Raw genomic sequence first — 72,089 nt, 5'->3', positions numbered from 1 at the left:
TCAGTCTATCAAGTACATATCCAGGTACTCAGCCCCAGTAGCAAATACAGGATGTATCCTATTTGCTGAATTTGTTATTGCTGTTGTTCTTAATTCTGTGGGTTGGCTGCGGGTTAGACGGTAGAGACGTTACACGAGGAAGAAGACGCAGACACGTGGTGGTCCCACGTGGGTGCACTTTAATGGGGGAGGGGTAACAGGCAGGTAAGGGGCATGCAGACACGGTAGGAAAGGTGGGGAAGAGAAGAGAGTGAACTCGTGGCGGCCTTTGCTTTTAATGGGGAATGCAAAGGCTTCTGGGAAATATGTTCCGCGCTTGCGTGCGCTGGAGTCCAGAGGAATGCTGGGAGTTGTGGTCTTGCAAGAGAACAACATTTCACCTTTTTGGTTTGATTAAAAAAAAATTGGGGGACCTTAAAGGGTAGGGAATGGGAGCGTAGTCTGGTCCCTCATGGCTGCTTCCTGCTGGCTTTGGGTGTTGAGGGGTCCAGGAAATGTCCGATTATTCTGGCGATGTCCAACTGGCATCTAAGGTCACTGGTGTCTGGCTGGTTGTACCGCTGGTATTTGAAGTCCTGGCTGTCTTCTGAGGTGGCTGATTGAAGAAATCTGTCTGGCTTTTCCTGAGTAGCTGAGTCATCATTAAGATGCTAGAAGGCAAAAGTTGCATTAGTAAAAGGAAAAATTAAAAAAAAGGGGGGATCTAAGGGAATTTCTTTTGGGGGGGGAACTGGGGTGAGGGGGGAGAGTGAGGGAGTCTTAGGATGTCCAGGGTTAAGAATGATAAAAAATTAAATGATACTTATTCTGTTATTCCGTTTGTGTTTGATTCGTTTAGATGGGTTGGGCTGGCATCCTGGAGCTTAAATGAGTGTCTTAAAGGAAATAGATTTTAGCCGTATATTCCTTAACATTTCAGGGGCCACTGCTGCAGTCAGCGGCTGACCTGCTATGTCAAAGAACTTTGTTGAGGAGAATCTGCTTACCACCTGAGTCCTTGACTTTGTATTTGATGATGGTACCTGTAACGATATCTAGATGGTTATTTATGAATTTAAAGAAGGGAGGGTGTGTTAACGCAGCGACGGATGGGGACCACTGTTTTCCTTAGACTGTAGTAGAGGGGACTGAATCCGGCGTCCTTTGGAACTTAAGAGAACAAGGTCCGGTTTGAATTACCGTGTATGAAGGATTATCTTGCGCTGTGGAGATAAACGGTTTAAGATGTGACAGGTGAATCCAATGAGGAATTCCTTCAAGCTTGGCAGCTGTGGGAGTTAAAAGAATTACTCTGAAAGGGCCCTGCCATTTAGGGGAAAGTGGTGAAGGGCGCTGGCCTGGGGGTGAAAGTAATACCTTTTCTCCTATTTTAACCGGTGGTGGACATGTATTAGCACATGGTCGAGGTAGTGAGTGATCTGTGAAGTCCCACAGTAGTGAGCGTAAGTGGAAAAGGAGGGGAGTAAGCAGGTGGTCAGGAAGGGGAGTGGTCTCCTATGAGAAGCCAGGGGTTAAGACCGGCCGCCCGTACATGAGTTCAAAGGGTGAGATGAGGAGGGGGCCCCTTGGAAGGGCTCGGAGCCGTAGAAGAGATAAGGGTAGGAGTCTTACCCAGTCAAGGTGAAGCTCTTGTGACATCTTAACGAGGGCTTCCTTTAAAGAGTGGTTAGTTCATTCTACCTTACCTGATGACTGAGGATGGTACAGTATGTGAAAATTCCAGGGGATTCTGAGCGCTTTAGACAGATTTTGAGAAATCTGAGAAGTAAACTCTGGACCGTTATCTGACTGAAGAGAAGTTGGGAGTCCAAACCGAGGAATAATCTCTCGGAGAAGAATATCAGAGACTGTCTGGGCTCTCTTGTTAGAGGTGGGGAAGGCTTCAACCCACCCAGACATTCTATCCACCAGAACCAGGAGATATTTAATTCTCCTGACTGTGGGCATATGAGTAAAATCCAGCTGCCAGTCAGTTCCCGGAAGGGAGCCCCTTGCTTGGTGGGTAGGGAAAGTGAAGCTATGATATTTAGTCCTGGGATCTGACTTTTGGCAGATGTGACAGGAGGCATTGGTGGCTTTTAGAAACGTAATGTCCTCAGGCATGGGTTTGATATGTGTTTTTACAAAATGAAGCAGAGCTTTTTCATTAGGATGAAAAAGCTGGTGCAGGTAGGACAGGATCTGTTGAGTGTTAGGGGATGTCTGCGGGGTTGTGGGCTGTGCTGTAAGGACTCCCTGAGGTAACTGAGGCAGGTCTGAGCTAAGAGCTGCTGTCTTAGCTGCTCTGTCAGCCCAATTATTTCCCTTGGAAACAATAGAACTGTCAGACTGATGAGACCGACAGTGAATAATTCCTATAGCTTTAGGGAGATAGGAGGCTCTTAGCAAGTCCATAATATGCTCTGAGTTGGTAATAGACCCTCCCTTCGCTGTGAGAAGCCTGCGTTCCTTCCAGATGGCCGCAAGAGATAACAGGATATGAAAAGCATATTTAGAATCTGTGTAAATATTTAAAGATTGTCCCATGGCTAACTGAAAGGCACGGGTGAGGGCTATCAGCTCAGCCTGCTGGTTGGTAGTATGAGCAGGGAGTGCCTTTGCCTCGACTATCTCTGTGTCTGACACTATGGCATAACCTGCTCTACAGGTCCCATCACGTAGAAAGGAGCTGCCGTCCGTGTACCAGGTGTGAGTAGCCTGGGACAGACTACCCTCCTGTATATGTGAGGGGTGAGGCAGTAGGTCCTCTAGGACCTCAATGCAGGAAAGGGATGGGGAATCATTAACACCAGGTTGAGGTAGAAGATTTGAAATGTTGAGAGGTGGGCAGCACTGGAATGTGAGACTCATATCTTCCACCAGTGCCACCTGAAGCGAAAGAACTCGAGAAGGAGGTAGGGTCTGTAGGCCTTTGTAAGTTAAGAGGTTAGACAGATTATGATAAGAGAAAACCATAGTAGGTGCTCCGAAGGTTAGCTTTTTTTTACTCACGAATAAGAAGTTCCGCAGCTGACAAAGCCCTTATGCAGGGTGCCCAGCCCCGAGTGGTGAGGTCCATCTTCTTTGACAGGTAAGCTACAGGTGTGAAGGAAGGTCCCAGTTGATGGCCTAGAACTCCCAGGGCATAGCCCTCTCTTTCTGCTACATAAAGGGAAAAGGGGTGAGTTAAATCCGGAAGATGGAGGGCTGGGGCCTGGGTAAGGGCCTGTTGGAGTCTCCGGAAAGGTTTGGTGATGGGGTGAAGCAGGGGCTCATGCATAGAGTCGAGAGCTGCTTCGTATAGGGGGCGGGCGAGGAGAGAGAATGAGGGAATCCAGGATCGCAGGAAACCGGCCATTCCCAGGAATGACAGAACCTCTTCTTTGGTGGAAGGAATTGCAAGAGATTGAATTAGTCTTTTTCTGTCTAAGGTGATAGCCTTTTGTGTTGGGGTTATGGTTAACCCCAAATGCGTTACCTGAGTGGTGGACAATTGAGGCTTAGAAGGCAAGACTCTGTAGCCCTTTTTGGATAAAAAATTTAGTAAGGTGGCGGTGTCAGTCCTGCTAGTCTCCAAAGAGGGGCTACATAGCAGGATGTCATCAACATAGATTACCGGTTTTGATTTAAGGAGGGACAGTGAGAGCAGATCAGAGGCCAGAGCCTGGCCAAAGAGGTGTGGGCTGTCCCAGAATCCCTGAGGGAGAATGGTCCAGGTTAGTTGTGTGGAGAAATTAGTATCAGGATCTGTCCAGGTGAAGGCAAAGATGTTCTGAGACTGAGGACTGAGAGGAATAGAGAAAAAGGCATCCTTTAGGTCTAAGAATGAGAAGTGGGAGGTCCCTGAAGGAATGTTAGACAGAAATGTGAGAGGATTAGGTATCACTGGGTGTAAAGGAACGACAGCAGAATTGATGAGCCGGAGGTCCTGAACCAAATGATAAGTTCCGTTAGATTTTTTGACAGCCAGTATAGGAGTGTTAAAGGGGGATGAGGTGGGGCGAAGCAGCCCCTTCCTCAAGAGATCAGAGATTATAGGTTTTAGTCCTTTGAGGCTTTGGGAAGGAAGTGGGTACTGGGCTTGAGTGATATACCCAGTAGGGTTATTTTTAACTGAATAACAACCGAGGGTGGTGTTTAGCAACAGCTGGGTTTTGGATGTCCCACACGAGAGTGTCCACCTGGGAAGCTGGGAGGGGAAAAGGCATGTTAGTATCAGAGGGTCGCGGAGCCAGGAGAAGCAGCAGCTGTGTCACCGACGAATCTGAAATGAAATGGGTGGGGGGTGCAAAAGAAATGGAAGCTCCCAGCTTGGTCAGAAGATCACTTCCCAAGAGTGGGACTGGACAGGTTGGTAGAACTAGGAATGAATGTGTGAGAAAGATACCTCTAAATATGCAATTGAGTTTGGAGAGGTAGATAAGGCTGTCCCCCTACCCAGCCAATAGGGGAACTTGAGGGGGTGGTTGGCCCCCAAGATTCCCTTAGAACCGAATATGTTGCTCCGGTGTCCAAGAGAAAAGAGATGAGGCGTCCCGACATTGTAAGAAGTACCCGTGGCTCCTGGTTGCAGATGGGCGTAGCAGTCGGGTTGTCGGTGGAGGAGCCCGGGAACCTTCAGTCTTCCAGAGCCAAACCCAATAGGTCAACCTGGTGGTCCTCTGGGGCAGCTGCCCCTGCATCATCGAATGCACGAGGGCAGTCTGTGGACCAATGACCCTCCCTGTGACACTTTGGGCAGGGGCCTCTTGGGTTGCGATGGGGATTGCGGCATGCCTTTGCCCAGTGACCTGTCTTACCACACTTGAAGCATGGGCCTGGGGGTTCACGTACCCCGGGGGGTGGGGGAGCCATACGAAGAGGGCGGGCAGTGGAATCCATCACCTCGGCTGGCCTGGCAGGTGCGGTGATCACATGGCAATGATTTCGGGCCTTGTCATTCCTCGCGTGGTAGATCTTGAAGGCCGTCTCCAGGATCTGTGCCTGTGGGGTTAAGGGACCCTTCTCCAAACGTCTGAGCTTTGCCTTGATGTCTGTGTAGCACTGGTTGACGAAGTGGGTCATCAGGAGCTGTCTGCCCTCTGTGGATTCTGGGTCCATGTTTGTAAATTGCAACATAGCTTTAGTAAGATGGTCAAGAAATGCAAAAGGATTTTCCTTAGTGTCCTGGAAAATTTCTGCAAGTTTAGAATAATATACTGGTTTGAGAGCGGCCTTTCTTAATCCCACCAGGAGGCAGGTTAGGAATCGGTCTCTGGCCAGAATGCCCCCGGGGGAGTTGTAATCCCCGTGGGGTTCTTGGTCAGGCACGGCCTCTGCACAGGGTGGATGAGAAGGCTGAGTCTGATGCACTTCATCAGCATGCAGTCTCGCCTGCTCCCAGACCTGTCGGCATTCCTCAGGAAGCAAGTTGTTACAGAGAATCATGTAAATATCATGGTAAGTTAGGTTGTAAGATTGGGTTAAATATTGAAACTCTTTTGTAAAATTAGTGGGGTCAGCTGTGTATGACCCTAGTAGCTTAGAAATATGTGAAAGTTCCGATAAGGCGAACGGAATGTGGACCTTCATCAATCCCTCAGCGCCAGCTACTTCTCGTAAGGGCAGGACGGTAGCTGGTTTGAGTTGATCAGAGTTTGCTGTTGCAGCAGCGGTGGTGGCTTGCGAGCACGTGAGGGGAGGGGTGAAATTAGGCGCAAGGCGGCGGGTGGGGTTAGGGCCTGAGGGGGTTTTGGAAGACCAAGGCAGAGGGGTGGGGCGGGGAGGTGAGTCGCAAGATTCCGAAGTTGATCCGGACAGTCTGCACCTTCTGTGACGGGAAGAAATTGTTAGCTGCCTACGAGGTTGCGTCCGGCTGTGGGAGAAGTTGGGTGAAGCTGGATCAGAAAGGATGGGATATATGAGACGGGGGGAATGAGATTTTTCGGGGCATTTAGAGGAGCAGGAAGACGACCCAGAAGGATATTTATGCGGAACTCCTGGAGACCTAGGAATGGAGCGTTTAGAGGCATGGGGAGAAGGCGTAGGCGACTCCTTTTTGTACCTAAAAGAAACCTTTGAAGGAGGGATTGGGGAGGTGGCCCCCAATTGAGCAGGGCGGGAAGGGATAATCACACGAGGTCGGGGGGGGTCGTCAGCGGGGTCCATGGACGGAGCGGAGTGTTGCGAGCCCATGGCGGGAGCGGAGGGTTCCTGGATGGAGGGCTATGCCAAAAACATGTGAGCAGGTGAACAGTGAGACGAAGTAGATGGATCAGTCTTTAGGGCCATGTAGAAAAAGGCCATCACGTACATTAATTCTTTCCATTTAGCTGACCGGTGACAAAAGTTGGCCAGCTCCCGCAGAATATCGGGGTCAAACGACCCTTGGGAAGGCCAGCGGATAGAACCTTGTAAATTGTATTTAGGCCAAGTTTTGGAACAAAGCCGTGTTAACTTAGATAGTTTTATGGAGGGGATGAGGGCGTGAGGCTCAAGAGCGTCCAGAAGCTGCCCGAGCGGGGAGGATGTGGGAACCGGCTTAGAATGCTTAGAGCCCATAGCTGAAGTGCAGCCTGCCCGCAAAAAGGTACCAGAGTACCGCGAACAACGGCAGCCACGAATACAGGCGTCCAAGTATTCGTGGGGCGTGCTATAGCTTAATTGGCCTGAGCCCAGCTACTGGACGGGGGAGAAAAGACCCAGCTGAGAGGAGACAATTAAGCTTATCGGGGCTGACTGTACAGCCAAAAAAGGCACCGCGGCAAAGCGGGCTGGGAAGAGGACAGAAACGGTTAGAAAAAAATAAAAGAGAAAAAGGCCGGAAGCACCGAACTCCTGGGCGAGGACTGAGGCAGGTTTCAGCCGAGGGCAAAAAGCCGGGGGGGGGAAGGGGAGTGAGGTTGGTGACTTTGCCCAGGATGCGCCAAAGAAAGCCGGCCGGACAGTCTCTGAGCACCCCGGGGGGAAGGAAGCCAACTTAGGGTAACTCACGGATCAGACGATGGTGGATGGCCGTGGTAAACAGGTGAAGGTGGGTGCAGGCGGTCGGTTCAGACCTTGTGCTGGTGAAGCCCAGAGGCAAAAGCCTCAGGCACCGGGACAGTGAGGTCTCCGAGTCGAAGGAAGGCACCACTGTTGTTCTTAATTCTGTGGGTTGGCTGCGGGTTAGACGGTAGAGACATTACGCTAGGAAGAAGACACAGACACGCAGCGGTCCCACGTGGGTGCACTTTAATGGGGGAGGGGTAACAGGCAGGTAAGGGGCGTGCAGACACGATAAGAAAGGCGGAGAAGAGAAGGGAGTGAACTCGTGGCGGCCTTTGCTTTTAACGGGGGATGCAAAGGCTTCTGGGAAATGTGTTCCGCGCTTGCGTGTGCTGGAGTCCAGAGGAATGCTGGGAGTTGTGGTCTTGCAAGAGAACAACAATTGCTCTGTTCATTGGTAGTTATTTTCTGCTTTATTTAAATGCACACACTCCTTCCATCAGAGCCCAGGAGTACTAATTAAAGCATCTGCAGTGTGGGTTCTTTCCAGTCGAGCACTGGCTATTGTCCAGGACTCACAATAGGAACTGGTATAACCAAAGCCCGGCTGTACAATTGCCCAGACTAGGCAGACTGCTCCTTAAGTTATGCATGTGTCAGAGCGGTGGAAAGCAGCAATGGCAGGGATTGCTTGATTTCCAGCATTATAGCTCCGAGCCACTTGATCCTGTTTCCTACGCAGCAAGTAGAATTCTGGATTTTAATGTACTGTTTCTTTTTCAAAATGTGAGTTTTTTTCTAAAGTTTAATTGTCTCACATTAGTATGAAACAGAATATTTTACAAGCAAGTTGTGGCTATGTAAAATCAAAATGAATGTCAAGTGTGTCCATACATTGTGGAACCTCAAATAATATTTTATTAACAAACGTGCAATTTCTGAGAGTATACAAGTTTTATGACTATTTCCTTTTAAAGTAATGCATCTGTTTATTGCTCAATCATCAGAACACTGTTGCATACAGTATGCATACTGGGGACTTTCAGAGAATGGGAAAAATAATTTTTGCACTTACAAACAAGCATGTCATTTCAGGCCCTCTTATATATTGGATAACTGATAAAACATAAGCATTTAAACATATGTGGGGATTCAGAAAAGGCATAACCCAAGATGACAGCAGAAAGAAGTAATTAACAGCAAAGATTCATAATCACCCACCTACAGTCAGACATTGCAGCTTTCAAGTATAATGCCTGGATGGAGACAATGGTATCAGATAAAGGATCGGACCATACTGGCCTCAGGTGTTTCGTTTTCTTTTGTTGATATTTGAGTCTGAAGCCAGGAGAATCACATTTTTCTCACATCCAATTTCAATTTTTCGGCATCAGCTGCAAAATAACTTCCATTCAGGACAAGAATGAATCAGCAGCTCTGATGGAGATGTCCATGATTACCACAGTGTTTGCCTTCTTTGCTGGAACTAAGATCACTCTCCTCATTTGTCCTTAATTTATGCTTAATTTGAATGCCCAAAGTCCTTCAATTAGAGCCCAGGAGTGGTAATAACAGCGTCAGCAGTGCAGGTTCTATCCAGTGGGGCTCTGGCTATAGTCCAGGTGTCAGTAGGACCTGAGTATAACCAGAGCCTGACTGATCAAGCACCCAGACTGGGCAGAATGCTCCTCACATATTCAGGAGTCTTAGCAGGTAACACGAAGCAAAGGCAGGGAATGCCTGATTCCCATCATTATACCTCCATATCACCTGATCCTGATTCCTATGTGCAAGTAGAATCCTGCTTCCGAAGGTACTGCTTCTCTTTGTAGATGTGATTTTTTTTTCTAAATTTCAATATTTTTAGATTAACATTAAACAGAATATTTTACTAGTTTGCTGTGGCTAGGTAAACTGGAAATTAATGCCAAATGCCTGAAGACATTTGTGTAACAGCACATTAAATCATAAGAACTAATGTGTAATTTCTGACTGTATAAAAATATTAAGAATCTTTCTTTCTAAAATGAATGTTTCAAGTTATTGCTTAATCAGTGGACATTGTTGGATACTATATACAAACTGGAGATCTAGTCTCAAACATCAAGACGCATGAATAGTCCCTGACACTACTGGCTGAATGTGACTATTGGTCATTTTTTAATATGTACTAATTTATTTTACATGGTGACTGCAGCCTTCCCTCCCTCCTCTTCTCCCTGGACCTTATCCCATCACCTCTCCACTCTCCATTCAACCTTCCTTTGTATTTGCTCAGAAAGGGGCAAGCTGTCCACTGGAACCCACAGCACAGCAGGGACTGCCTGGGGTCTGGCTAACGTGGTGCCATTCTTAGAAACTAATTGGTGTTTCCCTTACATTAGTCTTCTTCCTGCTCCCATTATTAATTTTAGCTCAAGCTCAGGGGAAATAGGTCTTTTTTTCTATCTTTCCCTGTCACCCTCCATATTCCTGATGCATCAGACAGTGAGGAGGGAGGCACAGATGATTCAGTAGCTCTGGTGGAAATCACCTAGGTTACCGCAGGTTTTTTTTTTCTTTCTTCCTCCAATCAGAGGCAAACACAGCAAATAAAAATGTCCTCAGATGGGGATTTTAGCAGTCAGGCTCCTGGCTAGAGTCCAGCTCAGCTGGGAGCTGCTCTAGCCATAGCCTGACAGTAAACTGCTCTGAGAAGGAAGCCTGCTGCTGACACCCACGGGAGGCTGAGTCAATGGAGACTTAGCACAGACATGAAAGTGCTGTGATACCTCCTATTTTTTCTCTGAGCCACCTGCTCCTGTTTACTGTGCACAGAATTTATTCTTGCCTCGTAAGCCATTTTTCCTCTAAGGTTTATCTTCCCTGTCTCAGTCTTAGAGTCCTGCAAAATCTGCTAGGAAGGCAATATACCGTAGAAATAATTTTCCTACAGCAACCAGGTGTGGGTTGTTCCTTTGCTCCACTGTGATAAATAGCTCTGAATTGATCGTATTCACATGGCCACTGGAGACTCTCAAACACTGTTTTTTTTTATGATTCCAAGTGTCTTATTATACAAAATTATCATGTTAGATATCTTGTCTGCTTGTCTAGAGGTTTGAAAATTTAAGAACATTACTGTTGCTCATGGCATATGCTTTTGTGTAAGAAACCTGACCACTTCAAATTGTTAAACACATAAAGAGATGTCTTATTCTTTTTCTTATGCTGGAAGCTTTGTTTTTCTACCACATTACTCAGTGGGGATATACACCTTTGCTTCTTGTTCTATATCCTGTGGCACAGACAAGCTGAACTTTCCACTAACAATAGAATCATGAATGCACACCAAAATTCCTTTTAACTTAGTGACTAATTTTCAAATTTCTATATGTAGTGTTTCATTTTTCCTGCTTTGGGTTCCTATGACACAGCTCTCAAATAAAGATATGTATAGTGATTTTTACATGAGAATAAGTGACTCCTCTCCTCTTCCCTAGATTTCTACTCTTATTTATTATCTCTGTCCCACAACCCTGCCAATTTTCCTTACCAGCGTAGGTTTTCTGTGTTCAGCCCTTTTACTCAATGAATTCTGATATTTTGGCAGTTGAGGGAAAACTGCTTTATAACATTCAAAAAATGCCACTTTAAGAATGCAATATATCTTTGTGCCATTAAATAGTCCACATCATAAATTAATGTAACACATCTTAAGGTAATATTTTAAAATACTAGTGAGTTGTATGAAACTATATTCTGTTGGCTAATCATACACACTGTGCCAAGTAACACAAGTAACAGCTCTTGTTATGAAGAGTTAGCAACTTTCTCCCAGGAAATCCTCCTACCAGCTGGAACAGAAAGGAAACGATCACCAAATGCAAACCTGTGTGGCAGCGGAAATCTTTGCTCGCAGTTTGCCTGATAACTTGAATTGTTCCCCACACATATGAGCAGGTGATTTACATAGGACAATCATCTCAACCATACAACTCACATCTTAGAGAGTTTATCTGGGCCAACTAACTAAAGGTCCTCTCAGATATTCTTGAAGAGTCTATCCATCCCCACATAGAAGAGCAAGCAGGGTCACAATACTCTTGCCTGAGTATCAAACTTCTCTCTCACAATAATATGAAACTCTAATTTATAAATTTTCCTCCCAGTGGTGATATAAAAATATTTCATTGGTGATTAGAGAATGCACCACAAGAGAAAGAAGTGCATCTCAGGTGATAGAAGGCCAAGGTGACACAATAGTTGCCGAGTCTGATTTCCTCTGGAAGAAATAGAATCTGTGCTCAAGTCTTATGACGAAGCTGAAAACCCAGGCAAGAAGTTTGTAGAAGACATCTATGATAAATAACTGTAGTGGAAGGCATGTTTATTAATAATGTGGTAATTTATCCAATGCTCTTTGCTCACTGTGCTACCAATTTTTCAGCAAGAACCGCAAAAATAATATCCATATTCATTATCAAATTATATTACTTAATCATGAAAGTTTTGGACAAGAGAAACATGCAGAGAAAACAGGTGAGATCATCAAAGAGGAGAGGCTTTAATGCATTTTTTGTGAGAGATTACATGAAATCATTACTGAAGGTAACAGGAATTTCATCAACTATGGATATAGAGAGATTCTTGATACAAAGTGTAGGCATTTGCAAGGCCACCCTGACCTAGGATATCAATGACTTATCACCTTTGAGTAGACACTCTTCATGAACCTCACTGCAGGTACCTGAAGGAGATGTTGCCAAGGGTACAAGTGGTAGGTGCATAACAGGAGTGCAGAGGGAGCATGATCAATAAATTTTATCATGGTAAGATCATGAAGGAGAGTTTTACTAACAAGCTCTAGGGGATAGAAATAGAATGGCTCAAGGTTCCATTCCTAATCAATTTAATTTTTCACATGCATTCTAACATGTCAAAAAATGATAAGAAGGTAAAATAAATAATAGAATTAATTCCTGTACATTGTTCTTCCATTTCATGTTAGTATAATATTAATAATGAAGATTCTGAACCATGTTCATAACACATAACAATATACTTTCAAAATTCTTCATCACTTTTTTTTCTCCGAAATCCTACCACAAATACCAATGTTGTCTAAGGAATTTTAACTACTGTTCTGCCAATCATCTAAATTTTAAATATATCTACTGTAATCCTATGTCTCCAGAATTTTAAATAGTACTACAACAGAGACAGGAGCATTTTAAAAATTATTTGCCTTGCAATAACCCAATATAGCTGAAGAATTTTGAAATGATTATGATGTACCTTCAAGAGCTCAAAGGCTCTCTGTAAAGAACAGAGCTTATTTTAAGGCTGAAGATGGAAGTTGAGAGATTGAATGTGCCTAAGAGATGCATGATGGTGTTATTTAGATTTGTCTTCCAAGGTAAATGACTGTAATCTTGGGGCAATCATGAGACCCATCTGGGAAATAGGTAGAGCCTTGGTCTTGTGGATAGTTTCCATCCATTAACCTGAAAGACCCTCAGAGTGGTCCTTCCCTCAGGAGGAGACCCCTGAACCAAAGGAATAGTCGAGACCAGTGGCTGCAACAGCAAGAGGTTATTTATTGTGTACAGGTACCTGTGAGCATCAGAGTCTCTTTGGAAGACTTGAATGCCCTCAGGCTGGGCAGGGGGTCTTTTATATGGAAACGGGAGGGTGGAGCAGGCATACAGAAGTAGAAGCATGGTTACAGGAATCCCATTGGTCAGTTCGAATGAGGCCATGGGTTCACTTGGGGACAAGCTCCTTGGGGACATGAAGATATGATAATAGCTGACTTGGCCCTATCTAGGGCACATGTAGTTTTCCCCAGAACTGTTCGTTCCCCTCCTAGGCCTGGTGTCTGACCACAGTTATCCTGTTTTGGCCACCTAGGAGTACCAACTTTACCTTGAACTTACATTTGTTTGTGTGAAAGCCTTGGAAAATTGCATTACAGCAGCTAAGCTGGGGTCTTTCATTCCTCCATTTTCTTTTAACATTGAGTTAAATCTTTTACTCAAGATAATTATGGAATCTCAGTTTCCTATTGTCTTAGCCTTTGGTATTTATGCGTTAAGACTAGGGCCTGGATGATGGATAGCCTGTCTTTTATAAATTGGACCAAGCGGTTTAGGATGCAAGGCCCAAACAGGAGTATCAAGAGGAGGATAATTAAAGGACCCCTCAAAGAAGACAACAGGGTAGTAAACCATGGGGACTTATTAAACCATCCTTTGAACCATCCCTGTTGTGACTCAAACATCTTTTGTCTCTGTGCTAACCTGTCCCTGAGTTTTGTCATGTTGTCTCTTACTAATCCAGTGTGGTCTGCATAAAAGCAGCATTTTTCTTTTAAGGCTGTACATAATCCTCCCTCTTGCAGAAACAACATGTCCAACCCTCTTCTATTTTGGAGAACCACTTCTGAAAGAGAAGTAAGTGATTTTTTAAGGGCACTGACCGATTCCTCCAGGGCCTTAATGTCAGTGTGCATGGCAGCTTGCAGTTGCCGAAACTGACTGGTTGTCGTGAGGGCAGTGATCCCAGTGCCTATACCGGCAGTAATTCCTCCCATGGTGACGCCTCCCAGGAGTAGGCCAGGGTCAGGGAGACGTGTTCTCTCTTGAGTCGAGGCCTCCCTTTAAAGTGGCTGTAAATATATTCTGGATCATGATATGTAACCTTGGGCCATAATTCTATTAAAACACAATAATCAGAGGTTACATCTAGCACAGCAGCTGAAACACATGGGGTCAAACCAGTATTGCATGCCCAATACATCCCATTGGGGGCAGCTAGGTAATAGGATCCAATAAACACCTCTTGGGTTGAATTATATAAGGCCTGGTGAGTTTTGGGAATAATCTCTCTATAAAGCCCCTTCCCAGAGACCTCTGACAGGGTCAACCTGTGTTGAGGGATGGAAGTGCAGCTAAGGGGTGTAGAGTTCTGATTGGAGTAGTTACCCAGAAGGGCCACTCCTTCATAGTAAGGGGGCCCCGAAACCAGGCACAGCCAACAATCTTGAGTTTTGCCAGGATCTGTGAGATTGAGAGTCAAGTAGGCTCCCTGCACTAAGTTAAGTAGTCCATCTCCTGTTCCAGGGTAATGGGAAGGCAAGGTGGTAATAGGAGTCCTGCTGTTGCTGGTATCACTTGAGGGGGCCAGGGAGGTGTGAGTCGCTGCTGGGGGCCGTTGAGGCTTGGGAGCCAGCTGAGAGGGTGGCCTTTGGTCTACTAAGACTGGGTTGGGCCCTTTAGAATGGGTTGTTGTTTTTATTTTAAGTTTAATTTTGAAAGTGACACCTTTATCCTTCCCTGGGATATACCATCTGAGACCCCAAGTATATCCCGTTTGCCATCTAGTGGCCTGCTGTCCCGACCTCGTAAATGTGATCCTGAGGGGTAATGACAGAGGTTTCTCCCAATTGGCATATACCTCAGTACTTTTCTTGTAATAACAGGTGTGTCCATCGGGGTCAGGTCGAGTATAATTTCTTTTGAGTGTAATCAGATCCCAGGAAGAGGAAGGGCGCCAATAGGGGTCTCCATTAGTCTCGCAGCCCCATTCATAGCAAAAGTATTTTTCATATCCCCCACATTGGTGTGCTGTGGCCCGGTTTCTGTTATCTCGGGGGCAAACATAGAAATCCGATTGAGCTAGCCTGCATCAAGCGGTGGGGCTGCTGCATCTATGGGTAGTCATCTGTTGGGGTCTGGTTCCCATGTATTGCTCTAAGTTATGGGGGGTCCTTAGTTGGGATATCCCAATTATTCAGTCCAGCTGCCAGTTGGCAAAAATTGGGGGTGAGGGTAGGCCATCAAGTGTTAAGCGCATGGTTGCCCTGAGTTTCCCAAACAATCTCCCCACTCTGGGACTGGATTTACCAGGTTAAGGAATACACCTGGTGTGGGCTTTCCCCTTGGGTTGCCATTCCCAGCCTCAGCAGGGCCCATATAATGGTCAAGGGGCCCCATGCATGAGTCTTATCTTTAAAGGATTTTGGGTGTGCTGGACTCTCCATGTTGGGGTCGCAATTGGCTCCACCTCCCCCCTGGTGTGGGCAGCCTTGACATGGGGGCGTGGATCCAGGCTGTGATGCCATCGACTTTTAGTGCCGTTGGGGTAGTCAGGAGGACAGTGTAAGGAACTTTCCATTGGGGTTCCAAGTTTTGGTCTGGTTTCTGCAGACCCAAACAGTGTCTCCTATTTGGAAAGGATGCAGTACCATAGGCTGGCTCAGTTGGTCTCAGTAGGCTGCAGCGAGTGGTTTCCATACCTCTCTTTGCACAATCTGCAATGCCTGCAAATGAGCTTCCAGAGAGGGCTTTTAGCAAAATCAGCAATATTTGAGTCAAAGAAGTTTATGAATGGGGGTGGGGCCCCATACAGTAATTTAAAAGGAGTCAGTCCAGAGGGGCCCAGAGGCTAGGGGCAAGAGGAGTACCCAGTCTCTAGAGCCAGTGCAAGTCTTAATTTAGATAAAGTCTCCTTAATTGTCCTATTCATGTGTTTTACCTGTCCTGAATTTTGGGGTCTATATGTACAATGTAATTTCCATTTAATCCCCAAAAGCTTGGCCACCAACTGACTTACCTGGGAGAAGAAGGCGGGCCCGTTATCAGTACCCAGGACCTGGGGCATCCCATACTTGGGAAAGATTTCTTCCAGGAGTTTCTTGGTCACCATTTTTGCAGTTTCATGTTTAGTAGGGAAGGCTTCTGTCCATCCTGAAAATGTGTCTATGAACACCAAGAGGTACTTATATCCATAGAGACCGGGCTTAATTTCTGTAAAGTCAATCTCCCAGTGTACACCAGGAAGATGTCCCTGTACCCGGACCCCTGGCCCAAGCTTAGTCTTGCCTGCATTTACTTGAGCACAGGCTTGACATTTATCAGTTACCTTTTGTAGGGCCCCATCTCTGTTTAGGAGTTAGGGGCCAATTTCCTGTCATTTCAGTAAGGTTTTCATCTTCTTTGGTCCTAAATGGGTCAACTTATGCAGGTATTTTATCAGCTTATAGGTATGTCTCATTGCCATAACAGTCTTTCCCTTGAAGACCCAATGTTGCTCTTTGGGGTCATAGGTGGCCCCCACTTTTTTTAGGAGGTCGGTGTCCTCTTGAATATAGGGCAATGGACATTGGGACAGCCTTGTATTTTCTGAATCGGTCAGAGGGAAGGCTCAGGAGGTGTTGATTGTTTTTAGGGCAGCCTCCTTGGTGGCAGCATCCGCCAATCGATTTTCTTTTGCCTCCAGGCTGTGGCCCTTTTGGTGGCCAGGACAGTGCATAATATTCAGTTTTTGGGGCAGAAATAGGGCTTTGAGTAATGTCAAGATTTTAGTCTTATTTTTAATTTCTTTTTTCTCTGAGGTCAGCAGCCCTCACCTTCGGTAAATTTCCCCATGTATATGGGCAGTGGCAAGGGCGTATCAACTGTCCGTATAGACATTAAGTTTCTTACCTTCTGCCATCTGGAGTGCCTGGGTCAATGCCATGAGTTCTGCTCTTTGGGCTGAGGTGCTCGCTCGTAGGGCTTCAGCCTAAATTACCTCTGTTTCCGTAGTTACTGCTGCCCCTGCTCTCCGTTCCCCTTTTTCCAGGAAGCTGCTACCATCGGTGTACCAGATGTAGTCAGCATCCTGAAGAGGGTGATCTGTCAGGTCCGGTCTGGTCCCGTGCATTTCTGCAAGGATCTGGAGGAAATCATGTTGCTCTGCCTCCCCTGGCAAGGGGAGGAAGGTTGAGGAGGTTGAAAGCAACCACAGGTCCAAATTGCACCCGGTCCTCATCCAGGAGCATGGCTTGGTAATGAGTCATGCGGGCATTGGAAAGCCAGCGGTCTGGAGGCTGTTTGACCAAGGCCTCCACTGCATGGGGTGCCAGGATGGTCAATGGCTGGCTCAGAGTCAATTTACCTGCATCCTTGGTAAGGACTGCAATAGATGCTACCATCCATAGACAGGGCGGCCATCCGGAAGCTACTGGGTCAAGTTCCTAGGACAGATAGGCCACAGGACACCTCCAGGGTCCCAGTCTCTGGGTCAGGACCCCCTTGGCATAGCTCCGCTTTTCATCTATAAACAGTTTGAAGGACTTTGTAATGTCTGGAAGGCCCAATCCGGGTGAGGTTAGCAAAGCCTTTTTAATGTCCTCAAAAGCCTTTTGTAGTTTCTTTTCCCATCTGAACATTGCCCCCTGCTTGGTTAGGGGGTGCAGGGGTGCAGCTATCTCTGCACTCCCTGGTATCCAGAGGTGGCAGAATCCTGCTGTTCCCAGAAACTCCCGCAGCTGGCGTGGGTTCTGGGGGGCAGGGATGTTAGTGATAGTCTGTTTGAGCCTCGGTCAGCCATCTCTGTCCATCTCTCAATTGATAACCTAGGTAAATGACTTGTTTCTGACATATCTGAGCCTTTTTGACTGATGCTCGATATCCTAATTGTCCCAATGTTTGTAGGAGGGCTTTTGTGCCCTCCTGACATTCTTTCTCCGAGGTGGCCTCCAGAAGGAGGTCATCAACATATTGGAGCAATATCAGGGCGGGGTACTGAACCTGAAAGTCTGCCAAGTCCCAGTGTAAGGCCTCATCAAAGAGGGTTGGGCTATTCTTAAATTTCTGGGGGAGCCTGGTCCAGGTCAATTGACCCGAAAGTCCAAGATATGGGTCCTTCCATTCAAAGGCAAAAAGGGACTGGCTCTCAGAATGCAACTGCAAGCAGAAGAAAGCATCCTTTAAGTCCAATATGGTGTACCAAACATGGGATGGTGGCAGAGTATTCAATAGATTGTAAGGGTTGGGGACTGTGGGGTGTATGCCCTTCACCCTTTTGTTAACCTCTCTCAGATCCTGCACTGGCCGATAGTCCCCAGTCCCTGGCTTCTTTACCGGCAGGAGAGGGGTGTTTCATGGTGATCGGCAGGAAGTGAGAATGCCCTGATCCAGTGTCCTCGTTCCTTGCAGTAGGCACATTGGTCATTATCCATTTTGGCCCCCTTCCATTCTCCCAGCCTAGGTCCCTTTCTATCTTGTCCTTGAACTACAGTGGCCAGCAGCCTGCTTATTTTTTTTTATTTTTTTTTGTCTCTTTCCTCCTGATCCTTTTTCGTTCTCTGCCATAATCTCTCCTCCTTCTCCTCCGGAGTTTCCCTTTTGTTAAAGATTCTCTCTGCTTCCTTCAGCAAATCCAGTAAGGTATATTTCTGCAGACCCTCCAATCTTTGTAGCTTGCTTTTAATATCTGGGCCGGACTGCCAAATGAAAGACATCGAAATGCTAGTGGCCTGCCCAGGCTCCTCAGGGTCATAAGGGGTATACATTTTATATGCTTCCTTAAGCCTCTCTAAAAATGTTGAGGGTGTCTCTTCATTCCCTTGTATCACTTGTTTTACCTGAGCCAAATTAGTGGGGTGGCATGCTGCCCCTCGGAGACCCGCTATGAGCAATTATAGATCAGTAAGGTATTTGAAGACAACTACCATTGTAACACAGTCCCACAAAGTGTCTCATCTATTTAAAAAAAAAATCCACACTGCCCATCATTGTTTTATTTACCATTCAATATATAAAGATATAAATATATAAAATAATTTCATGTTAGAGACAATTATGTACTGATCTATGGGTATATCATTTGTAATTCCTTAGCCACCCGGAAGACACCACTTTCAAGTTGGTGGCCAGCCCATGTATCCCAGGTGCACATGTGCGAGTCGCCAGCCATCTGTGTCACCAGCATCTGACATAGAAGCCCCCATGTGCAGGCACAGGGCATAGCGTTGCCTGTCATTAGCATCTGATGTAGATATGTCTTTTTCCTCACACACATATGCAGGGAAAACTTTAAAAGCTAAAGGTGCCATTCCCATGGCCTCTTCAACCCCTTCTGTTCACTACTCCCCGAGCTCCTCTGCACAGATCTTCTTAATAAACTTATACACGTGGGTTTGTTTGTGTCTTGTGCCCTCTCTCCATCTCCGCAGGACATTTTATTGGTGCCGTGACTCAGATTGGGCTTGGTCCTGGATGACTGAAAGTTCCCAGGGCTCCCTTAACCCGATGATCACTGCCATCTGTAATCAGGAGCCACAGGTATTTATTATGATATCTGGATGTCTCATTTCCTTCCTCTTGGATACTGGAGCAACATACTTGGTTCTGAGGGAATTTTGGGGGCCTACCTCTCCTTCTAGCTCCCCTATTGTTGGGGTAGGGGGCAGCCTTATTTACCTCAACAGACCCCACCACTCAATTGTGTGTTTAGAGGCATTTATCTCACTCATTCATTTTTAGTTGTGTCAACTTGTCCAGTACTTCTCATGGGAAGGGATTTTTTAACAAAGGAAGGAGCCTTCTCCCATTCGCCTTACTCCAGACTCACCGGTAGCGCCACTCCTCCTTCTCCTAGCTCTCCAACCTTCTGACACTAATGGTCTTTTCCTCTATGATCATCCCATGTGGACACCCAGGTCTGGGACACCCAAAACCCTTCCATCGCTAAACACCATTCCCTTGTTGTTATTTAATTACAGGATCCTACCAAATATATTACCCAAGCTCAGTACATTCTTTCTTTCCAGAGCCTTAAGGGACTTACACCTATTATTTCTGACTTTTTTAGGAAAAAGCTGCTTCGCCCCACCTCTTCTTCTTTTAATACCCCTATACTTGCTGTTAAAAAATCTAATGGAACTTATTGTCTGGTTCAAGACCTCTGGCTCATTAACTCTGCTATTGTTTCTCTTCATCCAAGCTTCCCTAATCCTCTTACCCTTCTATCTAATATTCCTCCAGAAACCTCCCACTTCTTAGTTCTAGACCTCAAGGATGCCTTTTTGTCTATTCCTCTCAGCCCCCAATCTCAAAACATCTTTGTCTTCACCTGAACTGATCCTGACACCAATTTTTCCCCACAGCTCACCTGGACTGTCCTTCCCCAGGGATTCTGGGACAGCCAACACCTGTTTGGCCAGGCTTTGGCCTCTGACATGCTCTCACTGTCTCTCTCTCTAAATCCAAGCTCATACAATATGTAGACGATACTTTACTTTGCAGCCCATCATTGGAGATCAGCAAGACTGATACCTCCACCTTTTAAAATTTCCTATCTAAAAGGGGCTATAGAGTCTCACCTTCTAAGGTTCAACTGTCTACCACTCAGGTCATTTATTTGGGATTAACTATAACCCCAACCCAAAAGGCTATCACTCTAGACAGAAAAAAAAAACTAATTCAATCTCTTGCAATTCCTTCCACCAAAGAAGAGGTTTTATTGTTCCTGGGGATGGCTGGTTTCTTGCACTCCTGGATCCCCTCCTTTTCTCTCCTCGCCTGCCCCCTATATGAAGCAGCTCTCGGCTCTCTGCATGAGCCTTTTCTCCATCCTGTTACCAAACCCTTCCAGAGACTCCAACAAACCCTTACCCAGGCTCCAGATCTTCATCCTCCGGATTTAACTTGCCCTTTTTCTCTTTATGTAGCAGAGCAGGAAGAATATGACCCTGGGGTCTTAGGACATCACCTGGGACCTTCTTTTGCACCTGTAGCATACCTGTCAAAGAAGATGGACCTCACCACTCGGGGCTGGGCACCCTGCATACATGCCTTGGCAACTTCTGAGCTTCTTCTTCATGTGTCAAAGAAACTAAACTTTTAGTCACCCACCACTGTCTTCTCCCACCACAATCTGCCCCACCTCTTAACTTACAAAGGCTTACAAACCCTACCCTCTTCACAAGTTCTTTCCCTCCAAGTGGCACTGGTAGAAGTTGCCACACTCACTTTTCAATGCTGCCCACCCCTTAATATCTCAAATCTCCTACCTCAACCTATTGTTAATGATTCCCCATCTCACTCCTGCATTGAGGTCCTAGAGGACCTACTACCTTACCCCTCACATATACAGGAGGGTAAATTGTCCCAGGCCACTTATACCTGGTATACAGATGGCAGCTCCTTTTTATATGAAGGGACCAGTAGAGCAGGCTATGCCATAGTATCAGATACTGAGGTAGTGGAGGCACAGGCACTCCCTGCCCATACCACTAATCAACAGGCTGAGTTGATAGTTCTCACTCGTGCCATTCAGTTAGTGAAGGGACAATCTTTAAATGTTTACACAGACTCCAAATATGCCTTTCATATCCTTTTCTCCCACACAGCTATCTGTAAGCACCGAGGGATTCTTAGGACGAAAGAAGGATCCATAACTAACTCAGGTTACATTATGGGCCTGTTAAAAGCCTCCCATCTCCCCAAAGCTATAGGAATTATTCAATGTCGGTCTCATCAGACCGACAGTTCTATTATTTGGGCTGACCGAGCAGTTCAGACAGCAGCATTCCAAAGCCCAGATTTACCTCAGTCACCTTAGGGAGTCCTTACAGTACAGCCCAAATTCTCACAGACACCTCCTGACACCCAACAGATCCTGTTCTACCTACATTAGCTCTTTCATCCTAATAACAAATCTCTACTTCATTTTTTTTTTTGATTTTTCGAGACAGGGTTTCTCTGTAGCTTTTTGGTTCCTGTCCTGGAACTAGCTCTTGTAGACCAGGCTGGCCTCGAACTCACAGTGATCCGCCTGCCTCTGCCTCCTGAGTGGTAGGATTAAAGGCGTGCACCACCACTGCCCGGCTTCTACTTCATTTTGTTAAGGCTCATCTCCCACCCATACCTGAGGATATAAAATTCCTAAAGACTATCACTGCCTCCTGTCAGATCTGCCAAAAGTCAGAGCCCAAGACCAAATACCGTAGCTTCCCTTTTCCTACCCACCAGGCCAGGGGCACCCTTTCAGGAACTGACTAGCAGCTGGATTTTACTCAAATGCCCACAATCAAAAGAGTTAAATATCTCCTGGTCTTGGTGGATACAATATCTGGGTGGGTTGAAGCATTTCCCACCACTAATAAGAGAGCCCAGACAGTCTCTGATGTTCTTCTCTGAGAAATCATTCCCTGGTTTGGAATCCCAACCTCTCTTCAGTCAGATAATGGCCCTGAGTTCATTTCCCAGATTTCCTAAAACTTGTCAATGGCTCTGAACATTCCCTGGCATTTCGATATCCCATCCACCCTCAGTCTTCATGGAAGGTAGAATGGTTAAAATGTCACAGGAACTTCACCTTGACTGGGTAAAACTCTTGCCTCTGGCCCTCCTTAGGCATAGGGCTTTCCCCAAAAACCCCATTTCATCTCATCCTTCGAACTCATGTATTGGTGGCCAGTTTTACTCCCAGTCTCGCACCTAAAACCTCTCCCCTTCCTGATCACCTGCTTACTCCCCTACTATATCACCTACGCTCTCTACTGTGGTATTTTACCGACCACTCATAACCTCAACCATGTGCTAACCCATGCCCACCACTGATTAAAATAGGAGATCATGTATTATTTTCTCCCCCAGGTCAAACTCTCTCACCCTTTTCTCTTAAATGGCAGGGTCCCTTCAGAGTAATTCTTTTGACTCCCACAGCTGCCAAGCTCGAGGGAATTCCTCATTGGATTCACCTGTCACATTTTTTTTAAATTGTTTATCCCTCCAGCTCAAGATGACCCCTCATACACAGTAACTCAGACAGAACCCTATTCCCTCAGGTTCCAGAGGACACCAAGTTCAGCCTCCCTTACTCCAGTTCAAGGAAAATAAGGGTCCCATCCTTATTAAATTAACTACCTTGTGCCAATACACTCGCCCTTCTCCTCCTTTTCCTATATACAATTTCTCCATATACCTCCAATGCCATGCTTAAATTTCCAAATAACCATTTAGCTGTTTTTACAGGAATCATCATCAGACATAGAGCCAAAGGTACAAGGATTGTCAAAGGTCCAGGTGGTAAGCAAAACCTTAACAGGTTCCTTAACATACAGGTTCATCATTGACTGCAGCAGTGTCTCCTGGATGTTGAGGTAATGCCATAATACACTCCATCATAGTAATTATGGACGGTTAATATATCTAGAATTTATTTCTTTTTAAGACACCTTTTAAGCACCAGGGAGCCAGTTTGACCCACCTGAATGGACCAGACTCAGGCAGACTAAGTATCATTTAATTTTTTTATCATTCGTCGTCTTGGGAATCCCTAAACCCCCATCCATCATTTAATTCTTTCTCTGTTATTTCTGGTCTCAGAAACCCTTAAGCCCCCCTCATCTTAAACCTCCCCTTTATTAATCTAATTTTTCTTCTCCTAAATATAATTTTTGTCTTTCCAGCATCTTACGAGGTCCAAGCCATCAGATGACTCCAGTTCCTCAAAGCCCGAAGAAATGCAGTCTTAATCAACCACTCAAGGACGCCAGTGGACGGAATGTGACCAGACAGGATGCATCGGACACCCCAAATCACTCGATGCCCACAAAGTCAGCAGGAAGCAATTATGAGGGACCTGGCTGCGCCCCCATTCCCTATGCATTAAGAACCTTAATCCCCGCCCCCCGAAATTTTTATAATAAACAGAAGAGTGAAATGTAATTCCTTTAGCAATATGTAAGGCTGCACTTCCAGGTTCTGAAGCCGGAGCCTGTACCCCCTGTCCACATGCGTGTGTCGCCTGCCATCTACGTCACCAGCATCTGAAGTAGAGGCCCCCATAAGCAGGCACAGGGAGAAGCATCGCCCATCGTCAGCGTGAGAAGTGGGCACGTCTTCATGCCTGAGTCGCCCGCCAACTGCCTCACCAGCGTCTGACGTAGAAGCCCCTGTGCGCAGGCGCAGGGCTTAGCATCGCCCATCATCAACATCTTTCCCCTCATGCTCATGTGCTAGGAAACCTTTAAAAGCTAAAAGCACCATTCCCACGGCCTCTTCCACCCCATCTGCTCACCACTCCCCGAGCTCCTCTGCACAGATCTTCTTCTTCTTCTTTTTTCTCATTAAACTTGAGCTTAATATCATGGGTTTGTTTGTGTTTTGTGTTCTCTCCCCATCTCCGCAGGACATTTTATTATTTAGCCTCTGTTTTCCTCTATCAGAATGATGGACATAGTTTTTGTTTAGGCCTTTGACCATTGTAGTCTCTAATTCTTGGACATTTGTACTGTGTGTGCTGTATTTCTTCCATCTAATGGAGTTGATCCTATTATTTAAATGCAGGAGATTACTCCCACTAATTTAGACTATACTGTCAGCATGGCTGAAAGTGGAAAAATGCAAAAAAATAACCTCAGAAATAGAAAAGTAGGATAATATTTAGCTGCATAAAAGGAATATCTGTGGTTCTCTGCTTAATATCTCCTGTTATTTTTGCTTGGTAATTTAGAGTCGACACAGTGTCTTGCATGGCTATATCAGCAACGTGCATGGTAGGAAATAATAACCACTGTTGTCTGTTATTGGAATTCATGTAATAAAAAAATCAAACAATCATTACAATTTTATCTCATGCTAAGGAGCATAGAAATAAGAACTCTGAGTTCTTAGTAATTATGAGATTGCCTATTTTGATTGGCTATTTCCATACCCTTAGAAACACTATGTCATTCTGACATTGCTAATATACCATTGCATGCAACTAGCTTGTGATGCATATTTCAGGAAACTTTCACACTTAACATCAAGAAATTATCACCAACAAATTTTGCACACATAATTCTATGAGTATGAAAACAATGGAGCATTCCTATATCCTCTGTAAGAGTCTTATAAAGTATACATTATCAGGGTAATTTATGTTATTTAATCAGATGATGCAAGGGGAAAGACAGATTTCCTCACAGCCCCTCAGGGCCTGATAGTGTGCTAGTAATAGATTCCATAACCATGCACACAAACCATTTACCCGAACACAGATGTCACAAAATACAAAGTAAGCGTATGTACGAAGGAGAAAGTATTGATTTTAGAGAAATTATTGTAATTCTTGTGAAGAAAACATAGTGAATTGTTTAATAATGTCCTTTTTCACATATTAATACTGAAATAATATGTTAAGAGTATAAACTGGCTCTTTGAAACCACAATTAATGCCAAATGCATACAGACATGTGTGAATCCACAAAGAAACCTTAAAAACAAATAAACAGTTGTTGAGTTTATGCATGCAATATGAATATTTCTTTCTAAATTAATACCTCATATTATTTTTTTAATTTTCATGACATTGTTGTATACAGTTTGACAACTGAAAACTGTTCAGAGCAGGGCTTGACAGTTCTTTGTTTCCACTCACAATACAAGCATCTCATTCAGGACACACAATCATATTTATGTCTGTGAGGTACAAATGTTTATACATATATAAATATATATACATATCTATAAAAATGTGTATAGTTGTCTAGACAGAGAAAGAATTTAAATGTATATGAAGAGAGCTAACAGTCAAGCATTTAATCATTGGGGAGATTTACTTGGCAAATCAGAAAATTAGACCAACAAGTGTAATTGTCAGCCAGGAAACATAAAAGAAGGCTCCAGTCTGTCAGGTAGGTGGCCAGGTACTGTGCCCCAGCAGCCAAAAACAGGATGAAGCCCTATTTGTCAGAAGTTCTTCTTTTTCAATTTATCAATTGGAGTCACAGACCAGGGTAAGTGACAATTTCTCCTCTCATTCACTTTCAATTTCACTTCTTCTGCTGCAGCACACACTTAGCTGAGAGTAAAAACAAAAAAAATCAATAAGCATCTAAGACAGAGATCTCCAAGGTTACCTCAAGATTTCTCTTAATTGCTGAAACTGAGTTGTTCCTTACATTGGTCCTTATTTCCTGCTCACTTTGAATGCACACGCTCATTCCATCAGAGCCCAGGAGTGATAATAAAAGCGACAGCAGTGTGGGTTCTTTCCAGTCAGGCTCTGGCAATAGTCCAGGTCTCATAGTAGAACCTGGTATAACCAAAGCCCCGGTGTACAATTGCCCAGAATAGGCAGACTGCTCCTCAGTTTTGCAGGAGTCACAACTGTGGAAAGAAGCAAAGGCAGGCATTGCTTGATTCTCAGCCTTATACCTCGGAATCACCCGAATCTGTGTCCTGTGAAGCAAGTAGGATTCTCATTTTGAAGGTACTGCTTCTCTTTCAAGATGTGAGTTTTATTTTCTAAATTTCCATAGTGTCACATTAGTATGAAACAGAAACAGAATATTTTACGAGTATGATGTGGCTATGTAAAATCAAATTAAAGACAAATGCATCCATACATTGTGGAACCACAAATAATATTTTATGAACAAATGTGCAATTTCTAAGTGTATACAAGTATTATGAATATTTCCTTTTAAAAGTAATGCATCAGATTATTCTTTATCATCAGGACACTGTTGCATACAGTATGAAAACTGCGGACTTTCAGAGAATGGGAAAATAACATTTCCACTTGCAAACAAGCATGGCATTTCAGGCACTAATATATATTAGATAATTGATAAACTGTAAGCATTTAAAGATACGTGGGGAACAGAAAATGACAGTACATAGAAGCAATTGACAGCAAAGATTCATAATCAGCCACCTACAGTCAGACATTGCAGCTTTCAAGTATAATGCCTGGATGGAGACAATGGTATCAGATAAAGGATTGGACCATACTGGCCATAGGTGTTTTGTTTTGTTTTGTTGATTTTTGAGTCCGAACACAGGGGAATCACATTTTTGCCTCACACCCCATTTCAATTTCTCAGCTTTAGCTGCAAAATAACTTCCAGTCAGGATAAGAATGAATCAGCAGCTCTGACGGACATCTCCATGATTACCACAGTATTTGCCTTCTTTGCTGGAACTGAGATCACTCTCCTCATTGGTCCTTAATTCATGCTCAATTTGAATGCCCACATTCCTTCAATCAGAGCCCAGGAGCGCTAATAAGAGCGTCAGCAGTGTGGGTTCTTGCCTGTCAGGCTCTGGCTATATCCCAGGTCTCATTTGGACATAGATATAACCAGAGCCTGACTGTACAAGCCGCCAGATTAGACAGACCGCTCCTCACATTCTCAGCAGGCAGTCTGTGAAAATCAGCAAATGCAGGGATTTTATGATTCCCAGCATTATAGCTAAGAGTCTTCTGCTCCTGTCTCAGCTGTAAGAATTAGCAAGCTGCTTCTTAAGCTACTGTTCCTCTATTAAGATTTGAAATTCCTGTCTCAGTCTTGAAGTGTTGCATCACCTGTAAGAAAGAAATTTGAATTCAGAGGTTAGTGTCTGACATACACTAGGAGAACTAAGCTCTTCTGCCCCCTGTGAGATATATGGTGTGCATTGTTCCTGATTGTCAGTGTTCTTCAGTAAGCTTTAGATTTTATGAAAATATCAAGCAGTATCAAGGTTACTTGGCTGCTGCTGCTGCTGGTACTATCACCGAAGTCATGGGTATGCATAGAAATACATTACAGGAAAATTTTTTTTTGTCATGGTCCTGTTGCAACTAACGGTAACAGGTTTAAATCTAAAATGTCAAATTTCATTTCTTGTGTAATTTGCCTATGTGTATCTAATACAAAAGCACAGGAGATATATTAGTTTGACGCCAACGTATTGATCTAGGTCTAAGACAACAAATGTTGAAACGGGGAATGCAAAGACAACATCAGAAAAAGAGAAACGTTGCACAATGCTCAGTTATATAAAACAAACATCTCTGGGACTCTGTACAGCAATATCATATGCATTCTTTTTGCCGTTATGATTATCCTATCTGCATATCTGAGAAACTTTTCTTGGTTGATAATTGATGTTTGAGGGCCATTCCTATGTGGTAAGTGAATGATTTGTAGAGATGGTTAGGAGACGCATATGAATTCAAAGTGTAGGGTGGAAGTATTACCATGCTCTCTGTTTTTGTCCCTGCCTCCAGACACATGCACTACGCACTAAAAATGAATTTTCATAATAGTGTACTCTATATTGTCAAAAAATTCAATATAATTAATTCTCCTGCTACAAATAGTTGTAGGGCAGTGCTTTATCAAAGCAGCAGAAAATATACATCATATAAAGAAAGAAAAATATGTGTGCAAGAGTTGCGTGCCAAAGACTTTGCTGAGACTGCAGTTTCTTTCTTTGGAAAATGGATTTAAATGAATTTAGAAGGTTCCCATATGTCAAAGTGTAACTGCATGACAATGCAAAATGTACATTTCATTTTGAAGAGGTGTGATTAAAATAATAACTTGATGTTCTATTTCATCTTTCCCTAGAAAGCTAGTAAAAATGTCACGGTGGAGTAACCTAAATTGCTTTATATGCACCTTCAAGAAGGTTGCAGGAATCAGTGACTTAGAAGCTGCTCAGGTTGAATGTTCATTTCTTTCTTCATAACTATGAAGTCATCATTAAGTGGATGCTCAGTCAACATAAAAACAGCAAGAAGTCATCATATCATTAACAGAGTTATAGTGATTGTCTGATATTTGCTATAATTCACCATCCACTAGATGGGGATCAAATCTTTTTTTTGGCTTAAATGAAATATATTTTGAAATATTTTATTTTTATACAAAATTCATATATATCCTTCCTGGTTATACACATAAAATTTGACAGATTATTTCTATTAAAATTTTAAAGAAATGTGTTTTTTCTACTTATGTCACTATACTTTTAAAAAAAGGTAATGAATTAGGTAGAACGTAGTCACAATGTAAATATGCTTAGATATTGCAATACATATTTTCTTAAAATCTTTCTCTTAGTCTTTTCAAATACATCAACCATATAATAAATTACAGTGACACTTTGATAACTTAGAAATGAAATTCCTCAAGGACTTTACGTGACTTTTTAGTATCTGTCTTAAAATTACATAAAAGCCCTTTCTTAATGTCTCTGCAGAGAAATGCACACAGTAATAAAACAGCTAAAAACTTGTTCAAGCTTAGTTGAAGAATGTCTTTTTACCAGTGTATTATGCACTATTAAATGCATTAAGTATTGTTTATATCAAGAATCAATCAATTCTCACTAGTAATTTCTCTATGTTGCCCAGGAGATTATTCTACCTTTAAATTCATGTGATTCTTCTGCTCCAAGCTCTAGTGAGCTGTGATCGCAGGAAAATAACCAAGTGTGATATACAATCCCTTAGTATATTTCTTTTATGAATTAGTGTTATGATATTTTCATTTAGAAATTCAACTGACTTAATTTGATAATATTAGTTGGAGAAGTAAGAATTCTTTACATTTTAAAATGAGTTCTTTGAATTCCTTAGGATCTTTTAATCCACCAAGTTATGCCATTTTCTCCTCAATGTATTATATTGTCCTTATAATTTATCAAATGTCCATAGTAAACACGAGATCCCTTATGTTATTACATCATCTAATACAGCTGGTATTAGACTTATAACAAATGTTGAGTAGAAATGTGGAGAAAATCCATGTTTGATTATTTTTATTTGCTGTATTGTGTTTTTCTATGAAGCCTCTGAAGGCAGCAGGATAGGAATAAGTAAGATATCTAATGTGATAACTTTATACTAAAGGACAGTGGGAAACAGGGAAAATAATGTCTGAGAATCTCCAGCGGCCGCATGAATACTCTCACTGCAGGACAGTTTTTCACGGTGGAGTAAAACAACAGCCCACATTGGTCACTGTTTGAAAATTGTTCCAGCAGTATATTGTCCTCCTAGCAGATGATGCAGGACTCTGAGACTGAGACAGGGAAGATAAACCTTAGAGAAGAAATGGCTTAAGAGGCAGGAATATATTCTGAGCAGAGTAAACAGGAACAGTTTCCTCAGAGCAGCGGTAGCAGGTATCTAAGCATTTTCTTGTCTGTGCTAAGTCTCCATTGGCTCTGCCTCCCATGGGTGTCAGCAGCAGGCTTCCTTCTCTGGAGCAGTTTACTGTCAGGCTATGGCTAGATCAGCTACCAGCTGATAGCTGGACTCTAGCCAGGAGCCTGACTGCTAAAATCCCCAACTGAGGAAATTTTTATTTGCTGTGTTTGCCTCTGATTGGAGGAGTATTGCCTTCTAAGTGAGAATTAATTAATTTAGAACCAATCAGAGGAGAGACCTCAAATGTCAGCATAGAAAGCAGAAAAAAAAAAGTCTGCAGTAACCTAGGTGATTTCCACCAGAGCTACTGAATCATCTATTCTCCCCCTCCCCTCCTCACTGTCTTATACAACAGGAACAGGGAAAGGGAAAGGGAAAGGGAAAGATAAACATATACCCTGTGTTCTAGCTACAATTAACAATGGTATCAGGAAGAACACTAATGTAAGGAAAACTCCAATGAGTTTTAAGGAAAGTGGCACTTGAGACAGACCCTTTGCAGCCCTGCTATGCTTGCTGATGCCCCTGGAAGTCTTGTCCCTTTCTGACCAAATACAAAGGAGTTGTGGATGGGGAATGGAATGGAGGTGGGATAAGGTTCTCGGAGGAGAGGATGGAAGGAAGGTTACATTCATCATATAAAATAAATAAGTACATATTAAAAAAAGAACAATAGTCAAATTCAGCCAGTAGTGTTAATGAATATTCATGTGTCTTGATGCTCATTATCTAGCAAAAACCCTAGATTTCTGTCAACATTTTCTGATTATGACTCTTGGCAGACAATTACAATTTGTTGATGAATCATAATTTCCTGTGTCAGTTTACACAAAATAAATAACTATATGCTTGAATTTTATAACTTTTTAATGTATTTAATTTACTAGATTGCCTTTCAAATCTTTTTTTTGAAATTAAAAAGGAAATGTTGCTGTTTCTGTGGAAGTCTGTAGGTTTTCCCTATCATGTCTTTGTTTCCTTTGCTCATAATATCATTCCTATCTCTATGACTGGCCTTGAGGGCTTAGGTACACCTGAATAAATGTGAGCTCACTGACTCTAGACCTAAATTGGGGAACCTGAACAGAATAGAATAACGTAGCCTTTCTGAATGTAGGTGACAGTTGTCTGACATGGGCAGTTTGTGGGACCTCTAGTAGAGGATGCAATGTTTATCTTTAGTGCATGAACTGCCTGTTTGGGGCCAGTTCCATTAGGAGGAATACCTTGTTCAAACTTGATGAAGTGGGAAGGTACTGGTCCTGCCTCAAGTGATGTGAAAATTTTGTTGGCACCCTTGGGAGGCATCACCCTCTAAGATGATTGGATAGTATGTGATAGGGAGCAGATAGGGTGAGTCAGAGGACTGGAGGGTAAGGACTCAGAACTCAAAAGCAAAATGAGACTTTTAGAAATAACAAATAGATAAATACACAAATAAATGAATAAATTAATAAATATGAGAGAATTGTTGTTCTCAAAATCTTTTCTGACATACCCAATTACCACAGAATGTCATACAGTGTCATACAATGAAAAATAATTTTAGAGTGGTAGTTATTTTAGAAGAGATATTCTTAAAATATATGTACAGATTCAAAAATTCTCTGTGTATGCCTGTTACTTTTTATTAGTAATTACAACTGTGTCTAAATTTGTGTTGTCTCATTTTTCTCTATTAGCTTCAGTTAATATGCATAAACTTTTGTATTTTGAAAAGTCCACTCCTTCCCTACATTAGATTTCCTTTTCCATCACCACTATCTTTATTCTATCTGAAGTTCCCCTGTGCTTTCCCTCTCTTTAATAATTGAAATCATTCAAGTAATTTGTGAGGTAAAAGAGTCCATATCAGGTCATGAAAAATAGCTTGCCTCTCTCATCAAGCATCCCCTAGAAAATCGGACTCATTTTCTCCATCAGCTCATTAAATAACAATAGACACTCTGATAGGGGTTAGGATACATGACTACCATCTCTAGTCACACTGGGATTTTTTTTCCTGTATATTGTGACACCATAAGAGTCTGGAAAAAGTTTCTAAAGAATATATTTAGGTATAAAATAGGGAGTACACTCACTGATATAGAATAGTTTACATGCCGCCTCTGATTCAGCTACATCCATGCAGACCTTCTGCCCAGGGTTGAAGGATGCCAACAGCAATGCTGCTTATCCCACTGTGATCACCCCAGAGAGTGCAGGAAAAACTGAGACAGAGAGTCCCCCCTACCAGTTTTCAGTTACCACATTTGAATGGTCCTCAAAGATCAATTATCAACCAAGAAATGTCTCTCAGACATGCCCATAGGATAATCAGAAAGGCAAAATAAATGCTGATGTTATTGCTCTACAGAGACCCCAGAGATGTTGGTTTTATATAACCAAGCATTCTGCAACGTTACTCTTTCTGATCCTGTCCTTTGAATTCCCCACTTCCAACATTTGTTGTCGGAGACCCGAATGTATACCTTGGAATCAAACTATTATATCTGCTGTACTTTTGTAATAGATACATATAGGCAAAGTACACAAGAAATAAAAATTGACATTGGAGATTTTAACCTGTGACCCTAAGTGGGAACAGGACCATAACAAATAAAATTGCTGTATTTTATATATACCCATGATTTTGAACATAGGAACAGCAGCATCTGTGAAAGTTACTGCTTGATATTTTCATTGAATCAAAGGGTTGCTGATAAACACTGACAATCAGGAGCAATTCACAGAATATATCTCACAGGGCATAGAAGAGCTTAGTTCTCCTAGTGTATGTCAGATACTAATGTCTGAATTTGAATCTCTTTCTTACAGATGATACAACACTCAAGACTGAGACAGCGGTTTCAAATATTAATAACTTAATAATATTATAAATATTAATAAGCTTAAGAACCAGCCTGCTAATTCTTACAGCTGAGACAGGAGCAGAAGACTATTAGCTACAATGCTGGGATTCATAAAATCCCTGCATTTACTGATATTCACAGACTCTGCCTGCTGAACGAGTGAGGAGCAGTCTGCCTAGTCTGGCTGATTGTACTGTCAGGCTCTGGTTATATCCAGGTCCAAATGTGACCTGGACTATAACCAGAGCCTGACAGGCAAGAACCCACATTGCTGATGCTTTTATTAGTGCTCTTGGGCTCTGGTTGAAGGTGGGTGTGGATTCAAATTGACCAGGAACAAAGAACCAATAACGAGAGTGATCTCAATTCTGGCAATGGATGCAAATTCTCTGGGAACATAGAGATCTCATTCACAGATGCTGTTTCATTCCTGTCTCCCATACAAAGGTGTGCTATAGTTGAAGGGGCAAACTGAATATAGATGTGAGGGGAACATTTCATTTTTCCTCGGTATTGACTTTAATTTAAAAAAAAAACATGTCCAAAATAAGGGATGATCCTATATTCCTCTACCAGGGCCTATATCCTGGCTATCTACATAAAAGCTTCCATTTCTGCCAGAATTTGGATTATGATGAATTCACTGAAAATTGCTTTTTTCTGATGTCATTTTCTGATGTGCCATGTCAGATTCCACAATACAATATTTAAATGCTTAAACATCATCCATTATTCAGTATATGTGAGAACCTGAAATGAGTTGTTTTTGTAGTAATTGAAAAGGTTACATTCATCCCTTCTCAACATCTTCAATTGTATACTGTATCCAGCAGTATCCACTGATTAAGCAATAACTTGAGGCATTCATTTTAGAAATAAGCGTTCACAATACTTGTATACTTTCAGAAATTACACATTTGTTCATATGACTTTATATGTGGTTCCAGAAATGTTTGCAGGCATTTGGCCTTGATTTCAATTTTACCTAGTTATACAATACTAGTAAAATAGTCTGTCTAATATTAATGTGAGAATATTGAAATTTAGAAAACAATTACATTTTATAAGAAAGTAATACCTTCAAGTAGGATCCTACTTGCTGCATAGGAATCAGGATCAGGTGATATGGAGCTATAAAGCTGGAAACAAGCAATCCCTGCCTTTGCTTCATTTTACCTGCTATGACTCCTAAATATTTGAGCAGCATTCTGCCCAGTCTGGGTGCTTGATCAGTGGGGCTCTGGTTATACCCAGGTCCTACTGAGACCTGGACTATAGCCAGAGCCCCACTGGGAAGAATCAGCCCTTATGTCGCTTTTATTAGCACTCCTGGGCTCTGATTGAAGGAATGTGGGCATTCAAATTGATCATGAATTAAGGATCAATGAGGAGAGTGATCTCAGTTCCAGCAAAGAAGGCAAATACTGTGGTAATCATGGAGATCTCCATCAGAGCTGCTGATCCATTCTTATCCTGACTGGAAGTTATTTTACAGCTAAAGCTGACAAATTGAAATTGGATGTGAGGCAAAAAATGTGATTCCCCTGGGTTCGGACTCAAATATCAACAAAATAAAACGAAAAACCTGAGGCAGTATGGTCCGATCCTTTATCTGATACCATTGTCTCCATCCAGGCTATGTACTTGAAAGCTGCAATTTCTGACTGTAGGTGGGTGATTATGAATCTTTGCTGTCAATTGCTTCTTTGTGCTGTCATCTTGTGTTATGCCTTTTCTGAGTCCCCACATATGTTTAAATGCTTACATTTTATCATTTATCCACTGTGTATTAGTTCCTGAAATGACATGCTTGTTTGTGGGTGCAAATGTTATTTTTCCCATTCTCTGAAAGTCCCCAGTTTCAATACTGTATACAACAGTGTCCCGATGATTAAGCAATAAACAGATGCACTACTTTTAAAAGAAAATAGTCATAATACTTGTATACTCTCAGAAATTGCACATTTGTTCATAAAATATTATTTGTGGTTCCACAATGTATGGATGCATTTGAAACCCATTTTGATTTTACATAGCCACATCATGCTCATAAAATATAATGTTTAAGACTAATGTGAGACTATTGAAATTTAGAAAAAAACTCACATCTTGAAAAAGAAACAGTACCATCAAATCCAGGATTCTACTTGCTGCATAGGAAACAGGATCAAGTGGCTCGGAGCTATAATGCTGGAAATCAAACCATCTCTTCCTTTGCTGCTTTCCACCACTCTGACACATGCATAACTGAGGAGCAGTCTGCCTAGTCTGGGCAATTGTACAGCCCGGCTTTGGTTATACCAGTTCCTATTGTGAGTCCTGGACAATAGCCAGTGCTCGACTAGAAAGAACCCACACTGCAGATGCTTTAATTAGCACTCGTGGGCTCTGATTGAAGGAGTGTGTGCATTTAAATAAAGCAGAAAATAACTACCAATGAACAGAGCAATATCAAATTCAGCAAGTAGGGATTCATCCTGTATTTGCTTCTGGGGCTGAGTACCTGGATATGTACTTGATAGACTGAAACCTTCTTTTGTGGATCTGGGCTGGCAATTACAGCTTGTTGCTCTATTTTCTAATTTGCCATGTTATCTTCCACAACAAGGTTTACTTCCATAGAGAATAGGATCCCATGAAGTCGGTAAATGCAGTAGACACACATCCCTGTGTCAGTATCGGTGTTCCTAAGTCTGCAACAACTGTCAACCCCCTTCAGGTGGGCTTGGTTGTTCTCATGCTCTTTCACTACCAGTCTAGTTGGAGTTGGTGTGCTCTGCAAACTTTCTCAGTGGATGGGCCTTTCATCATCTTGAATTCCTTGCTCATACTCTTACTACCTCCACTATTCAACTGGATATTGTAAGTTCAATCTAATGCTTCGATATGGGTCACTGCCTCTGTTCCCCATCTATTGTTGAACAAAGGTTCTATGGTGATACTTAAGATAAGCATCAGTCTGACTACAGGGTAAGGTCAGTTCAGACACGCTCTCCTCTATTGCTTTAGGTATCAGCTGGGTTCATCCCTGGGGGTTCTTGGTTATTTTTCTAGAACCAGGTTTCTTGCTAACTCTATAAGGTCTGATCTCCAAAATATATAGAGAACTCAAGAAACTAGACTTTAAAATGCTAATTAACCCAATTAAAAAAATGGGGCACTGATCTGAACAGAGAATTCTCAACAGAAGAAGTTCAAATGGCCAAAAGACACTTAAGGTCATGCTCAACTTCCTTAGCAATCAGGGAAATGCAAATCAAATCAACTTTGAGATATCATCTTACACCTGTCAGAATGGCTAAAGTCAAAAACACCAACGATAACCTTTGCTGGAGAGGTTGTGGAGGAAGTGGTACCCTCATCCATTGCTGGTGGGAATGCAATCTTGTGCAACCACTATGGAAGTCAGTGTTTCGGTTTCTTAGGAAATTCGGGATCAACCTACCCCTGGACCCAGCAATACCACTCTTGGGAATATACCCAAGAAATGCCCTATCATATGACAAAAGCATTTGTTTAACTATGTTCATAGCAGTATTATTTGTAATAGCCAGAACCTGGAAACAACCTAGATGCCCTTCAATGGAAGAATGGATGAAGAAAGTATGGAATATCTACACATTAGAGTACTACTCAGCGGTAAAAAACAATGACTTCTCAAATTTTGCATGCAAATGGATGGAAATAGAAAACACTATCCTGAGTGAGGTATCCCAGACCCAAAAAGATGAACATGGGTTGTACTCACTCATAATTGGTTTCTAGCCATAAATAAGGGTCACGGAGTCTACAATAGGTGAATCTAAAGAAGCTAAGTAAGAAGGGGAACCCAAGGAAAAACATATAGGCATCCTCTTGGCTAACGGAAGTAGACAAAAATGTCGGGGAGAAATTTGGGATCTTGGGGGTGGGGTGGGTTGGGGTAAGGGGAGATGGGGAGAGAAAAATATTTCCCTTTATTGAGATATCTCTTTCCTTGCTCTCATATCTGTGCTTCCTACATCACAACCATCCCATTCCCTAAAGTCCTCCTCTATCTCTCTTCTACCTCATTTCTATGCATTTCTCTCCTCTCTCACGTATTCATCTGGTTCCAATTTCCAGGTGGGTCTATTTATATTTGGGGGGGTTCACCTTATTAATTAGTTTCTCTAGGATCCCGCGCTATAGGCTCATTGCCCTTTCTTTATGACTAGTATCCACTTATGAGTGAGTACATACCAAATTCATTTTTTGGGGGGTCTGGATTACTTCTCTCCGAATGATGTTTTCTAATTCTATTCATTTGCATGCAAACAACATGTTCTTCTTCCTTAGCTATCAGGGAAATGCAAATTAAAACAACCTTGAGATACCATCTTACACCTGTGAGAATGGCTAAGATCAAAACACTAATAATAACTTATGCTGGAGAGATTCTGGAATAAAGGGAACACTCATCTATTGTTGGTGGAAATAGAAACGTGTGCAGCCAGTTTGGACGTCCGTATGGCAGTTAATAATAAAACTGGGAATCAACCTACCTCAGGATTCAGCAATTCTACTCTTGGGAATATATCAAAAAGATGCTCGATCATACTCTGATAGTATTCAACTATATTCATAGCTGCATTAATTGTAATAGCCAGGACTAGAAACAACCAAGTTGCCCTGAAGAACAGATAAAGAAAGTATGGCAGGTATAGATATTAAGTACTACTCAGAAATAAAAAATAATGACATCATGCAATGGTATATTTGCAATGTCAGAATGCCATAGTGTTTCTCAAAGGTACAGAAGTAGCCAATTAAAGTATGCAATCTCATAATTGTACGAACTCAGAGTTTTTATTTCTGTGCTTCGTAGCCTGAGAAAATATGGTAATTATTTTTTTCATGATATTAATACATGAATTCCAATAACCATCAACAGAGCTTTTTTTTTTTAATTTCCACAGAGCATCCTGCTAATGCAGCTATGCATACACTGTGTAGATTCTAAATCATAAAGCAAGAATAACAGGAGATATTAAGCAGAGAACCACAGATATTCCTTATATGCCGCTAAATATTTTATACCTTTTCTGTCTTTGAGGTTATATTTTGTATTTCCCACCTTTCGGCCTAGTTGTCAGTAACTTCTAAATTAATGACAGTCATCACCTACATTTGAATAATATGATTAACTCCAATAGATGGAAGAAATACTGCATAAAGAACAAGTGTCCAAGAATCTGAGAATACAATGACCAGAGGCCTATATAAAACCTATGTCTATCATTCAGATAGGGCAATGCAAAGAAAGAGAGGCTTAATGATATACCCCTAGATCAGTGCTTAATTGTCTCCAAAATGTATTTTCTGTATATACTGAAAGGAAAATAACACAACGATGGGCAGGCAGGCTCTTTTTAAAATCAACTAGAGACTTTGTGGGACCGTGTTGCAATGTTACTTGTCATTAAAAACCCCACTGATCTATATTGAAAAGAAGACAGAAAAAAACTATGTGAATTAATCCATCGCGCCAGTGTCTTCTTGCCTCAACTTTACTATCCATCATTGGTCCTCCGAGGCTGAGATAAGAGACACAGGTCATGCATGGGATCACAATGCACAAAAGCACCAGAAGCATTAACAGAGAAACCTGGTGTGTTAATTTCTTTCATGTCGAGAATGTAACAATAGTCTGTCACTAACAGAAACGAATTGATTTCCAATAAACCTCATGAATGGCTAATGATATGGAGAGGGATGGAATGACAAGGAAGGAAGAACAAAGTACTAGAGTTCATATATTCCAAAAAGTATATGTCCTATACAATAATTTCTGGTCTCCCTTGCCTGGGGAAAGGTAGGATGACATCTTCAAAATGTTTTCGTGATATTGTCATAGACTCTAGGAGTTGACAATGAACATTGACCCATGCCATAGCAATCCCACAGTGGATCTCCCTAGTGTTTGTAATACATGAACATCTGCAAAGGTTTATCTTCCTTACAAAAGATATACCTCTTCAGAGCTGAGGAAGGGATTGCACATCTTAAAGAGAAGGTGTAATTGCAGAAACAGGAAGCTACTTGCTGCACAGGAGGCAGGAGCGGGTGGCTTGGTGTGCTAATGCTGGGAATATAATCATTGCTTCCCTTGTGAAATTCTCCAGGTTCTGACTCCTCCTGCACAAGTCAGAAGCAGGGTGCCTTGTCTGGATCAATGTACAATGGGGCTTTCGTTATACCCAGATCCAACTGAGAATTGGTTGATAACTAGACCCTGACTAGTAAGAAGCACTCCTTTCTCTGATTGAATATTGTGGGCACTCAAATTGAGCATGAAATAAGAACCAATAAGGATCTCGATCCTAGTCATGGAGACAAAATCCTGCTGTGCTCTTGGAACTCTCCATCGGAGCACCTGATTCATTCGTATACTCACATGAATGTATTTTCTAACTGAAACTGTCTAATGTAGAGTGGAAGTGAGGGAAAATGTAATTTGTCCAGGGCTCTGGCTTCAATTATCAAAAAGAAAAATCATATTCTGGCAAATGGAGGTAGTACTCAAACTGGTTGTTTATACTAACAACCTGAATATTTACATGAAAACCTTGGTCTCTTCCAGGAGCAGGGTGGTTTTGGTTCTTTTTATCAATTGCTGAAAGTAGATGTAAAGCTTTGTCATATTACCCAAGCATGAATATTATATTCTGAAATTAAGCTTTTCTGCAGTATGTATTTTTAAAGTAAGTATGTTTGTATTTTAGCATGCATGCATTATTGTTTGTACATATGTAAGCATACTTCTATGAATGAAAATATTTATTTCTATTTGTGTATATATATATAAATGTATTTATGTATTTTTGTATGAATGTAGGGATTTATTTTTTTGTATGCATGTATGCACATATGCATGCATGCATGTATATTTTATGCATGTATTTAGGTATATTTGTATGTATGTATGTGCACGTATTCATCTGCCTGAAAAGAGATGAGTGTTCTCCTGTGGAAATGTTACTTATAGGCCCTGCACTGCTCATCCTTATTGGCTAAACAAATGTCATGTTTATAAAGCAATAATCTGAGGTCTTCTTTCAAAAAATATTCAGGATGCATGAATATTTGGAATAATTGCACATTTCTATGAAAGACCCTGTTTCTATACTTATCTTCATGCCTTTGGCAAAATATGCATTTGATAATTTTGGTTTCACAGAGCCAATTCATACTTGTAGACAGTTCTCTACAGTGGTAGTATGTTATTATTGGAATTTTGAACCAATTTACTTCATTCCAATCACTAGAATTTCTCTCCAATCATCAGGCCATCCTTAATACACTGACTTAGTCTCTTTTCTGTAAAATATGTTTTCAGGTAGATCCACTGTATGTGCATGGAAATTTTTAACATAACTCTGTTTTTGTTATAAAATTATTTAAAAGTCTGGAGACTTAGTATTACAGTACATACATTTAAAAATTTAGATGATTGGCAGAACAATAGCTAAAATTTCTGAACCAATATTAGTATTTGTGGTAGGACTGCAAAGAAAATAAATGTGGTGAAACACCTTGAGAGTCTATTGTCATGTATTCTTAGCCTGTTTCAGAATATAACTAGTAAGATGATAACACCAAGTGAAAGCAAAATGTATAGGAGCCAAATTTATTATTTAAAAGAACTTTCAATAGAAACAAAAAACTAAAGCCAAGCTAAGGAATGGATTCGATGTTGGTAATATATTAGGAGAAACAGAAAATAGGGGTAGTTGTCATAATACATAACTATTACCTATGGCAGGGGATAATCTAGAAGAAGAATCTGTACAAGGTCTAAGAACAGAACAATGCAATTTCAGATGCAAAATGCTGAAAGATTTCTTGTTCTTATGCCCCTGTGTGACTGAATAGTAGTACCCAGACCTAACTCATCTCACTTTTCCTTGTGAGGGCTGTTCTAAACAGGCCTCCTTTACTCAATTCTTGTTTCTTTCAAAAATATCAAATATACATCTCTGTGTTACAGAAAAAAAGTTTCAGTAATAAGTATTATTTTGAAATTATTCATTATCCAAAAACAAGAAAATACATAATGAGTCAATAATTTTCCATTTGTACCTAGATTCTACTATTCATGGATTGTTCAGTTAAATTATGTCACAGGGTATAAAACTTAAAGCAAAAATGAATATTCCCATCATGTAAGGTGGCAGAAAAACAAAGCTGTCATCATCAAGAAAAAGAATAGCACATCTCCTTAAGAGTTTAAAAATTGTGGTGATCAGGTTTGTTATAAAGAATGCATAAGTCCTAAGATACAGTGATGTCCTAAAATTTTGAAACCCCGACACAAGTAGACTGATTTGTATGTGTTTTATATGTTACTACTCATAGATTATCAGGTACTTGCCTCTGAGATGGTAAAAAAACAAATGAGCTTTTAATTGTGAAATCTTATCAGTCCTGTTTGAACACAATAAATATATTTTTCCCTTGTACTGACATTTCTTGTTATATGTATAACCATTTTTCCTTTCTGCCCACCTCCTCATAGGGAATGTAGACACTCCTGTCTGTGGTGTGGACAGCAGTGTTTTTGCACACATAATGGGGATGGAAGGATCCAGCAGTGGAGAAGGGACACAGACATAGTGTGGAAACTTGCAGCTAAAAGCTGTCATCAACCACATTATTCAAATTAACAGAGCATGCATCCCTGTACCACATTCCCTCCTCAGAGGTCATACATCACAAAAAAAGTAAGGCAAAATACCCCACATATGCATCAGAGATAATCTTTTCAGGTCTTTCTTCATAAGATGTCAATAAAGGAAAGAACAACTTTCCAGTAGCCATGATATTTCTGGAAAAATTAAATATTGTCAGTTCCGCCACCCCTGTAAATATTTCATAATCAGAGACAGTACCATGCTGTCTAACCCTATTACACCACCTTTTAATAAATTCCATACAGTGGACGACTGAATTCAAAGGAGTTTAAATTTTACTATAGAACCCAGATTGCAAAGTTGAATTTATGAAACCCATAAAATCAGAAGGATGGGAATGAGGATGATATCTAATCTTACTATTTTGTACAAAAAGACAGTGAAACAGGGAAAATAGTTTCTGATAATCTCCAGCGGCCATGTGAATACTACCACTGCAGAGCAATTTTTCTCTATGGAGTGAAGGTACACTCCATATTGTTCGCTGTTCGATAATTATTTCCAGTCTATCCTAGTCCTCCTAGCAGATGATACAGGACTCTGAGGCTAAGACAGGGAAGATAAAGCTTAGAGGAGAAATGGCTTAAGAGGCAGGAATATATTCCGTGCACAGTAAACAGGAACAGTTGCCTCGGAGCAGAAGTAGCAGGTATCTAAGCATTTTCCTATCTGTTCTAAGTCTCCAATGGCTCTGCCTCCCACGGGTGTCAGCAGCAGGCTTCCTTCTCTGGAGCAGTTTACTGTCAGGCTATGGCTAGATCAGCTACCAGCTGATAGCTGGACTGTAGCCAGGAGCCTGACTGCTAAAATGGCCAGGTGAGGAAATAATGGGTTTGGGAAATAATATAAGCAAATTGTCAGTGTGAGGCCTGTGATAACTGAGGAAATCTGTCTTTTCCCTTTCATCCTCTGATTAAATAACTCAAACCATCTTATTAATGTTTAGGCTTTAAGAACTTAATATTTACTCCTGAAATTTTAGTCTGTAACATAGAAATGTAATGGTTTGACATTTACATTTATGAGAAATGAGTAAAGGAGGCATTTTTAGTACATCCCACCCAAGGAACAGGAAGATATATTGGGTTTGGGTACAACAACTCAATCATGCAAGGGTATAAAGACAAGAAAATATTTATCATTTTGTATCTAAACTCATACTGCCATGGTGTTAGCCCCTATACTGATACTCCTTCTACATTACCACGTATCACAGGAAATAATAAAACATAATATCAAGTTATACTACTTTTCTGTGCTCTGATTTCTCCAGTTCCTGCACTTTTCAGAATATTGCTAAGGACATTCTTTTTTATGCTTTCAAAATGGAAAATTGGTCCTGTCTTCAAAAAAAAATACTTCATTTTCTGACAACTGTTCATGACCTGGAAGGTTCACTGCATATTTTTGAGGGAGAAGTAACTCTTGAACATCACTAGCAATATATGTTAGTGTCCTAACTTCTCAATACTCTCGCTCAATATTGGGTAAATATGGAACTAACCAAGTACTTTCTATTTATTAAAGTGCTATTCCATTAGGTAAAACCCATACCTGATATTGCTAATGTGGCCAGAAACCGAGTTTACATAGATTATGATTATCAAAAAAAAAAAACCCACTCTGACTATACTGCTTTGGGAATTAAAAATTATGCCTACTATAATGTTATAACTTCATGAGTCAGTTCAATGGTCAATCCTCATTAGGGATGACTCTTCTTGTGTTAAAATTTAAACAACATGGGGATTCTCAATGAGCCAATGTATAAAGTGTGAGCAACTTTTCAGCACTAGGTCCTGAAGTGGGATTCCATCTGGAAACTTCTTCAGTAAAGCTTCAGACATCTCTGAATCTTCACAATCTACATGGAGATTCATGGTTGATATCTTTTCTGAGACTCATCTGGTCTTGTCTCTTATAAGGTCATGTAGTTTTTTTTTGTAGATTAAATTCATGAATGAGAGAGGTGTTTAATTTTTTTAGTTATTATCCTTTACAATTTCTTTGTTAATAGAATGAACAAAACATAAATTAAATGGTTTAAAACGAGCTATGTAAAAATTACAGAATACTTACCGAAAAACGTAGAAGTCAAATATGGATTAGAATATTGGTAAGCTTTAGATAGATGGCTCAACAGTTATTAACAATTGCTAATCTTACAGAAAAGTCGAATTTGATTCCCAGCACCTACAAGAAGCTCAGAAAGTTCTGTGACGTTGGAGCATTGGATCCAACAACACTTTGTGAACATTAAATGACACAAAGAAGCAGATATTAAAAGACATTCCTAAAAACAAACACTCACATATATAAAATTCAAACAATTATTTATAAAGTAATACAAAATGAAATTTTATCTAAATATACTGATGAAACACAGAAACAAAAGAGGAAAACTTAAGAAAGAAATCATTGACCATATAAGACTCTTTCTTCTAAGATTAAATAAAAAGTTTGGTTATGATAAATACATAAATAAACTATGTGTCATTACCTAAAGGGAAAGACAGGATACATTTTATAAATCCACAACCTTTCATGATAAAAAAAAAACTCAGCAAATAATGAAGAGAAAGTATATATTTAAACCAAAATGTAAACAGAAAAAAATTTCATAGGCACAGTATTATCTGTAAAGTTTTAATATTCAAAATTTTAAAAAAAGCACAAAGAACAAACAAAAATCAAACATGCACTTTCTCTACATTTCTAATCAACATTGGTTTTAAAGCTATAGACATCTTTATTAGATTAGGAAATAACACAAGAGATCCTGTATTTACTGTGGATCTTTGATAAATAGTAAGGACATTATAATACACTTTGAAGAATATGATATAACATGGTGGCCATAAAGATCCTAAGGAATTAAAAGAAGTCATGCTAAAATATAAAGAATTCTCACTTCTACAACTCATATTATCAAATTAAATCCAGTTGAATTTCTAAAAAAAGATATCCTAAATGCTAACTCACAAAATAAATATGTTAAAGGATTATATGTCACCCTTGGTTATTTTCCTGAAGTCACAGCTCACTAGAGCATGGAGCTGAAGAATTACATGAATTTAAAAGTTAGAGCCCTACCTGGACAACACAGAAAAATACCAGTGAGAATTGATAGATCTTGATATAAAGAATATTTAGTGAATTATGTATTGCATAATCCACTGGTAAGGGGAGATTCTTCAACTGAGCCAGAACCAGTTTTAGGCTAATTTATTACTGTGTGCATTATTCTGGGGAGACATTAACAAAGGGCTTTTAGGCAATGACAAGACCAATTTTAAAAAGTCACATAAAGTCCTTGTGAAATTTTATTTCTAAGTTATGAAAGTGTCACTGTAATTTTATAATATGGATGCTGCTTTTGTAAAGAATAAGAGAAGGATTTTAAGAGACTGTCTATTGCAATATCTAAGCATGTTTACATTGAGACTATGTTCTACCTAATACATTATCTTTTTCTAAAAATATAGTGACATAAGTAGAAATAGAGCATTTTTTAAAAATTTTAATAGAAGTTTTCTGACATATTTTATATGTATAACCAGGGAAGACCAAATATATAAATTTTGTAGAAAAATAAAACATTTTTTTAAATTTATTTATTTATTAAGGATTTCTGCCTCCTCCCCACCACCACCTCCCATTTCCCTCCCTCTCCCCCGATCAAGTCCCTCTCCCTCATCAGCTTGAAGAGCAATCAGGGTTCCCTGACCTGTGGGAAGTCCAAGGACTGCCCACCTTCATCCAGGTTTAGTAAGGTGAGCATCCAAACTGCCTAGGCTCCCCCAAAGCCAGTACGTGCAGTAGGATCAAAAACCCATTGCCATTGTTCTTGAGTTCTGAGAACTCAAAATAAAACATTTTAAAAAAATATTCCATTAAAATGAAAACAATGATTTGATCCCCATCTAGTGGTTGGTAAAGGAAAGCAAATATCATACAATAACTATGTCAAAGCTATGATGAGTTCTTGCTGTTTTTATGTTGTCTGAATAACCATTTAATGATGAGTAATAGTCCATTTAATGATGAGTTAACAGTTATAAGGGAAGAACAGAACATTCAACCTTGACTGCTTCTAGGTCACTGATTCCTCCAACTTTCTTGAAGATGCCTATGAAAAAATTCAGGTTATTCAGCCACAACCTATTTATTAGCTTTCTAGGGTAAGAAGAAATAGAACATAGAGTTGATTTTTTCATCACACATAGATATATTTTATATAGGCATTCTTCATATTTTTCAAAGATTATAGAATATGGCATTTTAAATGTTTTAATAACTTAGGGATTTTCATGATAATGAGACACTCTGCTCCTGGCAACACCAATCTACTTCAAGAGGAAGATGGACATCAAAGAGAATCCTTATGGAGTTTGATAGCTATTTGGGCAAGAAATTGCTCTTGCCTGGACTATTGCATAAACTGGACACAGAGAACCCGCAGAGAGAGGACTACTGAACTTGCTTGAAGGTGAGATGATCTTTCGGGGTTCCTGATTCATGAAGGAGTCTGCAAGACATTCTGCAGGACACAACAGATAGTGACTGAACTGACTTTGAATTTTCCTGCTTCATGGAAATGTCTGTTGGATACCATGGGACTGAAGGCTGAAGATTGATGCCCCAATGGTACAGAGGAACTTTGGGTGACTGTACAGGCAGCGAGATGTCTCTGTCATTTCTAGAGTTTTGAAAATCGCTTACTTTTTGTTTGCTTATGTAATATTGTATTCTTCTGGAGTCTTTGATGGAATTGCAGAATAGATAGATAGTTATTGTTCTAGTTTTCCCTTGTTATGATAAAAGATAAAATAGATATAAATATTGTAACTGTAATTCTTGCTTGTTAACTGTTTTGTTATATGTAATTTTGCTATGTTAAAGTTAAAGCTTTCCTTTTTTTTGTTTAAACAGAAAAAGGGGAAGTGATGTGGGAGTGTCATATATCAATCTGTTGATTTCATTGGTTAAGCAATAAAGAAACTGCTTGGCCCTGATAGGTTAAAACATAGGTGGGAGGAGTAAACAGAACAGAATGCTGGGAGGAAGAGGAAGTGAGCTCAGAGACGCCATCATCCCCTCTCCTGGGCAGACACGATCGATGAAGCTCCGACCCAGGATGGACATAGGCTAGAATCTTCCCGGTAAGTGCACCTAGTGGTGCTACACACAGATGATTAGAATGGGCTAAATTAATATATGAGAATTAGCCTAGAAGAGGCAAGATAGAAATGGGCCAAGCAGTGTTTAAATGAATACAGTTTGTGTGTTGTTATTTCGGGCATAAGCTAGCAGGTGGCTGGGGTGCTGGGGACGCAGCCCTGCTGCTCCAATTACTACACCTCTACAAAAGAAATGTGCATTGACCAGTATCTTCTAGTTACATTTTGACTTTCTGGAACATTCTAAATTCATTTAACCCCATTTTCAAAAGAAAAGCTCAAGCTATCTCAGCAAAGTCTTTGGCACTCGATTCTTGCCATGTATTTTTCTTTCACTATGCCATGCATATTTTCTGCTGCTTTGATAAAATACTAACTTACGAGAGATCTGATCTCTGCACCAGGAGAGCCATTATTGGGGTCAGTTTGGGACCCACGACAGCAGCCCGGGACAGGGAACTCAGACATTCCTCATCCTCCCTATACTTCCTGGGCTTCCTGCTGGGCCTATACTCCCAGCATACTGCCTCTCTCTTCCTATCCCACCCAGCTTGTATCCAGAACCCTCCCCCTCCCCCTTTCTGCCTCCCTTCCCTCTTGGGGCGCTGGCAACGAATCTCAAGGGCAACTTAGCAGGCAGGAGCTTCTTTGTTTCTATAGCCTGACTGCAGCAAGCATGGTAGGCACTTTGTTTACGAGCTACCCAACCAGCACCGAGATCTGATCTTGGCACCAAGAGAGCCATCATGGGGGAGAGACATCACTCGAGCACCAGGAGAGCCATCACTGGGGAGTGCCAACACTGGGAAGGTACATCAGTAGGCAAGGAGACGTGATCCTGTAAAAGAAGATACATAGGGAAGCATTCGATGGAAGAGATGGGCAGGTGCCAATGCAAGAATTTCACCCAACAATCTGAAGAACAACATGAAACCACCAGAACCAAGCGACCTCACAACAGGAGGACAAGAACACCTTAATCAAGCAGAAGTAGAAAAAAATTGACTTTATGAAAGTGATTGAAATCCTTAAACAGCATGTAAAAAATGCCCTTATAGAAATGGATGAGAAGTATAACAGAAAGTTTGAAGAATTGAATAAATCAGTGAATGATACCCTAGGAAACCAAGGAAAAACAATCAAACAGATAATGGAAACAGTTCAAGACTTGAAAACGGAAATGGAGGCAAAGAAGAAAGCACAAACAGAGGGCCGGCTAGACATGGAAAATCTAGGTAAACGAATAGAGACTACAGAAACAAGCATAACCAGCAGAATACAGGAGATAGAAGAAATAATCTCAGATTCTGAAGATAACATAGTGGAAATAAACGCAATGATCAAAGAAAACAGCAAGTCCAACAAACTATCATCATAAAACATTCAGGAAATATGGGACACAATAAAAAGACCAAACCTAAGAATAATTGGAGTAGAAGAAGGAGAAGTGCAGCTCAATGGTCCAGAAAATATACTTAATAAAATTATAGAAGAAAACTTTCCCAACCTAAATAAAGATTTACCTCAAAGATGGTAAACACACAAACTCTACTACTAATAAAGTGACCTGAGTTAACAACCATTGGTCATTGATATCACTTAATGTCAATGAACTCAACTCACCTATAAAAAGGCACAGGCTAAGAGATTGGATACAAAAACAGTATCCAACATTCTGCTGTTTACAAGAAACACACCTCAACCACAAAGATAGGCACCCACTCAGAGAAAAGTGATGGGAAAAGGCTTATCAAGCAAATGGACCTAAGAAACAAGCAGGTGTGGCCATACTTATTTCTAACAAAGTTGACTTCAAACTTAAATCAATCAGAAGAGATGGAGAGGGACATTTTATACTCATAACAGGAACAATTCATCAGGATGAAGTCTCAATCCTGAATATCTATGCCCCTAATATAAAAGCACCCACGTACGTAAAAGAAACATTACTAAAACTCAAGGCAGCCATCAAACTACACACACTAATAGTAGGAGACTGCAACACTCCTCTCTCACCAATGGACAGGTCAATCAGACATAAACATAACAGAGAAATTAGAGAATTAATGGAGGTAATGATGCAAATGTCCTTAAAAGACATCTATAGATTATTCCACCCAAAGAGGAAAGAATATACCTTCTCTTTGCAGCTCATGGAACCTTCTCGAAAATTGACCACATACTCGGTAACAAAGCTAACTTACACAGTTACAAAAAAAAATATTAGTTACCACCTGTGTCTTATCAGATCACCATGGATTAAAGTTAGAATTCAACAACAATGCTACCCCCAGAAAGCCAACAAACTCATGGAAACTGAACAGTCAACTACTGAACCATACCTGGATTAAGGAAGAAATAAAGAAAGAAGTTAAAGTTTTCCTTGAATTCAATGAAAATAAAGAAACAACATACTCAAACTTATGGGACACTATGAAAGCAGTCCTAAGAGGAAAGTTCATAGCAATAAGTGCCCACCTAAAGAAAACAGAGAAAGCACATATTGGAGACTTAACAGCACACCTGAAAGCTCTAGAAAAAAAAAAGATGCAGACTCACCTAGGAGGAGTAGAATACTGGAAATAATCAAACCGAGGGCTGAAATCAACAAAACAGAAACACAGAAAACAATCCAAAGAATCAATGAAACGAAAAGCTGGTTCCTGGAGAAAATCAACAAGATTGATAAACCCCTATCCAAACTAATCAAATGGCAGAGAGAGAATATGCAAATTAATAAGAGCAGAAATGAAAAGGGGGAAATAACCACAAACACAGAGGAAATTCAGAGAATCATTAGATCTGACTACAAAAGACTGTATGGCACAAAACTGGAAAATGTCAAAGAAGTGGACACTTTTTTTTTAGATAAATACCATATACCAAAGTTAAAACAGGACCAGATGAACAATCTAAATACCTGTTAGTCGCGAAGAATTAGAAGCTGTTATCAAAAACCTCCCTACCAAAAAAAGCCCAGGATGAGATTGTTTCAATGCGGAAATCTACCAGAACTTCCAAGAAGACCTAATACTTATACTCCTTAATTTATTTCACAATATAGAAACAGAAGAGTTCATTACCCAATTCCTTTTATGAAGCTACAGTTTCTCTGATACCAAAACTACACAAAGACTCAACCAGGAAAAAGAATTACAGGCCAATCTCACTCATGAACATCGAAGCAAAAATCCTCAACAAAATACTGGCAAACCGAATCCAAGAAAAATTATCCATTATGATCAAATAGGCTTCATCCCAGAGATGCAGGGCTGGTTCAACATATGAAAATCTATCAATGTAATCCATCATATAAATAAACTGAAAGTAAAAAAAAACATATGATCATTTCATTAGATGCTGAAAAACATTTGACAAAATTCAACATCCCTTTAAGATAAAAGTTTGGAGAGATTAGGGATACAAGGGTCATTCCTAAATATAATAAAAGCTATATACAGCAAGCCGACAGCAAACATCAAATTAAACGGAGAGAAACTCAAAGCCATCCCACTAAACTCAGGAACACGACAAGGCTGTCCAATCTTGCCTTACCTCTTCAATATAGTGCTTGAAGTTCTAGCAATAGCAATAAGACAACATAAGTGGATCAAAGGGATTCAAATTGGAAAGGAAGAAGTTAAACTTTCGTTATTTGCAGATGATATGATAGTGTACATAAGCGACCCCCAAAGCTCCACCAAAGAACTTTTACAGCTGATAAACACCTTTAGCACTGTGGCAGAATATAATATCAACTCCAAAAAATCAGTTGCCCTCTTACACACAAAGGATAGGGAAACAGAGAGGGAAATCAGAGAAGCTTCACGTTTCATGATAGCCACAAACAGCATAAAATATCTTGGGGTAATTCTAAATAAGGAAGTGAAAGATCTATTTGACAAGAACTTAAAGGCATTGAAGAAAGAAATTGAAGAGGATACCAGAAAATAGAAGGACCTCCCTTGCTCTTGGATTGGGAGTATCAACATAGTAAAAATGGCAATTCTACCAAAATCAATTTATAGATTCAATGCAAGCCCCTTCAAGGTCCCATCAAAATTCTTCACAGACCTTGAGAGGACAATAATCCACTTTATTTGGAAAAACAAAAAAACCCAGGATAGCAAAAACAATCCTATACAATAAAGGATCTTCAACAAATGGTGCTGGCACAACTGGATGTCAACCTGTAGAAGAATGAAAATAGACCCATATCTATCACCGTGCACAAAACTCAAGTCCGAATGGATCAAAGACCTCAATATCAGTCCGAACACACTGAACCTGAGAGAAGAGAAAGTGGGAAGTACCCTACAACAGATGGGCACAGGAGATCGCTTCCTATGTATAACCCCAGAAGCACAGACATTAAGGGCAACATTGAATAACTGGGACCTACTAAAACTGAGAAGCTTCTGTAAAGCAAAGGACACTGTCACTAAGACAAAAAGGCAACCTAGTGACTGGGAGATCTCCACCAACCCCGCAACAGACAAAGGTCTGATCTCCAAAATATATAGAGAACTCAGGAAACTAGACTTTAAAATGCTAATTAACCCAATTAAAAATGGGGCACTGAACTGAATAGAGAATTCTCAACAGAAGAAGTTCAAATGGCCAAAAGACACTTAAGGTCTTGCTCAACCTCCTTAGCGATCAGGGAAATGCAAATCAAAACAACTTTGAGATATCATCTTATACCTGTCAGAATGGCTAAATTCAAAAACACCAATGATAGCCTTTCTGGAGAGGCTGCGGAGGAAGGGGTACCCTCATCCATTGCTGGTGGGAATGCAATCTTGTGCAACCACATTGGAAATCAGTGTTTTGGTTTCTCAGGAAATTTGGGATCAACCTACCTTTGGACCCAGCAATACCACTCCTGGGAATATACCCAAGAGATGCCCTATCATATGACAAAAGCATTTGTTCAACTATGTTTATAGCAGTATTATTTGTAATAGCCAGAACCTGGAAACAACATAGATGTCCTTCAGTGGAAGAATGGATGAAGATAGTGTGCTCTTTGGACTGGAGAGGGAGGGGTAGAGGAGTGTGGGGAGGGGAAGAAGAGTGGGAGGAGGGGGAGGGAAATGGGGGGCTGGGAGGAGGCAGAAACTTTTTTTTCCTTTTCTCAATTAAAAAAAAATAAAAAAAAACCTACTAACTTACCATTATTGGTGAGTAGTAGAACCAGTTCTCTTGACAATATACAGTCCACCATCATGGAAATTCAATTTTGGTGTACAATGCATGTAACTGTAGGCAGTGACAAAAACAGAGAGCATGGTAATACTCCCACATTATAGTTTGACTTTATATGAATCTCCTGATCATCTCTCTAATGCTTTCACTCACCATATTGAAATGGCCCTTAAACATCAATTATCAAGCAAGAAATGTCTCTCACATCTGCCCATAGAAAATGAAACTTTGTTTTTTTTTCAATATGATTTTTATTAAAAATTTCTGCCTCCACTTTGCCCCCCTTTTCCCTCCCCCTTACCCACTCCCCACCCCGCATTCCCCTACTTCTCCCTCTGCAGTCCAAAGAGCAGTCAGGGTTCCCTGCCCTGTGTGAAGTCCAAGGTCCTTCCCCCCTCCATCCAGGTCTAGAAAGGTGAGCATCCGAACAAGCTAGGCTCCCACAAAGCCAGTACGTGCAGTAGGAGCAAAACCTAGTGGCTTTGTCCTGGTCTTCTCAGCAGCCTTCATTGTCTGCCATGTCCAGATAGTCCAGTTTTATCCCATGCTGTTTCTGTCTCACTACAGCTGGCTTTGGTGAGCCCCATTAGATCAGCCCCACCTTCTCAGTGGGTGGGTGCACCCCGCGCGATCCTGACTTCCTTGCTCATGTTCTCCCTCCTTCTGCTCCTCATTTGTGCCTTGGGAGCTCAGTCGAGTGCTCCAAGGTGGGTTTCTGTCTCTATCTCCATCCATCACCAGATTAAGGTTCTATGGTGATATGCAAGATATTCATTAGTATGGCTATAGGATCAGGCCATTTCAGGCTCTCTCTCCTCAGCTGCCCAAGGACCTAGCTGGGGACATATCTCTGGACCCCTGGGAACCCCTCTAGAGTCAAGACTCTTGCCAACCCTAAAATGGCTCCCATAATTAAGATATATACTTCCCTTCTCCCATTCCACCCTTCCTTTATCCCAAACATCCCTTTCCACCAAGCTTTCCCCATCCTTTGGTTTTAGAAAACATAGCATCTGCAAATGTTACTGATTCATATTTTCATAGGTTCTAAGGGTTGCTGATGAACGTTGACAATGTTAGAGCAATTCACATTATGGATCTCCCGGTGGGCAGAAAGGAGCCTGACTCTCCTACTGTATGCCTGATGCTACATCTGAATTAGTATTTCTTTCTTACGAGTGATTAAATACTTCAAGACTGAGACAGGGGATTCAAATCTAAATAGAAAAGCAGTAGCTTTAGAAGCAGCTTGCTAATTCTTACAGATGAGACAGGAGCAGATCACTGAGCTATAAGGCTGGGAATCATAAAAATACCTGTATTTGCTGATGTTCACAGACTCTGGCTCATGAACAAGGGAGGAGCAGTCTGCCTTATCTGGGCAACTGTACAGTCAGGCTTTGGTTATATCCAGATCCACCTGAGATCTGGGCTATAGCCATAGCCCGACTGGCAAGAACCCACACTTCTGATGCTTTTATTAGTGCTCCTGGGCTCTGATTGAAAAGAGTATGCATTCAAACTGATCATTAAAAAAAGAGCCAATAAGTGGAGTGATCTCAATTCCAGAAATGGACGGATATTATGATGTAACCTAGAGATATTCACAAAGGCCGATTCATTCCTGTCTTCCACGTTAATTGTGTTGCAGCAGAAGGGACAAAACTGAATAGGGATGTAATTTTCCCTAGGTACTGACTTCAATTATCATAAGAAATATGTCGCATGTAAGAGATGATCCATCTACCAGGTCCTATATCCTGGCTTTATATATGAAAGCTTCCATTTCTGCAAGAAGTTGGGGAATTATGAATTTACTCCAAATTGCTTCTTTTTGCTGTCATTTTCTGATGTGCCATGTCAGATTCCACACACACACAATGTTTAAAGGCATAAACTTCACCCATTATTCAATAAATGGGGGAGCCTGAAAGGACTTGTTTGTGTTATAAATCAAAAGGTTACATTCATCCCTACACTGAATATTTTTAATTGTATACTGTATTCAGCAGTGTCCACTGATTAAGCAATCACTTGAGGCATTCATTTTAGAAATAAAGATTCGTAACACTTGTATTCTTTCAGAAATTATTCATTAGTACATAATTATTTATATGTGGTTCCACAAATGTCTGCAGGCATTTGGCAAAAACTTCTATTTTACATAGTCATACCATACTAGTAAAATATTCTGTTTACTATTAATATGAGAACATCGAAATTTATAAAACAATCACATCTTATAAAAGAAGCTGTACCTTTAGAAGCAGGATCCTACTTGCTGCATAGGAATAAGGATCAGGTGATATGGAGCTATAATGCTGGGAAACAAGCAATCCCTGCCTTTGCTTCATGTCACCTGCTACGACTCCTGTTTATGTGAGCAGCATTCTGCCCAGTCTGGGTGCTTGATCAGTGGGGCTCTGGTTATACCCAGGTCCTACTGAGACCTGGACTATAGCCAGAGCCCCACTGGAAAGAAGCTGCACTGCTGACGCTTTTATAAGCCCTCCTGGGCTCTGATTGACCAAGTTTGGGCATTCAAATTAAGCATGAATTAAGGACCAATGACGAGAGTGATCTCAGTTCTGGCAAATAAGGCAAATACTGTGGTAATGATGAAGATCTCCATCAGAGCTGCTGATTCATTCCTGTCCTAACCGGAAGTTATTTTGCAGCTGAAGCTGAGAAATTGAAATTGGATGTGAGGCAAAAATCTGATTCCCCTGGGTTCGGACTTAAAAAAAAAAAAAAAACATAAATAAATAAATAAAAATTAAAATAAAAAAAATACCCTGAAACACCTGTGGCCAGTATGGTCCGATCCTTTATCTGATACCATTGTCTCCATCCAGGCTATGTACTTGAAAGCTGTAATTTCTGACAGTAGGCGGGTGATTATGAAACTTTGCTGTCAATTGCTTCTTTCTGCTCTCATTTTTTGTCATTTTTGCATAGTAACCAGGTGCAGGTTACTCAGAGCAGAAGCAGCAGGTATCCCAGCACTCTCCTGTCTGTGCTATGTCTTCACTAGCTCTGCCTCCTGCGGGTGTCAGCAGCAGGCTTCCTTCTCTGGAGCAGTTTACTGTCAGGCTGTGGCTAGATCAGCTACCAGCTGATAGCTGGACTCTAGCCAGAGCCTGACTGCTAAAATGCCCAGCCGAGGAAATTTTTATTCGCTCTGTTTGCCTCTCATTGGAGGAGTGTGTGCCTTCTAAGTGAGAATTAATTAGATTAGAACCAATCAGAGGAGAGATGCCATTGACAGCATAGAAAGCAGAAAAAAAAAAGCCTGCAGTAACCTAGGTGATTTCCACCAGAGCTACTGAATCATCTATCCCTCCCTCCTCACTGTCTGATGCAACCGGAACAGGCGAAGTGAAAGAGAAACATAGGAAAAAGACGAATTTATACCCTGAGCTGTAGCTACATGAGTCCCCTTATACTCTCTCTCTTTCTCTCTCTTTAATAATTGAGATCATTTAAGTCATTAGTGAGTTCACACATACAATGTTTAAATGCTTAAACATGTTTGTGTTATAAATCAAAAGGTTTCATTCATCCCTACTCTGAATGTTCTTAATTGTATACTGTATTCAGCAGTGTCCACTGATTAAGCTATAACTTGAGGCATTCACTTTTGAAATAAGGATTTGTAACACTTGTATTCTTTCAGAAATTATTCATTAGTACATAATTATTTATATGTGGTTCCACAAATGTCTGCCGGCATTTGGCATAAATTTCTATTTTACATAGTCATACCATACTAGTAAAATATTCTGTTTACTATTAATATGAGAATATTGAAATTTATAAAACAATCACATCTTATAAATGAAGCAGTACCTTCAGAAACAGGATCCTAGTTGCTGCATAGGAATCAGGATCAGGTGATATGGAGCTATAATGCCGGGAAACAAGCAATCCCTGCCTTTGCATTATTTCACCTGCTATGACTCCGGAATATGTGAGCAGCATTCTGCCCAGTCTGGGTGCTTGATCAGTGGGGCTCTGGTTATACCCAGGTCCTACTGAGTCCTGGACTATAGACAGAGCCCTACTGGAAAGAAGCTGCACTGCTGACACTTTTATAAGCACTCCTGGGCTCTGATTGAAGGAATTTGTGCATTCAAATTAAGCATGAATTAAGGACCAATGAGGAGAGTGATCTCAGTTCCAGCAAAGAAGGCAAATACTGTGGTAATGATGGAGATCTCCATCAGAGTTGCTGATTCATTCTTATCCTGACCGGAAGTTATTTTGCAGCTGAAGCTGAGAAATTGAAATTCGATGTGAGACAAATAAGCTGATTCCCTGGGTTCAGACTCAAAAATCAACAAAACCAAACGAAACACCTGTGGCCAGTATGTTTCGATCCTTTATCTGATACCATTGTCTCCATCCAAGCTTTGTTTTTGAAAGCATAATTTTCTGACTGTAGGTTGGTAATTAAAAATCTTTGCTGCCTATTTGCTTCTTTCTGCAGTCATTTTGTGTTATGCCTTTTCTGAGTTCCCATGTATGTTTAAATGCTTACGTTTTATGAGTTATCTTATATATAACAGTGCCTGAAATGACCTGCTTGTTTATAAATGGAAATTTTTTTTCACCAAATCTCTGAACGTCCTCAATTTGCATACTCTATGCAACAGTGTCCTAATGATTAAGCAATAATCTGTGGCATGACTTTAAAACAATAATAGTCATCATACTTGTATAGTCAGAAATTGCACATTTGTTTATAAAATATTATTTGTGGTTCCACAGTGCCCACATGCATTTGATATTAATTTGATTTTACAGTGCCACACCATACTCTTAAAATATGCTTATTATACTAACACGAGAATATAGATAATTAGAAAAAAAAAACTCACTTTTTGAAAGAGAAGCAGGACCTTCAAAACCAGGATCCCATTTGCTGCATAGGACACAGGATCAGGTAACTCAGAAATAAAATGCTGGGAATTAAACAATCCCAGCCTTTGCTACTTTCCACCGCTTTGACTCCGGCAAAACTGAGGAGCAGTCTGCCTAGTCTAGGCAACTGTACAGCCGGACTTTGGTTATACCAGGTCCTACTGTGAAACCTGGACTATAGCCAGAGCACGACTGGAAAAAGCCCGCACTGTGGACGCATTTATTATCACTCCTGGGCTCTGATTGAAGGAGTGCGTGCATTCAAAGTGAGCAGGAAATAAGGACCAAAGAATAGAGCAATCTCAATTTCAGCAATTAAGGCAAATCATGGGGTAACCTTGGAGATCTCTCTTTTAGATGCTTATTGATTTTTTTTTTTACTCTCACCTCTGTGTGTGATGCAGCAGAAGAAGTGAAACTGAAAGTGAACGACAAGGGAAATTGTCACGTATAATGGACTGTGACTCCAGTTGATAAATTGAAAAGAAACAACCTCTGGCAAATAGTGCTTCATCCTGTATTTGCCTCTGGGTCACAGTACCTGGTTACATACCTGATAGAATGAAGCCTCCTTTTGTGATTCTGGGTTGCCTATTACTGCTTTTTGTTCTCATTTTCTGATTTGCCAAGTAAACTTCCCCAAATTCAATGTTCAATGATTAAATGCTTGACTGCTAGCTCTCATATATATATACACACACACACACATACCCAGGGAGAGTATATATATACATACATACATATATACATATATATATAAACTTTCTCTCTGTTTATACAAGTATATACCATTTATAGATATGTATACGTATGTATATTTATATATGTTTATACATTTGTAACTCACACACATGAATATATTTGTGTGTTCCTGAATGCGATGCTTGTATTTTGAGAAGAAACAATGAACTTTCAAGCCCTGATCTGAACACCTCCAATTTTCAAACTTCTGTGTCTTGAACATTAAAAAATGATGTGAGCTATTAATTTTCAAAATTAATATTCCTAATGCATATATAAACTCAACAACTGATAATTTGCTTTTAAGTTGTTTTTTTTTTTTGGCTACATACGTATCTGCATTCATTTGGCATCAATTTTGGTTTCAAAGAGCCAATTTGTACTCCTAACATATTTTTTTCAGTATTAATGTGTGAAAATGGACATATTAAAATGTTCACTACATTTCCCTCACAAGACTCACAAGAATTCCTCTAAAATCAAAACTCTATCCCTAGAACATATGCTTTCTCTGTATTCTGTGATATTTGTGTTGGGGTAAATAATCTGTGTGCATGGATATGGAATCTAATACCAGGACACTCTTATCTCTCAGGGCTGTGAGGAAATCTGTCTTTTATGTTTCATCATCTGATTTAATAACACAAACCACGCTGATAATACTTAGGATTTACACAGGGTATTATAATGTTCCATTGGTTTTATACTGATACAAGTATATATGCAAAATGTTTGGATAAATATTTGTGGATGGTAAGTGTGAAATTTTCCTGAAATATGCATCACAAGCTGGTTGCATGCAATGGTATATAAGCAATGTCAGAATGACATAGCGTTTCTCAGCAGTACAAAATTATTCAAAGCATTTAATCTTATACTTTGTAAGAACTCATAGTTCTTATGTCTATGTTTCTTAGCCTGATATAAAATGGTAGTGATTGTTTTCCTGATTTTAATACATGAATTCCAATAACAAACTACTGTGGTTATTGTTTCCTACCAAGCAGCTTGCTGATGTAGCAGTGCAAGACACTGTATGGGCTCTAAATCATTTTTTTTTTATTTTTTTGAGACAGGGTTTCTCCGTAGATTTTTGGTTCCTGTCCTGGAACTAGCTCTTGTAGACCAGGCTGGCCTCGAACTCATAGAGATCCGCCTTCCTCTGCCTCCCAAGTGCTGGGATTAAAGGCGTGCACCACCACTGCCCAGCCTAGGCTCTAAATCGTAAAGCAAAAAATAACAGGGGATATTAAGCAGAGAACCACAGATATTCCTTTTATGCAGCTAAATATTTTACTAGTTTTATATCTCTGAGTTCTCAGTGAACTTCTGAGTTCACTGAGTCCAGACAATCTCGTGGAAAATAAGTAGCCTCTCATTCTTCAAGCCTGCCTTAGAAAATCTGAAGCATTTTCTCCATTAGGTCATTAAATAATAATAAACACTCTGATAAGACTTAGAATATATGAGTACTCTCTCTAGTCATACTGAGATTCTCCCCTTGTATAGCGTGACTCCACAAAAGTCTAGAAAATGTTCTCAAAAATTTACTTAGGTACAAAACAGGGAGTTCACTCACTGGTGCAGAACAGGTTAGAAGCCACCACTGATCCAGCTTCATCTATGCAGATCTTCTGCCCTGGGGTGAAGAACACCAACTGCAATGCTGCCTATCACACTGTGATCACTCCAGAGAGTGCAAGAACCACTGAGATAGAGAGACATCCCATCATATTTCATGTTATCACAATCTCAAAAAAAGAAAATGCCCTAGGGTTCATGATTCCTAAAAGCCACTAGCCTAAAAAATTGAAACCCCACAACACTACTTTAGCTGTCATCCTTAGGAATACCTTCATTTTCCAGGAGATCGAGATTCTTACAGAATCCAAAAAGCTCAAACTACAAACAACAATTGCCAGTGTTATGCCAAAGCTTAACTGATCATCGCCAAACACTCACCATTATTCCAAACCAGAGAAAACATTGCAGAAAATATACAAACCAATGATAACATTTTTTAAAAAAAGGATAGCTGTTGTGAAAAAAAGTATTTTCTATGTGATCAAAAAAGCTAACAACACAAAAATAGAAAACATGTACATGTAAAATGATTACCACCAAACACAAAAAGTTGTTATGCCAATATTGATGGAATAATCTTTATAGATCCCACATTCAGCTCACAATCTTCCAGCAAGTGATGGATGGTAAGTGACAGAGAATCATTCTTCACCAGAGACATGTCCCATGGTAGACTATCCAATACCAAAGAATCAGCTATACAGATTTACATATAATCAATAATTTATGGAGCATGGAGTAGCTATGTACATTATTTTGTATTGTAAGAAACAATAGCAATTAGCAAGAAGTAAAAATGATTTTGGTAATGAATTAGAAAACATTAAATGGGCAGCAGCTAGAAGAAGGAGTCATCAAAATAATATAATAAAGCACTAAAATATAAAACTGATGCGGTTGTTGTAGTGATTGCTGATGCCTCAGTTGGTCGTTTGAAGTCTTTTCTTTTTTCTTTTATTTCTGTTCCTTTTTTAATAATGTTTTGAATTGAGAGACAAACAGAAAGTTGGAGAGAGTGATCTTGCATACATGAAAGAATTTTAGAAGTGAGATATGGAATATCTGATAAATATTGATGATGTGATAAAAAATATGGGTTGAAACCAATTGTACAAGGAAATTTTTTCACCTGTGCTCATAAAAGCATTCTTTGTCGTAGCCAGAAATTGGAAACAACCTAGATGCCTATCAACAGAATAATGAAAAAAGAAATATGTGATATTTACACATTGGAGAACTATTCAGCAGTAAAAACAATTACATCTTGAAATTTGCATCCAAATGGAGAATGCCCATGAAAATAAAGAATGGATATATGACCAATCATGACAGAGATCTCAAAACTAAAATTAAATCAAAGCATGTTGTAAGTAAGGAAATCGATATCAGGTCCTTTTTTGCATATCACTTAACCAGCTATCTTTATATGACCGTAGAAATAGAAAAGTGTAAAGAGAAAGATAGGAAAACTTTACCCTGAGCCCTGACTTCAGAAAACAGCAGGCAAAATCAAGAATTCATGCCTGGTGGTTGAGGACATACACTTAACAAGGTGGAGCGGGTATACACTTAACAAGGTGGAGAGGGTATACACTTAACAAGGTGGACGGGGTAAACACTTAACAAGGTGGAGGGGGTATACACTTAACAAGGTGGAGGGGGTATACTTATAAACTCTGTCAGAATTTGGGGAGAAATTCTGCACGGGACATCCTGCAGCATTGCTGAGAACTGAGCCATTCAGCGATTCTCAAAATTGGAAAGGGTTTTAATTCCCATCAGACCCAAATTACACCAGTTACATGTAGGTTTTGCCTATTAGCTATCCAGAATAAGGCCTCCATTTCTATCTGGGCATTTTAAATAGTGACTCTGGGCTGGGTAGTACATGTGTTTCTGTGTGATTTGCCAGTGTCCATTTGTACAAGTGCTATGCTTGTTGGAATGAATCATCAGACGATATCAGATATTTAAGCTAGTAGAATTTAATACACATGTTACTTAGTTTACAAAATTAAATAGTAGGTTTTAGCCATATATCCAATCAACATGGAGTTACTTCCAGTTTCATAATGATAAATAAACATTTTATGTTCGTCATTCAAGGAAATAAATGTATTTATTTATATATGTGTTTATATATATATTTTTATATATATTTATTTATTTATAAATGTGTTTTCACATGCATGTTTTCACAAATTCTTCAGTGTTTGATTTGTATTTGTGAGTGTACATGTAATATAAACATTTTAATTGTGTTTTTATACATATGTGTATGCAAGTAGGTGGTAGATTTCAACACACTAATGAGCAGTACATATATCCATTGGTTCACCTGGTAAAATATCTGAGTCAAGATTCATCTTTAATTGGTTCCTTGACATGCACCCTTTGTGTTCTCACGTATTCTCTGACAGATTTACAAATTCAGATTTTTTTACTCTGTTAGTTTGTTATTAAATACTTTTACCTAGAAATGAAAATCAAAACTATTTGATATTTTAGCTGCCACAAATAAGAATGAATGAGATGAACAAAATTTTGGCAACTGATCTAGGTAAATAAGGAAAATGGAAAATATGTTCCCACTTTTCATTTTGAAAATTTGTCAAGCTACTCTGGAAATAAGTGTGGGAGTTTGCCAAATGCTAAATGTACATCTACCACTTGTTTTAACTCTATCACCATGTCTCATGATCCTAAGGGATTCAGCATACTTCCCAGAGATATTTGCTTGATCATCTTGCTATGTAAATATTATGAACAGCCAGAAAAGGAAACATTTTTACTCTGCCTTAACTTGTAATATATTGAATCAACCAAATGAATCTTAGTTAGAACCTGTGAGAGCCCCTCCCCTAAGCATTTGTCTAAGGTTACCATACCACTCACAAGTTTTTCCAGCCTAATTTTATTATCAGTCACAGGAATTCAGAGTATCAGGTAGAATACATAAGATCTGGACAGGGGCAAATCATACAGCCTAAGTAATACAAATCTCTCACTAAGAGAATAAAATTATTTCCAAAATAAATTCATACCTGTCCTGATGACTAAGAGAGGAATGGGTTGGCAAGGGAGGAAGAAGCAAGTAGTAGAACTTGTATATGCCAAATTGTACAGCAATTGCAAACCAAGATTGGAGAATTGAACCTATGATCCTAAATAGCAACAGGATGATAACAAAAAAAATGTCCTATTTTATTTCACTGTACACCATGCCTTCAGTGATAGGAATTGTAGACTGCTTTGACATTTTCATAGAATCTAAGTGTTGCTAGGGAACAAAGGCAATGACACAACAATCCCCACAGTGTATCTCCCAAAGGATAAACAGGACCTTGTATCTCTGAGTGTGTGACAGATATGAATGTATGAAATGGATTTTCTTCCTTACAGGTAATAAAATACTTAAAGTCTGAGACAGAGATTTCACATCTTAGAATCAGCAGTTTCAGGAGCAGGATGATACTTCCTTCAGAGCTGCTGAAACTTTGTTGTCTCCATAAATGTGTGCTGCAGCAGAAGCAGCGATATCGAAAAAAGAACGGAGGAGAAACTGTAATTTACCTTGGGCTCTGACTCCAATTAGAAAAAAAAAAAAATCAAACTCTGTAATGCACAGTGAGATGCTATATCAGGCTGCCTGAACAGTTCATCTGACTATCTATATTGCAGTCTGCATTACTACCTCGTACTGGCTTTTTGTTACACTGGGCTGCAAAATGCAGCTTGTGGCTGATATTTTCCGATATATTATATCAGATTCGCAACCTGCAATGATTAAATATTTAAATTCCAGTTGTTCTAACATGTTTATATAAACGTCTGTGTGTGTGTGTTTGTGTATGTTTGTATGTGTGGGTATGTGTATTTTCATGTGTGAATTAGTGCCTGATATGAAATGCATGTTAGTGGAAATATTAATTTTAAGCTCTACTCTGAACATCCCCAATTTGGATACTGTATCAAACAGTCTCATGATGATTAGGTAATAATCTAAGGCATTCATTTTTGAATGAAAGATTCATAAAACTCCTTTACTCTCAACAAATTGCTCATTTTTTCATATGACTTGATGTGTTTTTTCTCAAATGTCGGCATGAATTTGGCATTAATATTCTTTTCACATTGACAATACATCCTTTCAAGATATTCTGTTAAGCATTCCTTCTGGAATATTGAAATTATGAATAAATCAAGTCTGAAAAGTATAAGGCAGTACTCATATATGAAATTCTCTACTATATAAAATACATATATACAAGCATATATTTATCATATATGCATATCCATTGCAGCAGTAGCTTGAAGCAGGATTCTACTTCTTGCACATGTGGAAGAAACATGTGTTTGGACCCGTAATGCTCGGAATTAAACAATATCAGAGTTTGTTGTTTCCACAGGCTTTGACACCTATATCTCTCGGGAACAGTCTGACTTGTCTCTGACAATTTACAGTCAGGCTGGTTATAGGCAGGCCCAACTAAGACCTGGACTATAGCCATATCCTACTGGTAAGAACTTGCACTGCTCACGATTTTATTTGCAGTCCTCGGCTCTGATTTAACAAGTGTGTGCATTCAAAATAAGCACAATTTAAGAACCATTAAGGGGAGTGTTCTCAATTTCACCACGGAGGCAAATCCTGCTGTATGCTGAGATCTCTTGGAGATCTCCATCAGAGCTGCCGATTCACTCTGGTCCTGATTGGAATATATTTTGCAGCCGAAGCTACAAATTTGAAAGTGGATGTGAGGGGAAAATGTGATTTTCCTGGGTTCTGACTACAAATAAAACAAAGCAAAACTGCTGTAGGAAGACCTGCAGCTTGTGATTACCAGCCTACTGGGGCGTGGCCCCTTATACTATATAGGTGGACAAAGAACCTGAGTCTGTCTCTTTTTTTTTTCCTTCCTCCTTTCTGCCAGCTGCTCATTTGGATTGCAGGATTCAACCGGTCAAGCAGAGATTCTGATTTGTGAGTTTAAGCCTAAATAAATAACTATGTATTTCTGATCTCTGAGCTACTGTGGGATTTCTTTCATTTCTCCGTTTATCCCTTGGTTCAGTCAACCCAAATCACCTGTTTCATGTAGGGGACAATCCTATATCTCCAACTAACAAGTTCTTCAATGTGGCTAAATACTTGAAAACTGGAATTTCTGCCAGTAGGTGGGGGATTATGAATCTGGGCTGCCAATTGCCTCTTTCTGCTGTCATTTTGTGATATGTTGTGTCAGAGCCCCAACATACAATGTTTTAGTGTTTAAATTTCATCAGTCCCCCAATATATATGAGTGCCTGAAATGGCATGATTGTTTGTAAGTGGAAATATTATTTTTGCCCCTTCTCTGTATGTTCCCATTTTGCATACTCTATGCAACAGTGTCTGGATATTAAGCAATATCCTGAGGCATTACTTTTAGAAGAAAATATTAATAATACTTGTATACTTTCAGAAATTGAACATTTGTTCATATGATATTATTTGTTGGCCCACAAATATACACATGCATTTGCCATCAATTTTGGTTTTACAGAGCCACATCATACTCTTAACATATTCTGCTCAATATTAATGTGAGAATATTCAAATTTTAAAAAATCACATCTTAAAAGAGAAGCATCACCTTTAGGAACAGGATCCTACTTGCTGCCTGAAACACAGGATCATGTGACTTGGAGCTATAGTGCTGGAAATCAAACAACCCTGACTTATCTCCTTTGCACTGGCTGTGCTTCCTGAAAAATTGAGGAACAGTCTGCCTAGTATGGGCAATTTTACAATCAGGCTTTAGTTATACCCAGGTCCAACTGAGACTTGGACTATAGCCAGAGCCTGACTGGAAAGAACATACACTGCTGATGCTTTTATCGGCATTCATGAGCTCTGATTGAAGGAGTGTGTGTACTCAAACTGAGCAGGAAATAAGGACCCATGAGGAGAGTGATCTCAATTCGACCAATAAGGGCAAATGCTGTCATACTCTTAGACATCTCTCAGAGCTTCTGACTCACTCTTGTCCCCATCTGAATGTAATTTTTGGCTGAAATTGAAAAATTAAAAGTGCAGGTGAGGGAAAAGTGTAATTTACCCTGGGCTCTGGTTCCAATTATCAATAGGAAAACAATCATCCTCTGGCAAGTAGGGAGTGGTCCTATATACAGTTGTCTGTGCCAATATCCTGGTGAGCTAAATGAAAGCTTCAGTTCATGCCAGGATCAGTATGACTGTGATTCTAGGTTTCATAAAGTTGAATTAATGAAACACATAAAGGCAGAAGGATGGGCATCAGTGAAATATTTAATATGATAATTTTGTGCAAAAATACAGTGGCAACCAGGGAAAATAGTGTCTGAGAATCTCCAGCGGCCATGTGAATACTATCACTGCAGAGCAGTTTTTCACTGTGGAGTAAAGGAACAGCCCATATTTTTTGCTGTTCCATAATTATTTCCACAGTATATTTTATTCCTCCCAGCAGGTGATGCAGGACTCTGAGACTGATACAGGGAAGATAAAGCTTAGAAGGTGAATGGCTTAAGAGACAGAAATATAATCTGTGCACAGGAAACAGGAGCAGGTGGCTCAGAGCAGAAGTAGCAGGTGTCTAAGCACCTCTCTGTCTGTGCTATGTCCCCCCTGGCTCTGCCTCCCACTGGTGTCAGCAGCAGGCTTCCTTCTCTGGAGCAGTTTACTGTCAGGCTGTGGCTAGATCAGCTACCAGCTGATAACTGGAATCTAGCCAGGAGCCTGACTGCTAAAATGCCCAGCTGAGGAAATTTTAATTCGCTGTGTTTGCCTCTGATTGGAGGAGTTTATGCACTCTAATTGAGAATTAATTAGAACCAATCAGAGGAGAGACTCTCAAAAGTCTGCAAAGAAAGAAAAAATAAAAGCCTGCAGTAACCTAGGTGATTTCCTCCTGAGTTACTGAATCATTGTCCCTCCCTCCTCACTGTCTGATGCAACAGGAAAATGGAGGGTGAGAGGAAAAGATAGGAATAAGACATATTTACTTCCTGCTCCAGTAAAATTAACAATGCGATCAGGAAGACGACGAATGTAAGGGAAACTCCAATGAATTTACAAGAATGGCGCCACTTGACACAGGCAACTGGTGGCCCTGGTACTAGTTGAAGCCCATGGAAGGCTTGTACCTTTGTGAGCAAATACAAACAAGTGGTGGATGGAGAATAGAGAGCAGGTAGGATACGGTCCTGGAAGCAAAGGAGGGAAAGGATGCTAAAGTCACCATTTAAAATAAATAAGTACATATTCAAAGAAGTACAATAGTCAAATTCATGCTTTAGTGTCAAGGACTATTCATGTGTCTTGATGTTTGGGAATAGATACTTGCTATCAAGAAAAACCCCTTGATTTATGTCAACGTTTTCTGATTGTGACTTTTGGCTGCCAAGTGGAACTTGTTGCTGACTCTAGGATAATTTCCTGTATCAGTTTATTCCAAAGATATGATTATATGCTTGAATTATAATACTTCTTAAGGTATTTAATATATAGGAGTGCCCTTCAAATCTTTTTGGTATTAAAAAGGAAACGCTGCTGATTTTGTGGATGTCTGTGTGTTTTCCCCATCATGGTTTTGACTATTTGTTCATAATATCGCTCCTATCTCCATGACTGGCCTTGAGGAATTAGTTAGACCTGAGTAAGTGTGAGCTCACTGAATACAGAGTGAAAATTTGGGAACCTGAATAAAAACAATCTAGTCTTTCTGAATGTTTGAGACAGTTGTCTGACTTGGGCAGTTTGTGGGGCCACTAGCTGAGGAACCAATATTTATCCTTAGTGAATGAACTGCGACTATGGAGCAAGTTCCATATGGAGGTATAGTTTGTTCAGCCTTGATATAGTGTGAAGTTACTGGTCCTGCCTCCTGTAATGTGAGACCTTTGTTGTCTTCCTTGGGAGGCCTCATGCTCTCAGATGTTTGGATAGTGTGAGATGGGGAGCATGAATGTTGAGTTGGAAGACGGGCGGGTCAGGAATGAGAATTAATAAGTAAAATGGCACTTTCAGAAATAACAAACAGATAAATAGATAAAGAAATAAAGGAATAAATATGAGAGAACTTTGTTCTAAAAATCTTATCTGTAATACACTATTGCCACAAAATGTCACACAGTGTCATAGTAATGTAAAATAATTTTAGAGGGGTGATTATTTCAGAAGAAATATTCATAAAAATATGTGTATTGATTAAAAATTCTCTGTGAATGTCTGTTACATGATATTAGTAGTTATTTATGTATGTAAATTAGCTTACATTAATATGCATACATTTTGTACATATAAAAATCCACTCCACTCCCTACATTAGATTTCCTTTCCCATCACCACAATCCTTATTCTAGGTGAAGTTCCCCACTGCTCTCTCTCTCTCTTTAATAATTGAGATCAATTAAGTCATTTTTGACATTGCAGAATTCAGAATTCATGTTACCCTGTAACATAGGTAGCTCTCTCATAATTCAGCCCTTTGAAATCGGATGCATTTAGTCTATCAGCTCATTAAATAAAAAGGGACAGTCTTATAAGGCTTAGGATACATGAGTACCTTCTCTAATCACACTGGGATTTTTCCCTGTATAGCATGACTCCTCAAGAGTCTGGATATTGTATGGTCTGGACTTGTATATATGATGGTCCTACTGTGAGACCTGGATTAGAACCAGAGCCTGACTGGTAAGAAGCCCCACTGCTGACACATTTATTTCACTCTTGGCCTCTGTTTGAAATAGCGTGTGCATTCAGATTGAGCAAAAAATAAGGACTGATGAGGACCGTGGTTTCTGTTCGGGCAATAAAGCCAAATCCTGGGCTAATCTGAGAGATCTCTGCCTTAGATGCTTATTGACTTTTTTTTTTTTACTTCCACCTAGGTGTGTTGCAGCAGATTAAGTAAAACTGAAAGAGGGGAGAGAAAAAAAATGTCATTTATCCAGGGCTCGGACTCAAAATGATAAAGACAAAAAAAAAATCAGGCAATAGAAATTAAACCTGTATTTGTTTGGTGGGGCACAGGACCTGTCTATCTACCTGAAAGGGTAAAGCTGCCTTTTGGTTATTCTGGGCTGCCAATTACTGCTTGTTGCTCTCATTTTCTGATTTACCATGTTAACATTTCCAACTGCAATGAATAAATTCTTGAGAGTTAGCTCTCCTCATACACATATATATTCTCTATGTCTATACAGGTATACACATTAATATAGAAATGTATAAGTATGTACATATACATATATAAATATGGATCACACAAATATGTGTGTGATTGTTTGTGTGTACTTAACATGAACTGTTTATTTATAAGTGGAAAAATTAAAATTAGGCTCCACACAAACCGTCACTAATTTTCATACTGTATCTCCCTATGTCATGAAAATTAAAACAGAAGGTGTGTCATTAATTTTACAAAAGAGTACTACTCAGCGGTAAAAAAACAATGACTTCTTGAATTTTGCATGCAAATGGATGGAAATAGAAAACACTATCCTGAGTGAGATAACCCAGACCCAAAAAGATGAACATGGGATGTACTCACTCATAATTGGTTTTTAGCCATAAATATAGGACATTGAGCTTATAATTCACGATCCTAGAGAAGCTAAATAAGAAGGTAGACCCAAAGAAAAAACATACAGTTATCCTACTGGATATTGGAAGTAGACAAGATTGCTGGGCAAAAATTTGGGAACTGGGGGGGTGAGATGGGATGGGAGAAAGGGGAGATGGGAAGAGAAAAGTGAGAAGGGGAGGATAGGGAGAACTTGTGGGAATGGGATGGTTGGGATAATGGAAGAATGGATATGGGAACAGGGAAGTATATATCTTAATTAAGGGAGCCATTTTAGGGTTGCCAAGACCTAAGGTGAGATGACCTTTCGGGGATCCTGATTCATGAAAGAGGCTGAAGATGAATGCCCTAACAGTACAGAGGAATTTTGGGTGACTGTCCAGGCAGCGAGATATCTCTGTCATTTCTAGAGTTTTAAAAGTTGCTTTTTTTCTTGTTTGCTTAGGTAGTATTGTATCTTTCTGGAGTCTTTGATGGAGTTAAGAATAGTTAGTTATAGTTATAGTTTTCCTTAGTTATGATAAAGATTATTGTAACTTTTACTTGATAACTGTTTCGTTATATGTAATTTTGCTATGTTAAAATTAAAGCCTTTTTTTTTTCTTTTTGTTTAAACCGAAAGAGGGGAAATGATGGAGGAAGGTCATTAGTTAATTAAAAAGAAACTGCTTGGCCCTCATTGGTTAGAAGATAGGTGGGAGGAGTAAACAGAACATAACCCTGGGAGGAAAAGGAAGTGAGCTCAGAATCGACAGCTCTCTTCTTGGGAGCAGATGCCTCAGAAGAGACGCCATGCTCCTGGCTCCTGGGCAGACACACGCGATGAAGCTCCGACCCAGGATGGACGTGGGCTAGAATCTTTCCGGTAAGACCGATGCTCACAGATTATTAGAGATGGGTTGATCGGGATATCAGAATTAGCCAGTAAGGGCTAGAGCTAAAGGGCAAAGCAGTGTCTAAAAGAATACAGTGTCCGTGTAATTATTTCGGAGCATATGTTAGCCGAGCAGGTGGCTGGGGTGCTGGGAACGCAGCCCCGCCGCTCCATATTACTACATCCACATGTCTACTCAACATTTGTTATAAAGTTAATGCCACCTGTATTAGAAGATGAAATTACATGAGGGATCCTGTATTTACTATGGACATGTGACAAATTATAAGGACATTATAATACATCGGGGAGAAAATGACAGATATATTAATTTTGTATAAAATAATATATTTCAAAAAATATTTCATGAAAGCCAAAATTGATTTGATCCCCACCTAGTGGTTGGTGAATTAAAGCAAATATCAGAAAATCATTTTAACTTTGTTAAGGATAGGATGAGTTCTTGCTTTTTTTATGTTGACTGAGTATCCATTTAATGATGACTTCATAGTTATAAAAAGAAATGAACATTCAACCTGAGCAGCTTCTAAGTCACTGACTGCTATACCCTTCGTGAAGGTGCATAGGAAGCAATTTAGGTTACTCCACGTGACCTTTTTATTAGTTTCTAGGGAAAGATGAAATAGAACATTGAGTTATTTCTTTTAACACACCTCTTCAAAAAGAAATGCACATTTTCCATTATCATGTAGTTTCACTTGAACTTACAGACACCTTCCAGGTTCGTTTAACCCCATTTTCAAAAGAAAGACACAGAAATCTCAGCAATGACTTTGGCAAATGATTATTGCACACATATTTTTCTTTCACTATATGATGTATATTTTCTGCTTTTTTGATTAAACACTGCCCTACAACTATTTGTAGCAGGAGAAAGAATTTAGATTGAATTCTTTATGACAATATAGAGTCCACTATTATGAAAATTCATTTTTAGTGCATAATGCATGTGTCTGGAGGCAGGGACAAAAGCAGAGAGCATGGTAATACTCTATACTTTGAATTCATAAGCGTTTCCTAACCATCTCTACAAATCATTCACTTACCACATTGAAATGGCCCTTAAATATGCGTTATCAACAAAGAAAAGTCTCTCACACATGTCCTTAGGATAATCAGAAAGGAAAGAGAAATGGTGATGATATTACTGTACAGAGACCTCAGAGATGTTGCATTCTGCAACGTTCCTCTCTTTCTGATGCTGTCCTTTGCATTCCCCACTTTCATAATTTGTTGTCTGAGACCTGGATGAACTATCCAAACTATTATATCTTCTGTACATTTGTAATAGATACATATAGGCAAGGTACACAATAAATGAAATTTGACATCGTAGATTTCAACCTGTGACCCTAAGTGGAAACAGGACAATTAGATATATATTTTCTGTAATGCATTTTAATGTATACCCATGACTTCAGTGATTGGACAAGCAGCATCTGCAAAGCTTACTGCTTAATATCTTCATAGAATCTAAGGGTTGCTGATGAACACTAACAATACAGGAGCAAACCACAATATATCTCACAAGGCACATATAACAGTCTGGCTTTCCTAGTGTATGTCAGATACTAACATCTGAATTCAAATTTCTTTCCTACAGGTGATTCAACACTCAAGACTGAGACAAGGATTTCAAACTTTAATAGAGGACCAGTAGCTTAAGAAGCCCCTTTTTAATTCCCACAGCTGATACAGGAGCAGATGACTCTGAACTATAATGCTGGGAATTATAAAATCCCTGCATTTGCTGATTTTCACAGACTCTGGCAGCTGAGCAGTCTCCCCAGCTTGGGCAATTTTACAGTCAGGCTTTGGCTATAGTCCAAGTCTCAGTTGGACCTGGATATAACCAGAGCCTGACTGGCAAGAATACGCACTGCTAATGCTTTTATTAGTGCTCCTGGGCTCTGATTGAAGGAGTGTATGCATTCAACACTGACCATGAAAAAGGTACCAATAAGGGGAGTGATCTCTATTCCAGCAAGAGACACAAATTCTGTGGTAACGTAGAGATATCATTCACAGATGCCCATTCATTCCTGTCTCCCACATGAATGTGTGCTGCAGCAGAAGGGGCAAAATTGCATAACTATGTGAGGGAGAATGAATCTTTACTGCACATTGTTTCTTTCTGCTGTCGTTGTCTGATGTGTCATGTCAGATTCCACACATGCAATATTTAAATGCTTAAACTTCATTTATTATCTAATACATGTGAGAACCTTAAATGATTTGTGATTTAAGTGAAAAAGTTACGTTCATCCTTTCATTGAAAATCACCAATTTTTATATTGTATCCAACAGTGTCTAATGATTAAACATAACTTGACACATTCATTTTAGAAAGAAAGATTCTTAATACTTGTATACATTCAGAAATTACACATTAGTTCTTATGATTTAATGTGTTGTTGCACAAATGTCTGCAGGCATTTGGCATTCATTTCAGTTTTAGCTAGCCACACCAAACTACTAAAATATTCTGTTTAATGTTAAAGTTAGAATATTGAAATTTAGAAAAAAATATCACATCTACAAAGAGAAGCAGTACCTTTGGAAGCAGGATCCTACTTGCTGCATAGGACTCAGGATCAGGTGATATGGAGCTATAATGCTAGGAATCAGGCAATCCCTGCCTTTCTTCATGTTACCTGCTAAGACTTCTGAATATCTGAGGAGCATTCTGCCCAGTCTGGGTGCTTGATCAGTGG

General features: G+C 40.2%; 1 long non-coding RNA gene across 1 annotated transcript; it reads right to left on the bottom strand.

The window, feature by feature from the left end:
- Positions 1-26,881: 26,881 nt before the first annotated feature.
- On the bottom strand, positions 26,882-56,659 carry LOC121448874. Its single transcript, XR_005974395.1, has 4 exons — positions 56,505-56,659; positions 51,592-51,678; positions 37,049-37,175; positions 26,882-27,057 (listed from the first exon to the last, which is right to left on the bottom strand). It is a non-coding gene; the product is annotated as an uncharacterized LOC121448874 (long non-coding RNA).
- Between the last annotated feature and the right edge of the window lie 15,430 nt (positions 56,660-72,089).

The sequence above is a fragment of the Microtus oregoni genome, unplaced genomic scaffold (genome assembly GCF_018167655.1).
Source record: "Microtus oregoni isolate MIOR12 unplaced genomic scaffold, Mior012 000000F_ref0000247, whole genome shotgun sequence".
Lineage (NCBI taxonomy): Eukaryota > Metazoa > Chordata > Mammalia > Rodentia > Cricetidae > Microtus > Microtus oregoni.
This window is presented reverse-complemented; position numbering and strand designations above follow the sequence as displayed.